Source organism: Homalodisca vitripennis, chromosome 1 (assembly GCF_021130785.1).
Source record: "Homalodisca vitripennis isolate AUS2020 chromosome 1, UT_GWSS_2.1, whole genome shotgun sequence".
Classification (NCBI taxonomy): Eukaryota; Metazoa; Arthropoda; class Insecta; order Hemiptera; family Cicadellidae; genus Homalodisca; species Homalodisca vitripennis.
In genome coordinates, this window is record NC_060207.1 from 158645788 (window position 1) to 158711796 (window position 66009).

Consider the following 66009-nt stretch of genomic DNA (forward strand, 5'->3'; position numbering starts at 1 on the left):
CGGGTAGTGGAGCGCACAGAATTCAAGTACGTATATGTTACAATATACCTAATATATTACGCTCAGCCGAAAAAATGAGTATACATGCGCCAAAATGGAGCTCCTTCTTGTCTATGTATAAATAAAGATTCATATAAAATTTAAAGCACACAAAAAAGACATTTTTAGAAATATCTTGCGGATGGATAGGGTACTTGTGTTACCATGCCACATCTAAAAATGTCATATGACTGTACACAGTTTGCTTACAAATTTATTTCTTCTGCGATTTTCCCGTCACTGTACGGTTAACCGCAATAGCAATTTAAAAGTGATCGCTATAAATCAGTAACCATATATAAGTCAATTCGTTTTCGATATATTGTGCGGTCATACAGACATACAGAAATTAATCTTTCGTCCTTCTCAGATGAGTGGCTTCGGCACTGTCAATCGAATTCCTCATAGTGCATGTTTGGAGTTGTAGTTGTCAAAATTTAGTATTAGTGTTTTCATTTGTTTGCAATGTTTTCATTTTAACTTTAATTTGAACGTTGGGTACTGTTTGATTAACCATTTAATAATTAATTAGAAACCTCAACCTGTTTCCGACAGAAGTAGAAATATGAATGACAGTTTACATTATTTCAGTTTATGTACATGAGTGAAATATATTTTAATACATAAACAAGAAATGGGAATCATAACTAGAAATGTATGTCTTAAAAATATTTCTTATATTTTATAAATACAACTGTTACCAGACTTTAAATCTAGTTCAATAATATATACGTATAATAAACAAAATATTTAGATATAATACTTATACAAAGTATTTACCCTTATATCAGATGTTAGGACTAAACTCGGCACAGACGCAGCGCCTTCATGCCTACCGGGCTAGGAGTTGACTGATTGACCCTGTTTCGTTTGAAAGTGCTTGTTTGGGACGGAGGGGCGTTGAGACAAACGATCAGTTGAGTAAACGCCCTAGAATGTCTTATTTGAGGTTAGATGCATTATAGGGTCTTTGAGTCAACGACCCCTTAATACATATATTTCAACTTATTCTGAAAACTAGGTTGTTGATTCTACGAACCTTTTTTCTACTTTTCAACTTTTAATTTATATTTGGGGCCGTTGATACAAAGATCCGTAGTGTAAACGGCCCAATTTAATGAATTAGATAAAAAATATAGAAAAAGGGTCGTTGTGTCAACGAACCCACTTGTAGTTCTATTCTTATATTCGGTATATGGGTCGTTGTGACAAAGAACCATTGGATTGAATTTTAGTTTTTCTTAGTAAAATCGGGTCGTTGTCACAAACGCTTCGTAGAGTAAAAGACCCTCTGTTATTTGTTATTTTTCAGAAAAGGGTCGTTGAGTCAACGATTAGTAGTGTAAAAGACCCAACACTGATATTGCAAATATAAAAATAGGGTCGTTGAGACAACGATTCGTAGAGTAAAAGAGCTGCCCCCATCCAGATTATGGAATATTGTATTTTATAACTTAATTATTTCTATCTTTTGTATTATTTCAAGGATTCCGATGAAGATTCCAACACATTTGTACGTCAAATTATAACAATAAATCCTAAAACGATTTAGACAAGAGGTGGATTTTTCAAGGAAAACCCGAAAACTAAAAACGAAAGAAATAAATACATAGAAATACATTTCTCTTTCCTGAAAATTCAAAGAATCATCTGGAGGTCATACAGATGATATAAATATCATTAGATATTCTGACATTTTGTATAACGCGGATAGATTAAAAACCACGTTGATTGATACAAACAAAAATTAACAATAAATAAAAACTGAATATAATCATAATTAAAATTTCTAAATAGTATTCAACTATACATATTGTATGATAAATATCCCTTAGTTGGAAAATATTAAATGTTCAAATGAAATAGTTTTGAATCAAAGAACAAGTATCTTAGTAGAAAGTAAGTTAGAATGTTCTTTAAATTATTTTTCACGGTGGGTTTTCGTCTTATTCTAGTGACATTTTAATATTGAAGTATAACATATTTTAAATGGGTAATGGTCCAAATCTATTTATATTGACCTTCCGGAAATCGAACCCATGACTTTCTCAGTTAGAGAGCCGAAGCCTAGGATACGGTGATAGCTTACTTTATTTATTCTTATATTACCAAGAAACAACAAGTTAATAGTTTAAAGTATTATGTATATATAACCAATTACAGTTATGTTTTCCTCTACAACATTAACGATGGACAGGTACGGGAATCCGTCAGGCCAAGGCCGCGTGCAATTCCGTAAATCTAATCTCCGACCAACTCTGCTTTTCTGAATTGGACGGTGTTTTCCTGTTCAATTATGACGTCATAACCGGTTTATCTTGGGCATCCTCTCTGTAGACAACCATTATTTTTCTACTGACCCAAGGAGGAGGAGGATTAGTAATTTTTAACTTATAGTTTTTAGATCACAGTGTTTTTATAGTCCAGGTCTAAGGATCATGGGCGATGTCGCACTATGTTTATTAATAGGTAGGCCATTTTGATTTACGATGTAAATTAAATGGGATATTTGTTTTGTGATGTCAGAGCTGCCTTTATTGATAATATGATTGATTATCAGCTGTTTATTGGTTGGTTGTTTGTAGCCAATTGTGTTTTATAAAACTTCAGTACAAGAAAGTTCCATCTTTTTGAATTTTGAAATATGCTTGCAATACAAAATGTGATTATATTGTTTAACATGCCATTTATGGTAATGTATGTCACCTTATCTTTCTATTCTTTCTAACCAGATAAATATTTTACCATATAAATAATGTGTGCCATTTTTACATAAGTTTGATGGTTTTATTTTTGTTAAGATAATTTCTATAAGTTTAATATTAATATAAATTAAATTTTACATTTATGCTTTGGACTAAAAATACTTTCCTACACAACATAAAGCATGATTGTGCTAATTGTACCTGATATAATATTTACTCTCTTCATTATTTCTGAACAATTATTGAATTTTACGTATACTGTAGGGATTAATGAGATTGTCTAGTCTAATTTGATTACAAGTACCTTACTATTCTGTTCATTAAAATTAGTTTCATAAACAGTGCTCATATTATGTTATTAATCAAGTGCTCAAGTAGCATGGTATAGTGAGTATGCTCCAATACAATATTCAAACTGTTCAGAACATATCTTAATATTGTTTACCTGGACTATTTCTTGTAAATAGCTAATGACAATAAAAAGCATTAATTTGGTGTATTTTACCATTGGTTTTTTAGAAGTATCTGTATTGTATTGCTACTCTTTAAATTTTCTAAACAATTCTAGGTCACTGCTAAATTTGGTGACATAATTAAGCAGGCATTATAAGTATTCAAGGACGTAAAATACTGTATGAAATTAATTAAGCTTTACACAGTAATTTTCCAAGATGAGTTAAAGACAATAGGAAAAATTCTATTAACTCTACAGTGCAGACTCATTTCTTGGTTTGAACTGTTAAATTATATAATTATTCATTTAATTAGGCCAGTTGTGCTGGATTTTATTCCTTCTATTAAAACTTTGTACCCAAGATATTTCATTAGGCATGAAATTGAATTTTATTTAAAATGTGGCCATTTCAAGTGCAAATTTGACCCAGTTTAAATTAACTTAGATGAGGATTTATGATACAGTTTTGATCAAATCAGAATCTAATTTAATTAAAATTATAGTTAAAACTGAGTCTTTGAGAAATCATCAACACCTATTTCATAATTATAGTATCATTTCATATACTTTTCCTCATTAGTTTAATTTATTAATATTTCAAACAATTTATATATATATATATATATATATATATATATATATATATATATATATAATATATATATATATATATATATATATATATATATATATATAAAACTTAAATGAAAATAATCACACATTTGTTTTATTCTTGGGAATATAATTTTAATAATATTTTCCATAATGAATAATAAGAGAAATCACCATTCTTAAATTTTAACACAATAATCTGATCGAACCATAGTCCTATCTAAGAATGTAGCCAGGAAAAAATTTTAGGGGGTCCAGACAACTAATATTTTTCTGTAGTGAACAAAGAGTAAGGCCCCATTTTGTTCCTTATAAAGTTATTGACCCGTTTCTTTGTCGAGAACGATCTTTCAGCAGTACATGTCAGTAATATTGAATTACTTAAATAATAATAATTATTGCTTATTAAAAAAGTAATTACAAATTTGGGGGGGGTCCGGACTCCTTGCTGGCTACGCCCATGGTCCTATCAAACTCTTTAGGGATCATAGTGGCTGTAATGGTCTACAGATATACAGGACCATTACACCATTAGTTGAGTTCTTTCAGGACCAGCTGAAATGCAATAAAGAATTGAGAATATCTAATCTATTTTAAAATAATAACAGTCTGAGAACAGTTAATGTATTTTAATTCTAAACAGTGAATAACTGACCACACATAAAGTGTGATGATGTAACAGCGTATAAGCTGGCCAAAGAGGGCTCAATTTCACTCTTTTTAGGACCGAAATGATTGTATCAAATTAAATCGAATCAAATCAAATCAAAATCTTTATTGTCTTTAGGCATATGACAATCAGCATGGTCATAATTTTATGTTACAAATCATAACTTGTCATAGTTAATGTTTATACTACTTAGGTAGGATTAGACTAGTGTAAATTGATAATATAAAACATAATTTTTTCTATACCTAATTCTTAAATTAAAATAACATTGATAAATATCAAATAAATTCTTAATTCTTTGTTTGAAGGTTATTTTTGACGATGGAAGGATTGTGAAGGAAACAGGATTTTTCCGGACATTTGCCATCGTTCAGTGAAACAAGAAATCAGTAACACTACGTTTCGAGATCTGCAATCTGATCTCTTCTTCAGGTAAAGAACTAACCTAATACATAATTACAAACTAGGTTAAAATAAACAAATCTTACCAAAGCGTTGTACCATTCCTGTCCCCCTTCCCTTTTATTTCCGCCATCTTGTTTTAGCCAGCCGTGACGATTACCATTGGCTAGTCCCTCTGGTCAGTCGTAGGTGGTTAGTAGACGAGTGAAGACGTATTGTGACCTGTATTCCGTAGTTAAGTTTTAATGATTCATGTTTTGTATAGTTTTTATTAAGTGCATGTTTATAGAGTTAGTGAAGTTGACAAACAACATGTAGGTTGTGATTCCTGACTTAGGCGTGCCACAACGCTTTGGTAAGATTTGTTTATTTTAACCTAGTTTGTAATTATGTATTAGGTTAGTTCTTTACCTGAAGAAGAGATCAGATTGCAGATCTCGAAACGTAGTGTTACTGATTTCTTGTTTCACTGAACGATGGCAAATGTCCGGAAAAATCCTCAATTCTTAAACTAAATAAACTAAAATAAATAGCCAATAAATAAAATAGATAAATTTTACATATTTAACAGACTTGCAAAACATTTATTTCTGAATTTGACATGTTTAAAAATTTATCAATACTAGAAGGGATGAGCAGCCAGCCATCTATGTAACTTACATTTAAAGAGACTAAAAGATAAATCTTTGGTTGAGAGTGGTAACTTATTATAGAGTCTAATACACATTATAGTACGGCTAGATCTAATTTTTCCAAAAGGACCAAAAGGTAATCAAGACAATTACCATGCCTTGTAGATTTTTCATGGATTTCATTCCTTACATTATGTGATAAAATATCTTTATTAGTATATAACAATGAATCAGATATATAGAGATTAAAAACAGTTAAAATACCTAAATTAATAAAAAGTGGTTTACAATTAGCCAGGTAGTGAGACTTAGTAATTATTCAAACAGCGTTAAACGTTAAGAAGAACTGAAGATAAAACCTGTAAAGCTGACCAGTAAAATTCAAATGAAGGGCTTATACAGGGCTCATAAGTATAATTTAGCAAGTTCAGTAGGAACAAAGTTCCAAGAGTTTTTAAAGGGTTTTCACATGCTATCGTAAATTGAGAAAGCACTAAAAAATGTGGGTGTAGAATTATTGTTGGACAATACTAAAAGACTAATGAAATACAGAAAAGGATTATTTCCCCATTTTCAAAAACAAATACTGTTCAACCCTCTCAATGCCTTTTTATTCTCATTAACCCTCACTTTATATCAACTGTTACTTACATCACTGGAAATTACTATCAAAGTGTCACCAACTGATCACACAAAACTTCCTCACACTATACCAACATTGTGATGTATGGATATTTAAAGTGACAAATACACATCTGAATTCTGATCTGAACCACCTTTACAATGATTACTTCATACACAAGAGTTACACAGATTGGAGGTTACTGAGGAGGTTACTGAGGAGGTTCTTGTACTGTTGTCATACCATACACTCAATATATAGTTCTGTTCAGACGAGAATGAAATCTGAGTCTTTCCTCTTGCAGAGTGCAGAATACTGGTAACAAGAAGATTGAGATTTTGGGATGTTATATCCTTGACCCCAATGAACTGCTATTTAATTTCTATATGACCCTAAATTTTATTGAGAACAAAATAGAAGTATGCGTTATTTTTCAATGTTAGGCTTGATAGCTATGAAAATAAAGCACTAATAGAGAGAACACAGTTAATCCTTGATGTTATAATGTTTTTACACTAAAATGTTATTAACTCAATAATTTAAATGACAATAGAAAGTAGATATTCAATTAATTTAGTCTTATTAAATCATATTAATTTAAATTATGAACAGGAGAAGTGTTGTGGTATTGTTTAGCCTTCAACCCAACCATGCCTAACTTTGCACATTATCTTAAAAAGGATATATACAATACAAAATTTTTGGATTTATTTTGTTTAAGGAAAAGAAAATTTATTTAATTTGTTCTCTTAAACAGAGAAAGAGATTGGACATAAGCAATTATATACTTGAAACTGTACAATGATGTGTACCTAATTATGAATTAAACATTTGATTTTAATTTTAAAATAATATTTATTACTTTAACTTTTTTAAATAAACAATTTTTTTATGAAGGTTATTCCCGAAAGTAGTTTAAACAGAGGAAGGAATCATTTCCAGGATTTTCATGTGAAATGGCAAAGCAGTGAACAAATATAGTTGATTGATTATTGGTATGCTGCAGTGACAGGTGGCCTCGCGTGGTCTTCCTCAGAGTTTACCTTGGAATAAATTGTGTTCTCAAACTACATCTGCCCCAACTTTATCATACTTTCACCAAAGTTTCAGTACCACCCACATCGTTAGAAAGTAACTGCATTGCTACACGTACACCCTCTCAGATTACATAGATTGTAGTCTTCTCTTGTTCATTTAAACAAACTGCATCTTTTTTCAGATTTCCTAATTATGTTTTGTATTCTAGATTAAAAAATTTAATGAATACTTAATTTTAAGAAAAAAATGCACTTTCATCTTTGAAATCTAAAAATAGCCACAGCAATAACATTTTATTTGTTTAATGTAAGGAAGTCAACAATGGAATTCATTTATGATCTAGCCTTTACGAATAATAGTATTTAATACCAGGTGTTTTACCAAGAAAGGGTTATAATTCTCTATGAAATCAGAAGTTTTATTGGCCATTAAGTACTCTAAATGTTACAATAGGCTTCGTCAAAACAATAATTGTTTAGCTTGATTCAAGTGATACAAACACTACTACTAGTTTATAAATATATACTAGTTTCCACTCATTTCTATTATAATAAATACTTAAATTTACTGAAATAAATAAAACATCAAGAACACACAGAGACGTGGACTTAAAATTGAAAATAAATATAATAAATTATGGAGTATCCTTATTTTATTATTTACAGCATATCATACTTCATATACTTCTCAACACTATAATTCGTTAAGCTTAAGCCACTCTGACACATTTGATTTAAATTGTTTTAAATATAAGTAATATAGAGATAGGAAATATGTTTGTTTTTTTTTATTTGTAAGTTTCATAGATATAATTAAAATTATATTAAATGGGGTACTCAATTTAAATACATTCAATTCATTAAAATAGTTTGAGGAAATAGAATCTTATGTCAACTAAATTAAGTTAAATGTTTCTACAAAGTATGGTAGCATATCTCTGACAAATTAGTGCAATAGGTCTATGGTACAAATTCCATGGGATTCACCAGAACAATTAAAAATAAATTTCATGTTAAAATGCTCTTAACATAGACCACAATTAGTTTAGGAAATGTTTAACAGTGAAGATGTAATTTGGCTAACAACTTTGGATTTATATTAACAATAGGGACATTTTCATAGAGAGAATAAAAGTTATATCTTACAATGGTGCTTATTATTCCTTCTGAGCATGAACACAGTTTCTGTCTGGAATAAGTATCCGAGTATCAACTGACATGATTGCTTTGAAATATACTTACCTGTATTTTCATTCAATTACATTACAGAAAATAACTCTGCAAGACAGAAATTTAATTTAGTACATATCATGAGAGTGTATAAAATTTCTGTATCAGTTACTGAGGTAGAAAAGATAATTCTTAGTTTAAACAATAGTAAGGCATGTGGCTGGGATGGCATACCCATATCTTTACTGAAACTTTCGTCCAAAATAATAAGCCCAATATTGACCAGGATAATAAACCAGTCATTCCTCTTAGGACATTTCCCAGATAAACTAAAGTTGTCTGAAATCATACCTGTATATAAAAAGAAAGACTCCCCTAAGGACATCTCAAACTATCGACCTATCTCTTTATTGAGCAACATTTCAAAAGTCTTTGAAAAGGCAGTACATTCTAGATTAACAAAATTTTTAGAAAGAAACAAATTAATATGTGATGAGCAGTATGGTTTCAGAAAGAACAGAAATACAGAGTTAGCTATGGTTTCGTTTGTAAATAGTGTTTCAACTTCCTTGGATCAGTCAAAGTATACCGCAGGTATATTTTGTGACTTATCAAAAGCCTTTGATTGCGTAAATCATAAATTGCTCCTCTCAAAATTATATCAAATTGGAATTAGGGGTCTAGCTTTGGATTATCTGCAATCATATCTAAATAACAGGAAACAAAGAACCATTATCAATGAGAATTCGCATAGAGTCACATCAGATTGGGAAAATATTCTGTATGGTGTCCCTCAAGGCTCTATTTTAGGGCCTACCCTTTTTCTTATATATATTAATAATTTACCAATCGACATACCAAACAAACAATTTATTTTATTTGCAGATGATACAAATGTTCTTATTACAGAAAAAAACTTTTTCAATATGGAGGAATCTATAACAAGAACTCTTCAGTTGTTAGAAAATTGGTTTAATTCTACTGGACTTCTGTTAAATCAAACTAAAACCAATATAATAAATTTCAGACCTAGTAACAATGGTAATAGCTTCTTAGAAAATTCTGGATTAAATCTAGTGGACTCTCACAAATTTTTAGGTATCAAAATTGACAAAAACTTAAATTGGAAATGCCATGTAAACCACCTTGTAAACAAATTGAGTTCGTTCCGATTTGCAATGAAGATTTTAGTAGAATCCGTATCTATAGACACATGTAAAAAATTGTATACTTTGCATATATTCAGTCAATTCTTAAGTATGGTATAGTAATATGGGGATCATCTCCTGATTTTAAAAAAGTTTTCATGGCACAAAAAGCAGTGGTAAGAGCAATGATGGGAGCAAACTTCAGAGAAAGCTGCCGTCCTATATTTAAAAAAGCAAAAATACTTACACTGCCATGTTTATACATATTGGACATTTTAAATCTGGTCCACAAACATCCAAATATTTATAGTTCATACACAAACCAGCATACCTATAACACCAGACATAAGGATCTTTTGTTGTTTCCAATTCATAAAACTACCTTATTAGAGAAAAAGTCCTTTATATATGGGTATTCGTGTGTACAATAGTTTGCCAACACCATTAAAACATCTTGAAGAAGCTCAATTTCATAAATGTATTAAAAAAAAAATTATTGAAAAAAGCCTATTATAGTACAGATGAGATATTAAATGACAAGACAATTATATTTTAAATAAATAAATTTCATCCCAGCACATGCACAAGCATAATTAGTGTGTATGTTGAATACTTCTGTCTTACTTTTAGGAAATTCCACTGTTTTACTTTTAAATTTAACATTGTTTATTAAATTATGACAATGCACCTGTTTGTATTAAAAAATTGTAATAATGTTCAAATGTAATGTGCAATAAAGACTTTGACTTTGACTTTGACTTTGAGAGTGCCAGATTCTTCTATGTAAGTGTAAATATGTTGTGAAGTCTCTTCTTCAGGTAAATTTACCTGAAGAAGAGATCAGATTGCAGAACTCGAAATGTAGTGTTACTGATTTTTTGTTTCACTGAACGATGGCAAATGTCCGGAAGAATCCTGTTTCCTTTACAATCCTTTCATCCTCAAAAATAAACTCCAAACAAAGAATAAATATATTAAGTTAAAGATATGTGTAAACTTAATAATGTTTAAGCTAGTGAGTCTACCATAGAGTATGAGATTAATATACAATTAATGTAAACATAAAATTAATTTTTTTATGCTACTAAATCTGTATTAAAGCTTTTACAATTGATCTGTTTCAGTTATTGTAAATATTTGTCTGTGCTCAAACACTGGAAATACAAGTCACAGGTTAACTAAGAGGAAGGCAACAGATTGTCCTAAGTAAGTACTTAAATGTTACTTCTTATACAGTTTTCATGGATTTTTATTTCAATTACCGTACTGTTTTTAGTATTAGTTGGGTGACTTATGCCACTTGTAAGTTATAAAAGTATACATTGATTTATACTTCCATTTACAACTGGACTGCATTTACAAAATACTCCAATAATGTTGAATTGTACGTGATATGTGGATAGTCCCCAGGAGTTCCAGTGTAACTCAGGTCAGTGTATCTCACAGTACGATGTCTGCGATGGGGTGAAGCATTGTTCAGACAGCTCTGATGAGACATCATCAGCTTGCAGACAAGTTCTTATTAGCACGTGAGTCACTTTGTTGATAATGTAATGCTCTGCTTTTAGACTCTGCATGATGTGAATTCCTTGATCAACTACCAACAAAATCAAATATTTCAAACTATATATATGCTTATCCCTAAGGGCCTTAACTAGAATCTTGTTTATGTGTTGTGTATAGTTTCACCACATATAATTTGATATCTGTGTATTCCTAATGAATTAAACCATTAAAAAGAAATATTCTAAATTTAAAAAAATTGTAAATATTGTTGGTGAATATTAAGCACAAAAGTTAATAAGTAGTTGGTGCCGACCATCATGTTGATCCTTTAGATCAGTATTTCAACCTTGATTAGAGATTAAAATAAGTGTAGCCAACTCAATAATTATTGTACACATAACAGCTATGATGGGAAGGATTGATTCAATGTGAATATTTTGAGTTTAACTCCATTTAAAATTCCTCTTAGTACACTGTTTGGAATCTACACTGTCACAGACTTAACTCCAAGACATTGTAGTGCACTCAACTGTACATCTGATGAGGTAATGAGAATACCTTCTCACCAAGATTACACTGTATTTTTTAGTCTAGGTCTCTGATTTCAAAACCATGTAAATAATTAATTTGAGTTTCTTCATTGGTGATATTTTTATCTCTTCAGAATAAAATGACTCTAGATTCCAGGAGTCAAGTCTGTGACAGCATCAGATTCTCGATACTGCTCTAAGAGAAAGGTGAACTGGAGCTAAACTCAACATTCACAATAATTGTTGTTCACTTATCAATCAGTATGTGTTTTCTAAAGAATAATTCCATGTTTTATAATGTTTTTATAAGTAACTTTACAGATTGTTCATTTTTATTTCAAAAATTTTAAATTCAAAATACAATGAAATATATTACTCATCAAGTACAACATACATCTGTAGTGTAATGAATGTTGTGATAGTAGGATATGTAAAATTCTAGTTTTATTGGCCAATAAAATGTCTTATGTGTTTCAGTATAGCATCAAAATACAATATTTTTACAAATTCTTAAATCTAAATACTCAATTAGCTTAAATTTAAGATAAATGTATACAAATTTCTATCTTTGAAAACAGTTGTACACCAACAACGTTCCAATGTGATTACGGAGCTTGCATCAGTAAGGCGTTGCGATGTGACGGAAAGAGTGATTGTGTCGCTGACGGCTCTGATGAAGTCGGATGTGAGAATTGGACAGTACCACAACCACTCCCAGTCAGTGCCTCTGTTCAAAGTGTCTCAGCTCCTGCTCAAGTTTTGACACCAGACCCTACTCCTTCTTCAGTTTGTAAGTGAGTATTTTCATTTTTAGTCGATTCACACCTAGACTTAACCCTTATTTATTTATTTTTACTTTTTTAGTAGAACCAGTAAAGGATCTTTATGATTGTTTAAAAGAACTGCTTCAATATGAGCATAATAAATGTTGAAAGTGAACTGGAGGAGCTGGTTGCCAAACAGTTAAAATCACTTTTGTAAATGGTGTGTTTGGGATGTTGAGTCCATATGTCCTTGCCAAAAAATGTATTGGACTGAATCCTCCTGTTGACCTGAATTCTCTCATTAGTACTTACTAACTGTTCTTTTTTTTATTTTTTTGTAAGATCCTTACACAAATTATGAGGGCTCGGAAGAAGATTAGAAAAGTTTAAATTACAAATTTTCCAGAGGAGCCAAGCTCTCAAGATTGCTGCTTCATGTTGTGGTTTTAGAATCGCAGTCATAGCGTATGAAGTAGAGTAAAAAGTGTTTGGAAATATTTCCTTTATTCAAGCAAAGAAATTAATGAAACAGAAATTCATCTTCCTGTGGTTGGCAGCATTGCTTGTTGAAGCACCATGGATTATTGCATTCTTTATATCACTGTCCTCTCAAAAGCTGTAGTTCATCACATTGTGTTGTTTATTTTATGAATTACCATCTGAAGTCCTTTTAAATGGTGAAGAAAGTATAAGAAGATAAAGGAAAAAAACCATATGTGTAAGATTTGGGTAAATTGTTTTGTGAGGGTTAGCCTTTTTATTGAGCATCCCACTAATATTAATCTAAATGACTATGTTTATCACATCAAGAGACAGACAGTCAAATAGCTATTGAAGATTTGAACCTGAATTTGGATTTTTTAACATGATTAAAATGACTGATAAACATGACAACTTATCAAGAACACTATGAGGGGTGAATTGTTTTTATAAACTTTAAAACTAATATTAAATACAGCCTCTTTTCAGAAATTACATATAGCATTCAAATACAGTACTGTCAATTGCAGAACAAAACATTTTCCCTTCAGCAAATAATTATACATATTTATAATAATTATCAGAGTGACACACAATCCTCACAGCTGATAAACAGATACAAGAAGGTGCTGGTCCCAATCCCCACCCCAACACCCCGCCGGAGGGGGGCCCCTCCTGCACAGTACTGTTTAGAAATTTGCTTCTGTACAGGTTTCTTTACGAGCGGTTTACTTATAGTAGCTGCTATTATTAGCTACAGTGAAAACCATATCAAAATCCATTGACTAGTTTAGAAAATATTGATGTACAAACAGGCCAACACAAAAAGCGACTTTATACTATGTATTTTATTAATATAAAATGTACATTGTCTCATGCTGTACAGTTACACATATGAAAACAATATATTGTCCCTCTCACTATGACATGCATCAGCTGTAACAAATGCATTGTAATACCGTACCATAAATGTCAATTCTATGTTAATTAATATAAAATATTATTGAAAATAAGAATATAATATATTATATATATTTAGAAAATTAATAGGTTTATAGCCATTTTGCTCCATGGTATGTTTCTACTTTGAAGGTATTTGACATTCCTAGTGAATGTGAAACTGGTCTGAAAGAGAAAATAGTACTAAAGGAGAACCAGACCATAGAAGTTGCATTTCCCTGACTAAACAAACTGAAGACTTCAAGGACTCAAAAAATTATCATTGTTTTATACAGTATTTTAGTAAGAATTATATTAGAAATGGTGGTTTATACGAAAAACCACAAGAGAATGCAGTTGAGGGAGGAGCCTATTTTGCCCGTGACTTTGGAGCGGCCAACGAGAACTGAGCGACGTTGTCAAACTTGTTCCCCGCTGTAACCACAAGCCGCGCGAGTCCAGCGTTCTTAAAATACTTAACCGTTACGCTCGAAAGAAATGTTAGAGCTGTCTTGAATTAATTAACTACCTACGTATTACAAAATGTAATTTTACGGTCATTTAAAAAAAGTACATCTCTGTAGCTTATTTCCATGTTGAGTTAAATGGACTGAAATAAATTATTGTATTATATTACTCATATACGAAGATCGTATGATTAAAATCTTTAGCCGAAATATAAATTAAAAAGAAAACATAAAAATACCGCAAAAAATGTTAATTTCCCGTATTTAACAGTTAGATAATGCCATTATCACTGATATATAATAAGGCATTACATGTTTGCATAGTATAATCATGTTATGTTAAATGGATTTTCAATTTGGTAAGAAAGTTATCAAATACATCTGAAATATATTTTCTTTTGCATAAATATACTTATTCAGTACATAATGGTGGGAATTGTTGTCGCAACGGTTTTGTTACGCACTTCGGTTCTCATAAATTTATAACCATTTGAAAGCATTTTTCCTACCTGCCTGTTAATAGTCTTGAATCTGTGTTATGTAAAATTGTTTTCACACATGGGTGATTTAAATATTTAAACTGGCCATAGTTGAAAAATCATACAGCACAAGTTTTTTTTATAATATGAATGCACTTTCTTATAAAATTCTAAAGTAACGGTTTTCTATAACATCCAATGAAATTTGAACACAGTACATAATAGATGATGTCAGACGAGTGAAAATGTGGAGGAAACGGGTGAAATACCTGTAAACAAAAGCCGCACCAGCCAGCAGTGGTGGTAATACCAGACGGATGAGTCATACTGTTTCCAAGAAACACCCCCTTCCTCCTTCCGGTCTCTGACCGTCAGTCAGTGCCTATTGTCGCTTAATCACTGGCGGTTGAAAATACTGCAATTCTCTTCAATTCCAGTACGCGTATATTATTTTGTGCTGAATTTTACTGTTGGTGAACGTTTTCGTGTTTTTAAGTGTTTATTGGTAGCTATTATAAGTGTACCGATTATTTTCTGTGTAGTGTCATTAAATTGTAATATATTTGTTATTGTGATTCCTTATTTGGACAAAATGGAGTGTGATGATGTTTGTTCAAGTGCACAGCCATCCGGAAGTAAGAGCGGTAGTGAAAAAAACCCTACGTAGTGGAGAACGACGTATTATTTACAACGTTTACAACTTTTTCAAAAAAACTGTCGTTGACAAATTTCCGTCATGCAGTGTCCAATATAAGCAACATGTATATTAATTTTGTGTGTGTTTAGTAATCGTTTAAAATCACTGAAAAGATTGTTGTATCGTATGGAAATAAGCAAGTACTTTACTCTGACTAACTGACGGGACGATTTGTTTGTTTTAATCGATAGTTAGTTTGTAATAACATTAATAAACTATACAAGTAATTTAAATATAATATAGCAAACTGTCAACGCATTTGAAATATTGTTTTTCAATTATACTGATAAGTTTGAAATGTTCAGTATCAGTGTTAGTTGTGACAGCGCAGCGGTTTATCAGCCAGCCAGTCCATTCTATTGGTCGCCGCCAACTGCACTCTCTGGTGGTTCCTTGTATAGTTTCTCATCATAGTGATAGTTGATTTTCTCTCTTATTTTCTACTATTTAAATAATAAACTGAAAAGTTTTTAAAATTTCAAACAGGAATCATAGGGGTTTCATATGGCACAGAGCTCAACCTTTTGTTTCCAACTCATTCATTGTTTAATACAGCTATATTGCACTTTCACTGTCATTTACACAGCTTCAATTAATTTGTATTTGTTACATTATATAATAATACTAGCTTCATTGTAATAGTTTTTATTAGAATCCTGCATTATTCATTCTCTCAATAGCATTATCTAATTGCAGCATGATAACAGGGTGATTTTGCTAATTGTTTCAGTTCCATAGGATATGAGCAGACGTATGTTCAGTGTGACAATGGGCAGTGTATTGACAAGTACAGCATCTGTGATGGAGTCATTGACTGCAGAGACAAGTCAGATGAAACTGAGGCAGCTTGCTCCAAAACATTCCAGGGAACGTGAGTAACAAAATCACGCAAATATCGGTTATCTTATACAGTACCTACTTTACATTTTGATTTGTTTTCATGTCCCACTTCCGAAATCTATAGAAGAGATTATTAAATTAAGTATAACTTCTATAACAAAGAGGTTTATTTATATTTACAGAATCTACATTTAACCCAACTATAGAAAATCAATTGAAGTAATATTCATTCACTTATAGAAAATAACTTCTGGAAGATGGGGTTCTTTATTTATGTACTTTAAGAAGCCTTTCTTCAAAATTCTTTATAACTTTAACTGCAGTTTCTCTTTCAGTGCCTGCTACTTCTCTAAGAATTCTTAGATGACCTAGAATGATTAAGGTTTATCTCCATATTCTTTCCACTTTAGGTACCCCCCAAAAAGAAGTCACAGGCTGAAAAAATGTGACCGAGATAGTCATTTGACACCACTGAAGCATGATATGACACGATTGGAGAACATTTGTTTCACAATGTTCATGGAGTCATTTGCAGTGTGGATTGTGGTACAATTCTGCTGAAACCACATTTGATTCCTTTTGAACCTTAACCTCCAAAGTTGTGGTCTTAAAAAGTTATGGAGCATGGTAACATGGTGCACTAAGTTCACCATTACTCTAGCACTATTCTCTTCACAGAAATACAGACCAACATCCCTCCATTGGATATTTTGCCAACCAAACTGATACCTTGGCACTTTGAAAAGGCTTTTGGTGTAATTATTTAGGATTTTCCACTGAGCAGTATCTGCAGTTCTCCTTGTTGAAGTACCGTCCAAATTAAAATGAGCACCATCTGACTACATCTTCACAGTACAACACATGTAGCATTATTTTACAAAATTGTTTTTTGGTCCTCATAATCACATTTGTAAGGCTTCCAAGTGATCATAATATTAGACGGGTGATACTCATGGTCGCACTTAGCTTTGGCGGGCCCCGGAAAAGATATTCGGCCGGGTCCCGTCATGTGTCGACACGGGTGTGGTGAGGCCCAGCCTGGGTCCCGGTAAAATTGTCTGAAAAAAACGGTCTGAGTACGGGCCTGGTGATATTTCAACTCAGGTAAAATGTGCAGTAGCAAATGACATGTAACACCCAACTTTGCAACACACTGGCTAGGATTTGCAACCAATTAGGATTTTGAAGCTCTAGTAATAATAATTACTATTTTATTGCCAATATTGTTGGTAGCAATGTTAAAAACACATGAAATTTTGAACGTTTTATAATATTTAATAATATAGTATTATAATGTAAAAGTAATAAAATAAAGTTTAGTTTCTTGTATCAATGTGTCCTACAGAAGTTTTAATTTATTGTAAATAGATTTATTGCTTAAATAAAAAAAACTAATGAATTAATTAAAATTAAAAATTGAATTGAAGTTCAATTTGAATTTTGGGAATAGTCTATAAATTCGTCCACATCATAAAACACATTATTGGTTAAAAAGGATTTTAATTTAGATTTAAACAATCAAGAAATTTGTTCATTCTTTAATGTTTTCTGGCAAGGACATCCCTCAGAATAAGAGGGAAAATTTTCATATAAGCTCAATGCTTTTAACATTCTCAATATTTCATAAAGTTGCCAATAAATGAAGACACACAGTAGGTTTGATATTCATTATGAATCCTAGTGTGCAGTCACCCAATGTCATATTGATCTGAAATTAGGGATCTGTCCATCACATGCCTCAGTAAAACATTGCCAAAAGAGCTGTTGTACAGTAACAAAAGCTTCATTCTTTGTTTGAAGTTTGTTTTTGATGATGAAAGGATTGTAAAGGAAACAGGATTTTCCGGACATTTACCATTATTCAGTGATACAAAAAATCAGTAACACTATGTTTCGAGTTCTGCAATCTGATCTCTTCTTCAGTTAAATAACTAATCTAACACGTAATTACAAACTAGGTTAAAATAAACAAATCATACCAGAGCATTGTAACACGTGTTAAGTCAGGGATCATAACCACCATGTTGTGTGTCAACTTCACTAACTCTAAAACATGCACTTAATAAAAATACCCTGACTTTCTCCCTCCTCCACTACTATGAAGTTCAAATCCATCCATACTTTTTGTGCAACCCAGTATAACAAATATAGCACAATTAATTATTTTATTTTTGTTCTAATTGTTTATGAATACAAGTGTACAAGATCCATTATAGAGTTATCACTATGCAATTCCCATTTTCAGGTGTCCAGAAGGTTTGTGGAGATGTAACTATGGAGCCTGTTTGAGAATGACTGTTCTCTGTAACAAACGCAATGACTGCTGGGATGGATCAGATGAAGCAGATTGTGTAGAAATTCAAAGACCAAAACAGGAAACCATTGTCTCCTACCCGGCTGCTCTCCCTCGTCCATCTGTAAAACCCACTACAGTACAATCCACTGTAGTTCGACCCACTGTAGTGCAAACTCCAGTAATACAGTCTTCTGTTGTGCAATCAGCAGCAGTTACCGGGTATGTGTGTACAGCTGTATAAGTTTCTTTGTAACATGTAATAGAAACAAATAGGAATAGTCAATAGTCAATAGTCAAAAATTCTTTATTTACATCAGCATATAAAGAAGTGTAATGGCGTCAAAATTTACAATGAATTAAAATCCAGGTCTCTTGCTTTACAATGTACTGTTTACAGAGTCAAAAAATTCTGTCATGGTGTAAAAGGGTCTTTCCATGAGCCAGTCTTGAAGGCTTTTCTTCATCTCATTCCCTCCAAGATTTTTTCAGGTTGAGAGGTTAGGGTGTTGAAGATTTTTCTTCCCATGTAGGATGGTTTCCTGCTTTACCGTGTAGTATGGTGTCCAGGAAGGAGGTAGTCAGTTGCTCTCCGGGTGTTGTGGGAGTGGAGTATCCTTAGCTCTTGGTAACTCCATTTCAACTGTCTGGACAACTACAGAGTAGATGTACAGTGCTATGACAGTCATGAGTTTTAAAGTCTTAAAAGCTTCTCTGCAGCTTTCAAGTGGTCCCAGATCTGCCAGTGTCCTTATTGCCTTTTTTTTGGAGGAGTAAGATCTTGCTAAGATTATGGGCAGATGTTCCTCCCCATACTGATATACCATACCTTATATGGGATTCAAAAACAGCATGGTAAGTTTGTCTTTGCCGCTTGCAGTCCTCCTATCCACTTAATTCTTCTTACTGCGTAGATTCCAGATCCAAGCTTTTTGGTTCAAAACTGTTAATATGATCAGTCCAGGTTAAGATCACCATCAATCACTATGCCTAATAGTTTTTTGATTGTTTTTGTATTGTGATGTTTTGGACGTTAGGCACTTGATCTTGTCTTCTGCTAAAATTAATTTGGGTGGTCTTTGTTGGGTTAATTGCCAGGTCATTTTTCAGGCAGTACTGCAGAGTTTTGTTTGTTGATGTGGACAATGTCTGCATGCAGGCCCAGTGTGGAGTCATTTTTTATAAGAAGGGTTGTATCATCTGCATACATTAATAGTTTTTTACATTGTCAGTGTTGATATAATGTGAAAAAATCATTAGTAAAAAGTACAAACAAAAAATGGACCCAATACTGAGCCTGTGGGGACTCCTCTATTCACTGGAGCTGTTTTGGATCTGTAAGTACAGCTTTGTCCATTTGCAGTTTTCTTTACTTCAACAATATGCTTGCGTCCCTCGAGATAGCTAGCCACCCAGTCATTTGCTCTGCCTTGAATTCCTAGTGCCAGGACAGTTTCTTAAGAATCAGCTCATGCCCCAAGCAGTGAAAAGCCTTACTGTAGTCTAATAGGACTGCTGATACATAATTATTGTCTTCAAGTTGGTCGATGACGTATTCAGTAAGGCTTGTGATGGCACTGATTGTAGATTTTTCTCTGAGGAAGCCGTGCTGACTTTTTGTTATTAGGTCATAGTGTTCAAGGTGGACCAGCATTCTTGAAAAGTGCAATCTTCTCTATGATCTTTGAAAAGGTGGAGATCAGTGAAATTGGGCGATAGTTTTCTGCTTTGGTTGTGGAGCCTTTTTTGTGTTTAGGGTAAATTTTGGGGAGAGTTTCAAACCAGATGGAAATTGGCCAAGATTAAATGATTTATTTATTATGCTTACAAGTGGGGCTGCTAAATGTGTTGCACAGTGTTTTACTACTTTCGATGGGAATTTCATCAACACCACAAGAGAGTTTGAATTTCAGTGACTGAATAACTCTTAGTACTTCACTGGATTCAGTAGGAGTTAGATTTAGTGGTTTCACCTTGATATAAGGTGAAGGCATTTCCAGTTAGGGGGAGTATGTTATTGTTTTGAATCTCGTTACAGGATTTTTCAAGTGTTGTGTCTGCAATCTGTGAGAAGTAGAGGTTTAGATGTTCGGCTATAAGATATGGATTGTTTTCTATCTTGCCATCTATTTCTAAACTCGATAAAGAACTGCATGATAGTTTGTTTTGTTTTTCTGAATTGGTAATCTCCCAAAGAGCTTTGGACTTGTTGTTTGATTGAGCTATATGTTCAGCGGCACTGTTGCGTTTAAGGGTTCTAAGTTTTAATGTCATACGCTTTCTTTTTTGAAATCATTGTTATCCTGTCGCTTTCATTCCCCCGTCATTTCATACTTATAGTGTGCTCTAAGGAAGTCATCTTTCATCATCATAACTTCTTCATCATAGTAGATCTTAAGCTTAGATTTACGTTTTGTTCTAGTTCTTTTCTTTGGGCAAGCATGATCCAGTGTTCTAGCCATTATGGTTTGAAATGATTTGAAGGCTTCTTCTGCATCAAAGGGCATTGTGAACGGAATCCTAGTTTTCTAATGCAAGTGTAGCTTTCAAGTTTTCAAGGTTTCTCCTACTGTAGATTCTTTTGAATGAGCTTCTATTTTTCATGAGTACGTTTTAATCCTAGATGGAAGCTACATGATTGTCCTAAATGGTCAGATATTCTGTTTCAGTAATTGAAAAGCTTACTTTATCCTCTGATAGGTTTGTACATATACAGTCAATGGATGATCTTGAGTTGTGAGTTATTCGAGTTGCCGGCAGTGGAAGACGTTCGGATTCCGTAAAAGTCAGTAAATCCTCTTCAAACAGTGTGTTGTCAGTATTTTCAGTAAGTCTGTCAAAGTTAACATCACCCATTAAGACTAGGGATTTTTATTTTCAGCTTGAATATGTTCAGGAACTGAACACCACTGACAGTACAGTGTTTTGGAATAATTACAATCACAAATGGGCCAAACACTTGTAGTGTTAGGGATTGTTAAGAATGACATGCCTGATGACAAAAATAATTGATTGTTGAAAACTTTGATAACTACTTTTCAAGTGTTGTATGTAGTCAAACATCAAACATTCCTAAAGTTAAAGATAAATACTGATAACATTAAAAACAATGAAACTTCAACTATTTTAAGTCAATTTTCTTCTGTGACTGTAGCATAGGTCAAATAAATCATTCTTAATCAGAAAAACGCTAAATCTGTTGCTGTTGAATGTGATGAAATATCTGCCTTACTCAAGTTAAGTGAAACGTGATTACACCTGTATTGTCTAAACTGGTTAATGTGTATTATCTCTACACGCTGGTTTAATAGAACAAACTATTCAACATCTCAGTATCCCAACCATAACATGTCCTTATTTGAAAAAAGTCCATTACACATACCTTAAAACATTTTTTAACACAATTCCACCCACTCCTTGTCACTTCTCTTAATAAAGAATAATTATTGTTAAATGGTGTAAGGATAAGTTGGTGAAGAAGGCATATTAATCCTTGGGTGAGTATTTGCTTGATATGTGTTCTGCACCCTCACCTTTTTAATATTTTGATATCTTTTTTATTTATTTTGATTATAATATTTGCTGTCAGATCAAATCATGTATAATCTAAAGTTTCATGTGCATCTATCTTCAAAATATTAATATATATATATATATATATATATATATATATATATATATATATATATATATATATATACTAGCTGTTTCCCGCAGCTTTGCACGCTTTTCGTAAGCTTTGCCCGTGTATGTGCACTTCTGGTTCAGGTGAATTATATTTCCAACAACGATGAAGAGTTTGTATTGTTGCCATGATCAAGAAAATCTGTCAAATGTGTATGTTTATAGCCATTGTCTACGTACATGTACTTTATTATAAATTGGTCTAACACGCAAGCTTTAAGTTCAACCAGAAATGTATTTTGAAGACAAAATCACTTACACTGGCTGCTGAAGTGGGAAACACACTCCTCGTGGAAAACAATGCACTAAGAGAGAAAATAAACAAACTAACTCTCACTAACTCAAATCTTGCTCTTAAGATAAAGAACTCTGAAAAACAGGACTTAACATGTCTGGAAGAACAAATGGAAGAGTTATTAAATGAAAAACAAATCTTAATAAGCACAAACAATACCCTAGTTGAATGGCTAAATGAAGCAGAAAAGCAATTAAATAAAGAAAAACAATACAGAAATGAAATTGTAAGTAACTTTGAAGAATACGATAATGATAAAGAAAGCATAATAAAGAAACTTGAACTAGATACTAAAACCCTTCGCAACGAAATTAAATGCATAAAACAGGACCTACTAACAGACAAACCACGAGACACAAAACACTGCAAGAACATGGAAACACAAACGGTTCCCATAGAAGAAAATGAACATAACAGAGATTCTCCATTAATAAAAATGCTGACTGAAATAAAAATAAAACAAGAAAATATGGAACTCTCTCTTAAATTGCTAATTGATTGTCTACCCCCAACAAACAGCTAACAAATAACATCTCCACAAATGAGAAAAACACAAGGAATGCATAATAATTATAAAAATCGAACCCGTTAAAATAACCAAAGGAAGAGTGTAAAAAAAATCTGTATATAAAAATAGCATGTTCAGCGTTTCCCTTCAAGTAGCCAAATGTCACCAACGCACTACGACTACAGTTTCTAACACTACTGTACCCTATCGACGAGATGGACACCATCTAGCTGGAAAAACTTCACACAAACCAATACAGAACAATGGAAGAAAGAAAATGCCTCCCTCATATCCTGAATATGTAGAACTCCAAGCAAACACTACCAACGAAGTGCAACCTAACTGCTCGAAAGCACTAAACACAACCACACTTCCACTGAATCCTCAAAGAAAACCACCATTTTCTAGTAGAGAGATGCCAGCCAGATAAAACAACTAACGAACTAGTTAAGACAAGGAAAACCTCCGATAACTGCAATGAAACGTCCAGAAGATCAGAGTATACAGGATTTCTACAATAAAAACACAACATTTTTTATACACACCAATGGAAAGCCTCACACCACTGAAAATAATATTTTTTAGAGAAAAACTCAGGAACACCAACAAACCACTTAACAGAAGCACTCATCAACTGCAGTAACTCTCAAATCCACAAACAAAACTAAACAATATTTCATCAAAACGCAGACCGGCTTTCAAATAAAATAGATATCCTAAATGAAACTTTATTACAGAAATCACCCCCAGATGTAGTCATTATTACAGAGCATGGCCTAATGAAAGGCAATTTGGAAAAACACCAAGCTTCAAGGCTACACATTAACTTCAAACTACTGTAGACAAAACCATATTTAAAGGAGGTGTTGCTATATACGTAAAACGAGAAGCTTGAAAGGAAGCAACGTGTTTAGAAGTCTCACACTACAGCCTTGAACTAGTATGTGAACTAGCTGCTATTAAAATAACTATCTTGCAGAAGGACTACTATATTATTGGAATATACAGGCCAGAGAACAGTTTTGAAATTTGCAACAGAAATGTCCTGAATACAATTCCTGAATGGAATAGCACTGTGGTTGTTATGGGTGATATCAATGTAGACTGTTTAACACTCAAACACAAAGCAACAGAAACTCGATGAACTACTAGCAGAGTACAACATAACAAGGACTGCTCTTCCACCAACAAGAATAACTCCCCACAGTGCTACATCTATAGACATTGGTCTGCTCAAATATACCGAATGACAACCTCAAGGCAGAAGTTCTTCATGCACATATCTCTGACCACACAGGACAACTTTGTACCTTAAATATCACAAGACAAGAAAATGTAAGAACGATTTACTCTACAAAGACACCTGAATGACAGAAACCTAAGACTTTTTAAAAACCTGATTGGAGAGAAAACTGGGAGGATGTTCTACTGTAGTCGGACAATGCAGATGCAGCTTATGACAACTTTATTGAAACAATTACCTACAACCCTGAACAGAGTGTGCCCATACATCAAGACTAGAAAAAAAGAACCAGAATAAAACTTGTATACCAGTGGACCCTGAATTAAAAATAAAGAAAGAAAGATTCATTAAAGCACAAGAAGCATACCTAAGAACAGGTGGAGCTGAACTAAAAAAAACTGACGCAGCCGTTAAGAAAAGAGACTATGACCTGCACATTAAACAATCTAGGAAACATCAAACTGACAACTTCATCAGGAACTCTGACAACAAGGCAAAAGCTATCTGGAAATCAATAAATCAAGAGAAGAACAACAGGACCAAAAACAGCAGAACTCTCTAAATCGGAAATAAACGGTAATATAATAACAGAATCCGAAGCTATTGCAAACCAACTAAACACTTTTTTTGTAAATATAGCAAACAAAACACCTGACCTCTCAGTCAAACAACCACAGAAGCACTGAGGTACTACTAGACCCCCAGATCACACCTGAGAACTTAGTACTCTGGCCAACAAATCCGTCAGAAGTAAGAAAAATCATCAAATCATTAAAGTCAAAGAACTCTGCTGGTCTGGATGACATATCCTCAAAAATATTAAAAATGTGTGAACTGAGAAACGACAAAGCCAACTAGTACATATAATAAACAAATCTCTCACTAAAGGCATTTTTTCCCACAAAACTAAAACAAGCTAAAATATACCCTAAACACAAACAGGGAAGTAAAACAAAAGAAGAAAACTATAGACCAATATCGCTGCTCTCAACTTTTTCCAAGGTAATTGAAAAAAATTGTGCTAGTCAGATTGCTGGACCACCTCATCAGAAACAGCCTACTACCAGAAGATCAACATGGTTTCATAAAAGGCCGCTCAACAAACTACTGCCACAATAAACCTGGTTGAATATCTGATACAAGCAATAGAAGCTGGGACACAGCAACAGCAGTGTTTTCTTGACTTTAGTAAAGCTTTTGACAGCATAAGCCATGAAATGCTAATCAGAAAATTACAACAACTGGAATAAAGGGAACATCACTGACGTGGTTTGCAAGCTACCTAAAACACAGAACCCAAGCTGTAGCAATCAGAACAACCTGTAATGGAACAACCCAAACAATAATTTCAAACCACCAAAGCGTACAAAGAGGAGTCCCGCAAGGATCGGTCTTAGGACCTATCCTGTATATTCTATTTTGTCAGTGACTTCCCTTCCCTTCTTAGATGAACTCTATAAAAACACTGATGTATGCAGATGACACTGTGCTCTTGAACAGAAACTGTGAACCTGACTGTCTGGGAAGCTGAGTCTTTTGATTGTATTTAACAAAACAGAAAAATACTGTCAACAAAATGACCTTGTCCTCAACAGGAAGAAAAGCCAACAGATTATCTTTGGACGAAGAAAAGATGAAGTAGTCCCACTGCCAGAACTCTTGAGGGCTGAAGAGGCTAAGTACCTAGGTATAACCCATTGACAACAAATTATCATGGACAACCTCACGTAAACGAGCTAATGTGGGAAGCTGAGCTCAGCTCTATACGTACTAAGAAGGTTGAAACAAATAAGTGGTGATGACACAGTCAGGACAGCCTACTTCGCACTCCTCGAAGCACACTTAAGATATGGGATAGCAGTATGGGGTGCCACCTCAAAATCAAACATGCAAAGAGTCTTAATTCTACAAAAGAAAGCAGTCCGTATACTGGCTGGACTCAATCCAAGAGACCACTGTCGCAGAGCTTTCAAGCAAAAATAAAATACTAACTGTCATTTCTCTATACATAATAGAAACAGTAATGTATGCCATCAAGCAAGAACTTGAAAGAGGTTACAATGTGCACACTCACAACACAAGAACAGCCAGCCACTATACCCTACACAACACAGATTGGCACTCTTTGAAAGGCAGCCAACTTATAAAGGGACCAAATTCTTGAACATCCTGCCCGAAAAATAAAAAACACTAACTGTACCAAGGAGATGCGGAACTTGCTAGTCAAATGGCTCATAGAAAGACCCTTCTACTCCATAGAAGAATTTGAGAACTGGAGAAGAGAACCCCTACAAGACAATGAGATCTACGCACCATAACGGGGACGGGACAACAAGCCCAACTTCAAGGAAGGAAAGACACATATGAATATGACTCATGTACTTTTCTCTATGATAATGTACACAGTTTGTAATAAATAAAATATATAAATAAATAAAAAAAAAATAAAAATATACATCAAAGCTTAGCGCCTTCAAATAGTTTTTTTGCTATTTGATATACTTAACTGTCTCGTAATCGCAGTTTATAGTGTAGAGGGTGCTTCAAAAGCTTTTAACTTTTGCATTGCCTCCTGGTGGCAAGATACATCAATAGGCATAGCATATAAACCTTCTCCCGTTGAAAAATATATATTACAGTGTTGCCAGAAAGTTTTAGGGACACCCCACATAAAGTGATATTACTACTTGTGTCCCTATACTAACAGCAGATTGGCTAACTCTATATATTTCTCCATTAACGCAGTGAAAAACGAAGTATTTTGGGTGTGACTTTCATTACTTTAATGTATAAAATCTTTCAAAATATGAACTTTTTTTGTGATTTTAAAATTTTGGAGGAAACACCTGTTTTTTGAAACATTAAAATTTATAACTTCTAAAATAAATGTCCAATCATCTTAATAATTGGTACGTTGTTTTAACATAAGATATGGAGTGAATAAATGCTAATGTGGCAACTATAAAAAAAGTCACTCACAGTTTGGTGATCGCTCAAAGTTCCTTTTTTTATTTTTTTTCGGAAATGAAAAACTGATAACTTTGGTGCGTTGTAGCGCTCGAACTATGAGAGTGGTAGGCAATCCACGCACACCAGCTTGTTCCTCACAAAACAGAGGAAGGGATATTGATGCGCACGCACTCCTTTTTCATCATTTGCTTTGTTGCCGTCACCTACAAACATCGCCATTTCCGTCTTTTAAATGCTCAGAACAGCTAATAATAATATGCTGACTTTATAATAGTCATATTTTACCTACCGATAATATTTCATAGGCAATAATTCAAATAAATTCATAACACATTACAAAATTTCATACAAGAGTTCATACCATAATATGAGGAAAACATCTTGTTTATTAATAGCTAACTCATCCATGTGGATTACTGCATACTAGTTTTCAGTACCTAATTTCTTTAGTTAATCTAAAAATAAAATTGCAAAAGGATTTGTTTGTTTATTTTATGACTTGAAAAAAGTGTTTTAATATTTACACATGAAAATATTGTTCTAAATGTCTAGAAAAATGTGATTTTCCCTTTATCTATGACCGTGGCATTTCAATTAAGCGCACTAAACGTCTTTAAGGGAAAACAGTCCAACCCCACTAATACAGTACTATAACATAATGTAATAAAGTTGTAAACATAAATTATATTTTTGTTGTAAAATACGATTCCAAGCTAAATTTTCCAATATATAAAGCATTTTTATAAATAAATTTAAAAAGGAGACAATTTACTTTTTTTACAGAAATCTCAAAAAGCTATATATTTTTATTCTCAAAATCCGCTAATCTTCAGGAAAATTCATAGGCTAATATAGTGACCCTATTTTTTATTCATTCTTCGTAAGTCAGAAAAAACTACTAACAATGCATTTAAAAAATATTTTACTTCATGATAAAATTATTATCAGATAAATTCCGTTCTTTACCTATACCCGGTATTGTATTACAAAATGTATGCAACTTAAAGCACATATGTTTTGATAGAGGGAAGTCGTGTGCAGTGCCGACGTATGCTCAGAACAGACAGTTCACAGTGCTGAACTGCAAGGGTGTATGTGGGCTGACCCCTGGCCAGACTGTGCCAGACCAGACTCTGATGGTGGTCACTTGTGACCCGGGCCACCAACGTAACAACCAGAACTCCCAGTCCATCACCAGTTGCACCAATGGACAGTGGTTCCCTGATATCCCACACTGTGCCAGTAAGTGTATTCAGTGCTCATCACATGTACACAATATGTTATGCATTACCTGATACAATTTTTATTAAATATCAAGGACGTAAAAAACTACTGGCATGTTTTAACAGGGCCTAGTATCAAGGGCTGAGCCATTTCTTTGATCTCAGCGCGGGGGGTGCCGCCACGGCAGGCGGAGTGGTGGGAGGGGCGGGGTGCCGTGACGTCACTGGGCCTGATCATGCCAGATTTACCGCCACCACGCGCCTGCACCGCGTTGCAAACACTTGCAGGGACTGGCCGTGTCGGCTGTTGGCGTTAGAACATGTCGTTTACACGCTGCTCCACATGCCGAAGTGATTTAACCCTTCCCACGCGGGAATTTAATCTTTCAATATTGACTCATAACGCGTAATTAACTTTAAAATTTTTTTAACATTTTATCAACTCTAATTTTATTTTTTAGTTAGTTGATGGTGTCTATTAGGAATAAAAAATAATACAGGTTATCACAAAATAATCAGACCCCTATATTTTTTTAACAAATTTTCAAATTTTACAAAAAAATCGTCAAGATTTGTTATTGCATAGAACAGTATAGGCCTATAACAACACAACAAATACTGTAATAACAAAATAAAAAGATAACATAATGCTAAATACAACAGGAACACGAACAGTAAATAAGGAAATATGGCAAAACAGCACCCCCCGTTAAACACTAAAATATGCCGTGCCAGGATATATCCGTTTTTACCGCGTAATGGTTCGCCGCAGACTGAGGCTAAATCACGCCACGAGGGACAAAGCCACGCGCTCCCACCACTGAGACGCGCCAATGAGGTTCAAACTGTAACATCTGCTTTTCGGAACAAGTAATTCAACACTCCCTTGAAAAAACTCTAGGGGGGGCGGATTCCACGGCAACAAAAAAATTTATTAAATAACACAAAATATACTTTGAAGGATATATCCGTTTACCGCGTTTCGGTCAAAATTAGGCGTAACGGATATATCCGTTTGCCGCGTGGGAAGGGTTAATTGAGGTTTGATCCTCAGTGATTTTGATGTGGATTTAGTTTATTTATGCAGTGTCAAAATGAGTTGTTGTGCTGTGGCTACTTGTCCAAATAACTCTAAAAAGACTAAAGGAAGTGAACAGCGAGTAGTGTACCATAAGTTTCCAAAAGACAGTGAGACTTGTAAAATTTGGTTATCAAAAGTGTAAAAGAGGAGACTCGGTAAATTGTAAATATGCCTATGTGTGTAGTGATCATTTTGCACATCTGACTACATTGATGACATGAAAAATCGCTTATTAGGGCTGCCTCAGAAATTGTTATTAAAGCCCTTTGTTGTTCCGTCAATAAAACTTCCCACTATCAGTAATGACGATGACGATGTACACAATGAACGGATAAAAAAAACGACGTGTTCGTAAAAACGCAATTGAAAGATTAGACAGTTTAAGTCCAAGAAAATCTCGAATTGAGCCGCTAAATACAGACCGATTAGACGAAAGTAACCTCGTACAACCGAGTTCTGTTTTTGCGAAAAATGCGAGAATCTGTTAGAAGAAAACAACAATCTGAAATCTTCCATTGATGTTTTAGAACAAAAAAACTAACTAATCTGAGAAGAGAGCATGATATATTGTATAAATCCATTGGGAAAAAAAAAGGAAAATGCATTCTAAAACCTTAAGAAGGGCATGCAAAAACTGTCAAAACCCTGAGGACAAACTTTCTTATTACAAAATCAGGTATGAACAAAATTCTAAAGTCACAGATTATGTTTTCTAAATTTGTGTCTCCCCAGCAGATTAAGCAATTACAAGGAAAGGCAAAATAACTAGATGGTCCAGTGAGGATTTTATCGCGGGCAGTTATGATAACCGCTCTGTCTCGTAAATCTTATGATATTTTTGGAAGGAGAAAATGGAGTGTGCAATAAGATGTGTGCAAATTGAAAAAAAGTAGATTCGACGGATATTATTTCTTTCTAAAATTATTCTATTATTCATTTGTATAGAAAAGCCTACGGGAATATTAATAATATTTTATTTCCAATTCTTCCAATAAAACTTATAGATAAACTAATTTACTACAACTTTGCCACTAAAAGTTTGTTTTTAACAAAAAATATAATACTTATAAACTTTCAATGTATTGCATTTTGGAGTTCAAACACGCCTTTTTGTGGTTGTATACAATTTTCAAATCGATATATAAACTGAAATATATTTATACTGCTAGTTTTCAGCAGATCACACAGTTTAAGAATATATAAGGATGTCCTTAATTTATATTATTCTACTGATGTGTAATAGCGGTGTAAACCATAACGCTCCCATAGTAGCCAAGTGGGTTTACGCGGCAGACGTCAGGTTCGTGACGTATGCGGGTCACGTGACCAGGGGGGTCACGCCGGCAGGCAAAATGGTGCAGCCCCTTGATACTAGGCCTGTATGTTTTAATCCCTATTCTAGTTTAAAATATAACAGGCATTTCTCTTTTTTCTGGTTTTGTAATATTTTTGATACTTTTTATCAAATAGTTTCACAAATTATACACACTCCAGCCAACGCATACCAGTACCAGTATTTTTTTTCAGTAAGGAACATTTATAAGGAGATGACTAGTTGTACATTGTAATTATGACACTGGTAACTAATAATTCAATAAAAACAACACACAAAATAATATATTTGTATGTTTTTATTTTATGTCTGTATACTATAGTATAATTTTTACAAAGTTTTTCAATTTACCCATTTTATTATTTTATAAGCACATCTGGCAATCAAAAAAGTGTATATTGGCAAGGCAGTTTTGCCACTTTCAAATGTGTATTTAAAAAATTAATAAATCTTTGAGTTTTCACATTATTCTTATTGTGTTGAATATTGGGACTGTTATATTCAGAATTAGATCATCTTTGATAATACTGCATAGACATTTATTTATAGTTTTGGTTAGAAAATTTACATCAATACTAAAAATAAAATTAATAAATGAACCAAAATTCCAAGTTTAACACTTAGTAAAAATTATAAATATTCTTGTACGTATACTGAATTCATTACACATCAACTTTACGCAAAAAGTTTCTCATATATAATATTATAAAAAACAAAAGTATTTTTTGAAAAATAATTAACTAGTTTACAGCCATTTTGATTGAATTTTTTTAACACAAAATATTGTATTAATTATTTTATTTATATTTTTCGCATATGGGCCCAATAAGACCGTTATTTAGTTGTATTTTGTATAATACATAATTTCACAACCCTGTTACTCGTTACTGGTTAATATAAGTTACATCCGATGTTCTTGGAACTAAATTCTTGGCGGATTAATAACCTAATTGGCAAGCGTATTAATTTTTTCTCTTGTGAACTTGGTAGCCACCGTTTCTGCTGCCGAGTAACATCTCGCGCGCCTTGTTCGTAAGTGAAATTTATATTTTCATATTATAAACTAGGCCTTTCATGCGAGACATCTGATTTTGAATGTAATATAAAGTAAAGTTGTAAATAATAAAGTAACTTACCTTGGTTTATGTTTTATTTGGCAGATTAATATGGATAATAGTGTGGTGATTTCCTTCTGACGAGACCACGTTGTCATGAATCTTAAGTTGTCTCGATAAATGGCTAATACTGTCGTGATTTTGTTTTAGGCGAGTTTAACTTTGAGTCTCTGATTTTAACTTTGAGTTTCTGATTTCAACTTCAAGTGCTTCCAGCATTCATGTTTTAGACTTCTATTATACTAATCTCCAGCTTTTCTGACTCTAGCTACAATGTCGAGCCAAGATGCTGACGCCCTCACTTGCAAGTCGACATCAACATGAACAAAAGTCGATTTTAAAGTTTTATAGTTATTAAATTTGTATGCAAAATTCCCATAGAACATTGGAACCATTAGGCCCACCCCTATGATATAATTTAGTTCTTTTTCGCTTTATTTGGCAGCAACGTGGCAATACAATATTTTATTTTTAACATGTAGAAGTGGTACTTTTTTATTTATTAGCCACAAATAAACATATAGGTAAACTTTGCCTTTTGAACCCATATGTTCTGTCCATGCGGTACAAGACCACACAACGTATATTCAATGCTGTTTGGATGATTTAACTTTCTTTGTTCCCTCACATTTCATTCATTCTTTCTGATGAGCTTTCTTTATTCAGACTTAGTACTTCCAGTCCCTTTCCCTACTTGATTATGGCTAAATTTTTTAGATATAATGAAAAGAATTAGTTTGTCTCAAATATAGTTATAGTGTACAAACATCTTTTCTTTTGTTATAATGTTAAATTAAATTTTTAGCATTAAAAACATATATAAAAAAACAGAATTTTGTATGCTATTCTTTATATTCAAACTTTTACAGAATTCTACAAGGATCGCACAAAAAATTTACATAACTATAAAAACCATTTGTATTTCAAAATCAATATATTTCTTAATCTACACTACTAAAGCAATCACATTTTTAATAGAGTTTATTATTATTATACCGGCTTGCAAAATTAAATTGGTTTATATGAAAACATTAAGCATATATTCCTGATTGAATATATATATATATATATATATATATATATATATATATAATATGGTGTAATATGACTTGAAAATAAACATTTGTTTCAAAAAATAAAAAATCCTTTTTTTTAAACACTCACCACAAATTGTATGCCAAAGGGAAGTGATTTCTAAACACTTTACAACATGTTTGCTAGCTATATGGTTAATTTGTTATAAAATTGTAATAATTGAAAAGTTACAATAAAATAGGAATAAACATTCATCATTAGTTTATTGTTTGAATTTCACAACTTAAAATGTAATTATCATGATTATAAAGACACAATACAATAGCTTTATCTCATTATTAAGCAAACTGCTTTCACAAGTACAGTTATAACCTTGTTTCAATATTTCAAAGACATTTTCTTCTGTTCAAAAAGTATTACAGTTTGCCGCTAGGGTGCACTAGATGCCTTTCATCTGCATAGCCTTCTAGTATTTAATTTGAATTGTATGAACATGATGACACATAACGTGTTCATGTATGCTTCAGAACTGTGTCCGAGCCTCACATCAACCACAGTGGATATGTTGTGCTGGCAGGGCCCTGACGAGGGCTGTGACAAACCGATGCTACCGGGGACTAAGATCACCTTTAAATGCAAAGAGCACTATAAGACCAACGACCAGAACTCTCCCAACATGATCCGTTGTGAGGAGTCAGGTCAATGGTCAGGTCAGCTGCCTCATTGTACACCAAGTAAGTAGTCTACCTCTATTATTTACCTATGCCTTAACCCACTGGCTTGTTATTTTTTTTATTGTGTTTTAAACCCCTCTTAACCCACTGGCTTGTTAATTTTTTTAATTGTGTTTTAACCCCTATAAATACCTATTTTTTTATTTGACTGGTTTGGCAAACATTACAATTGTTTGAATTCAATATGTATATTATTATAATCATATGAATATATATATATATATATATATATATATATATATATATATATATATATATATATATATTATATTTTGTTAGTTTTACTACACTTAGAGTCCGCTAGTCCTCATTTTTTATACCAACTAGCAATGTTGAAATATTAAAGATATCAATAATTGTTGTCTTTCTTATATATAAATTACCCAAAATTACTTGAACACACTAAGCACAAGGAACAAGAAAACATAACAGTCAGATCAAATCTTTTCAACAAACTCAAATTTTTAGTATGCAACATGTGCTCAACTTCAAAAACATTTACAAGTAGTGCTACACAAAATTTCTACAGAATATTTGAAGATTTCTCCTTTGAATAAAAAATATTACTTAACCAAATTCAATGCAATTTATGTCATTAAGATTACATTGGCTCAAAAATAAATTCTCTGAGAACAAGGATGACAAGGTACAGGTATGCATATAAACATAAAAAGACAGAGCAACCTGAAGTGGCATGTGGCTTGATGCATAATTTAAATTTCAAGAAACATATTCAGGTAAACCTAAAAGAAAAATATCACAAAATGTAAGTACAAAAAACCCAAGAACCATTATATAAGCCCATCAGTTTGTCACCAAATCAAAATTTCTAAGTGGATTAAATTTAAGATGACAGTCAACAGAGTTAATTTATAAAATCAAATCATATGTTAACAATTCTACCTAATTAATTCTTTATTTTTATTTTCTGTGTTAATGTTTATAACGTTCTTATAGCTCTATTTCTGATATTTTGTTAAATTTTCTGAAGTTGGTTTAAACCTAAATATAGAACTTGTTTATTAATATCTTATTATTTCTTATTTTGAAGATTACTATATAATTATATATATATATATATAATTTCAATAAACATTGAATCATAAAAAGTACTTGCTCCGACTGGACCACAACACCACAGAATCCTTACTTTTTATGACTCCATTATTTTGTATTTGGCTGTTTCTTTCACATAGGTATATGTTTAAATAAACAAACTAACATATGATCAGAAGACCAAATACCTGTCATACGACTTTTATTTACATTAATTAAATTTGTATAAATGGCAATAGCCTAATTTAATTTCAATAAACATTGAATCACAAAAAGTACTTGCTCTGCACGGACTCAATACCAGAATGGACAAGTACAAAATAATTGAATTTTAAAAAGTAAGGGCTCTATGATTTAGTGGTAGAAAACTTACGCAGCAAGTTAGAGATCTGGGTTCGAGTCCTGGCAGAGCAACTACTTTTTTTTTATTCAATGTTTATTGAAATTAAATTAGGCCAATGCCATTTATACAAATTTAATGAATATATATTACTGTGTATAATGATATTTTAATTAATATTTTTAATGAATTATACCATGTTATAATTATGTGTTGTGTGTGTGTGTGTGTGTATGTGTATATATGTTTATTGAAATTATATATATATATATATATATATATATATATATATATATATATATAATTATATAGTAATCTTCAAAATAAGAAATAATAAGATATTAATAAACAAGTCTATATTTAGGTTTAAACTGGTTTAAAGAATTTTCACCAACCCCTAGTGGGACGTCCCCCATAAGCAGGATATCATGGTGAAATACATAAAATAATAGTTTTAAATGAGCAAAAGCTTGATGTAAATTTTGGTTCTTATATTGTAATTAGTTCAAAAGTTATTAGACCGTCCCGGGACTTTTCAGCACCCCTGTATATATATATGCACACACACACCATTATAACATGGATGTGGTATCCCGTGTGGTTACTTCTTAATTTATATTTTTGGTACTGTAGATTAACAAACATTCCAATACTATGCTGGATGTGTGTTTGTAGTTATGTGTGGTGGTGGTGATGATGATATCATACATATATTAAATTCAGAAAGTCTACCCTGTTGTCCATATTGTCGCTGAAGCAATAATTTGTATTAAGAATTTCATCTTCCTAAACAACATCTTCTACATGTCACTGGATTTTATCTGCAGGATTTGTTTAGAGTTATTAATTTAGGACACCTCTTTTCTCATTGCTTACCACTGACAAAATTCACATTGAACTGTGAAGTCCGATACAACTTGATAACGAGATCATTCTCCTGATCTTGAAAGTTGTATAACATTTAGCTTTACAGGTTGTATAAATTGAGCTCACCTTGAGTATCATAATATCGAACCTATAATCAATTTCTAAATTAATTGATGATTCTGATATTTTATAATTTTTGCAGGTGGAAAAATTTGTTACAATTCAGAGTTTTGCATCTAAAGTTTTGTATTAATAATCAGAATCACAATAGTGTTGGTTACTCTGCTCAGATACCATTCCTCATATATTATAGCGGAAATCCTAGGAACCTGCTATAACTGTTGGGAGATAGAATTCCTCTATGAAAGTGTCATATGTTTCAGAGTGTGGGCAATCTAACTTGGACAGCTACCTTCTGCCTACAGTGCTTGGAGGGAATGTATCCAAGGTAGGGAATTTTCCTTGGCATGCTGCCATCTTCCACAATCGTGAAGGAGAATGGCAGTCGGTATGTGGCGGTACATTAATCACCAGCAGGATTGTGCTCACAGGTCAGTCACTTACATGTTTGGAGTTGGGATGGCAAAATTATAAGGTGATCAGTATTCCGAATGAAAAACTATTAAAACCGACTAATTCCTCCTCTGCACATGCTACCACACCAGTAGAAAGTTGTATTGGTTGTTTAGGAATAATACCTAGCTATTATCATAACTACAGTAAAAGAAAATTTTGAAATATAATAATCTATTAAATATTGAAATTACATCATTAAGATAATTTTAGAGACAAATATGTAAACAAAATAAATAATATTTATTTATTTTTTAATAAAAAAGGAGAGGCCTGTTTGCTTTTAAGCATTATTCTGTCCGTCCTCATGAGCCTGACCTGTGTGAGGATCTTATCAAACAGAATAAAGGGGTGTAACGATACAGTACAAGGTCGATGGTACTGAAAAAAGACAGATGGGATTTGAACCTGCTCTATCTCTAACTCAAACCCAAAGTCCAATGTCTTAGACCGCTTGGCCTTTGACACTCCCAATATAGGACATTACTGCTAATATGTGCAGCTATTAATATTATAAACTATGCACAAAATTTCCAAACATTTTATTTCTATCATCAAACTAGTCAACTAATACAAATTAATGCGCATATGTGAAATTTGCAGAGGAAAACATTCAATTATTTCCTTATTATTGTTATTTAATAACTTTATAACATAAATAAACTGTAAAGTTACAGAGGGACTTGAGCAGTATTCTCAGTAGTTTATGAAATTTGTACAGTGTTGTAAATTAAGATGTACACTTTAAATTATCAAACTGAACATAATGTTTCAGCGGCTCACTGTGTGACAGGCCAATCCCGTGTGGAACCCCCTGTCTTTGACGTACAGGATGTGATTGTTGCCTTAGGGAAGTACTACCGTGACTGGAGCATTCATGAGGACACTGAGACAGTAGTTACGGTAAGTTAATGCCAGTTACAACATTTTTGTTGACTCCTAGTCTCTTGAGTCAACTAATGTAAGCAATTCATCAACTTGTTACAGTAAACTGTTTAGAGTGATACTGCTAAAATAGGTCAGGAATAAAGTATAGGATTTAACAAGTAGTAAATGCTTATAAAGTATAACAAAACACAGATGGTTAACTGCAATGAAAAATGTTTCCAATAGTTGTTGTGTAGAAATATACCTATAACTAAGTTAATCAATACAAGTCCTAATTAGATTTGTATCGTAAGAAAAATAAATCAACATTATCATAGTTAAAATTTATTGAAGAAAATTTTTAAAACAAAGTTATTGTTTTAAATAGAATAATATGAGTATAATAGAGGAAGATTTGACATACCATTCCCAGTCATGGAATCACATGACAAAGGCTAAGTGAGAGAAGAAATTATTAAATTGTAGCACATAACAGGAACAATATTTTCCTTTAAACTACAGTCTTCAGAAACCTGAATTACACTCATGACACATTTACACCCAGATACACTCGATTTCTCAGTTGTTTTCATTTATGACTAGGAACATCAGCTTCTTGTCAGCACCAGAACATAATGGTCAAACGTCGTCAAAAAAAATATGACAAATTCTCGTCTTGTAAATATTATTTAACTACCAACATCAATTACATCAAGTCTCAAATGAATGTTTGCACTACACTTTTTTTTAAATCAAGGGTCATATTAAAAAATATAGCAGGTACAACCTTTTTAAATTATATTCTATAGCTTGCTATGTTAACTGTTTTAATTGACATCTCTATTTTAGAAATGATCCTACTGTACTGATTTCAGTGAGATAGAAATTATTTAAGGTATTTCATAACTGATAAACTAATGATAGGTCTTACAGGTGAGGGAGATCCATGTCCATCCACTGAGTCATGGTGAGCCACAGCACTTTGGTGAGGACATTGCGACACAAGTGCTAGCCTATGATGTGTCTGTGAACAGCTTTGTCATGCCAGCCTGTGTCGATTATAGTCTGACTCATGTAGACAAGATATAAAGGAAACAGGGCTATGTGAGTTCTGCATGATAAACTAATGATAATATGTCTTATAGGTGAGGGAGATTCATGTCCATCCACTGTACCGTGGCGAGCCACAGCACTTTGGCGAGGACATTGCGACACTAGTGCTAGCCTATGATGTTTCTGTGAACAGCTTTGTCATGCCAGCCTGTGTCGACTACAGTCTGTCTCATGTAGACAAGATATTCAGGAAACAAGGCTATGTGAGTTCAGAGTGATAATGGTTATGATTCTATTGAATAAGATTTAAATATTAAAATTTCATCTTTTGCCTTTTGGGTTTAATAGATGCATATAATAGAAATTAAAGTTGTGATGGAATATTCAATACATTTTGAAAAACTCTGCTTTTGCGAAATCATCACCTCTAGTGAACAATCTGTACAGAGATCTCTGTCCACAGGTTGCAGGATGGGGCAACACGATGGAGTGCAGCGGCTTTGGTGCAGTGTGCGATTCCCGCAGTACAGAGTTGTTATTCACAAAAACATCGATTATGAGCTACCAGGACTGCTACAGAGCCACTCAGCCCCTGCACCCAGCATCTGATAGTAAGCTGACAAACGACAAGTACTGTGCTGGCAATGGTACAGGTAGGTAAAACACTAAGTATTTTGATTGGCAAGGTAAACCAATAAATTTAACTAAATTATTCCTGAATGTGAGAGTGAATGAGAGAGAAACAGAAGAAAGACTAGAGTAGTCAGACAAAGAACAGCTCATAAGGTCTTCATGATAGTGGAGAAGAGGTTCACTAGTCTGGACCTTTGTCAGTGAGTCAGACTGGGCAGTTACTTGACTTTATATCAGTGTCTGTGAGTGCATATCAATGAGTACATTCATGTTAAAAAAAAGTGTAACTATTATTAAGTTTTATTTTTATTTTGTTTAGACATTTTAATATTTATTTTGTTGCAGTTTGTGGGGCGTGTTGTACTATATATATATATATATATATATATATATATATATATATATCAATTATTAAACTTCTTGATACAAAGTTCCTTTAATATTTCGGCTTTTTGCCGTTTTCAAAAAGGTATAATACAAAATAACAATACAGCAACAATCAGTTAGGGCCAAAAAATTATGTACTGATAGTGCAGATTTTCAAAATTATCTAGAAAAACTTGGAAATGCATTTGTTAAAAAGAAAATATCCTTCAAAATTTATAAATAATCAAATTAAACACTCTAATGTCCATAAAACCCAAATAGAATGATGACGTAAAATTTATAACAAAAATATTTTCCTGGTTTATATAAAAACAAACAATTATTCTAAGAACGGGCACACAAAATTCTTGAATCTTCACCAATTACTTAAAAACTTATTTTCAAAAACCACCCAGGCTAGTGTTTCGTAGAAATACTAACCTAAAAAATCTTCTGGTACGGCCCAAATTGCCACCTACCCCTACTGACATTCAAATTCAGAAAAGAAGAAAAATTTTAAGTGTCAAACCCTGTAAAGACAAACGATGTAATACTTGCAAAATTATAAAAATCGTCCACGCTTCCAATTTTTTCACCAGTAGTAATACAAAGAAAAACTTACCCTATTAGAGGAGAAATTAATTGCAAAAGTAAAAATGTAATTTACCAATTAACATGTTAAAAATTGTGCAATGGATTATGTTGGATTGACAACAAAATCCATTGCACATAAGAATGATTAATCATCGTTGTTCGTCTAAAAAACAGGATGAAAAATTTGGTTTCACAACACGCATTAGGCTCACCAACAAAAATTTTGAACAATGTTATGCACTGACAAGGTATTTGCAAAAGTACCCGAAGATAGAAACAAAATTGACTTAGAAAATTTAGAAACAGGCACATCAATTAATATTAAAATCAAAAGTACCCTTTGGTCTGAATAAAAGATGAAATGATCAATTATATATTATTTTTTCTAAATTATTTTTTCTAAATTCATTCTCTGTTCATGATATTATTTATTTCTCTTTGGTGTTAACCACATGTTCAACAAATTCTTGTTTATTTATTTATGTCAGTTTTTATTTATTTACTTTTGTAAATTTTGTTTTGCTGTAGTGTTATTTTGTATTATACCTTTTTGAAAACGGCAAAAAGCCGAAATATTATTAAAGGAACTTTGTATCAAGAAGTTTTAATAATTGATATAACAGAGCAATTCTGCTTTTATACACTCGAAGTGAATATATATATATATATATTATATATATATATATATATATATATATATATATATATATAAGGAAGGGGTATAGTAATTAATTTATTTAATCAATTCATTCCAATTGGATGGTTTGTAATATTACCAAGGTCCTATACTTGGTTATTTTGACTACTAACATTTTAAGCTACAGAGCAGTTGTACAAGACCTGTTAGGACTTACAAGTTCTCCCCATCAACTCAACCTAACGTATTCCTTGTGTTATGTCAATTTTAAGTTCATGGCTGAAAGGCCAAGGTGTAAAAAAGACCAGGTAATGCTAGTGAAAAAACATGACAACATGAACATTGGTGAAAGTAATATTTCATATTATTATCTATTTTGGTTAGCTTCTTTCTTTTTGCTATGAAACAGGTTAATAAATATAACCAGAAAAATTGCACATTCGAAAGGAGAGTTTTTGGAATCAAAATATTTTCTATAAGGATTATGTAGATAAAAATTAGAAACTGGTACAAAAGTTAAAAAATTATGTTAACAAAACACAACGTCCTTTGTAAACTACAAAAATTATATGCCCCATGTTAAAAAAACTCAACCCAAGCACTCTAGACAGATAAATAATGCACAAGCTACTTTTATAATGCTGACAATACATCAGAAAGGACCAGATATAAGAGCTACTTGTGAGTCAAATTACATATAATTAAACAAAAGCAGATTGTACACTTTTGTGACAATCTGCACCTTTTGTCAGAATTTTGGACATTTGCCATCATCATATTATGTTACAAAATATACACTCTTGTTTCTACGATTTATGTGTCTATCCTCTTCTTCAAGTGTTTTAAAAAAGTTAATACCAAACAGTTAAAACCAATCAGTTCATTGCAACGAATGAATATTTGTCATAAAGTCAAGCACAGATTTATGTTTGCTTAAAAACTGGATTGTTTTTTTTTTTTTTTAATAGACAATAGACATTTTTACTTTTGGTACTTTCTGCTTATATTTGTGAAACAATCATACACAAAAATAAAGTTTAAAAAATATTTTATAACTGATGTATGCTAAATAGACAACCTTAGAGTATGTTCAAACTAAAATAAAAATATCCTTGGTTGTTGTTTCTGTTTTATAAGAATTATTAAAATAAACTATTTATGGATGAAATTTACTTCAATGAAAAGGACTTAAATTACAATAATAGTTAGAAAACTTAAGGGTTTAAAAAGTTTCACTGAAAAAGTGTCTAATTGGGTTAGTTGAATGTTGGTCAAAGTGCTGAGGTAGTATCTGGCATTTTTTCAGTTTCTATCACTGAAAGCTGCGGTAAATTATGAGGAAGAGTTATGTGTATTCAAACCAGACATTTCTTTTTCATTTAGACGACTAATGTTATGTTTGTGGATCAGAAATAAAGCACTATGTCCTAATGTCTGTCACATTGTTCATCTTGAACTTTCATCTTGATCAGCCATGCCAACTATATCACCAGGATGTTTTTACTCTGATTATTTTTGTATAGAAGAAAACATGTTTGGAAACTTGCAAAAAAACACAATGCATGAAATAAATCTTTATAAATATATTGTGAGCACCTCCACACACTGCATTCTTAATTAATTATGATACATAGTAATTTGAACTTAATTAAAGTGTAATTTCAAAGGTGAAATTAAAATGAGATGAAAGTCACGCGATAACATGTGTATTTATTTTGTTTCCAGACTTTAGAAAACCAAAAATAGTTCACAAAGTTTTAAAAATTTTTCTTGTTTAGAAAATAACATTCATTAAAAAAAAACTAAATAAAGACACCCTAGCGATATGTCAAAACTATAATTTCTTCCTGTAATAAAATTCATCTAAGTATACTTGTTAAAATTGCAACAAATATAAAATCTTAGTTACCTAAAATAAAAAATTCTCAAAAATGCAAAATTGAGACCCCTTGAACACTAATATGCTAATTACTATGAAAGTCACAACTGACAACAATAATTGGAGTTGCAGCCGCACAAGTCTTGAACTTTTTTAATTATTCACTAAAACTTCCGCTGGTCTAACATATACTAAGGCAATTCATTTGTTTGGGCCAGGAGCAAGGAGATGGGGGTAGGTGAGATGGCCAGGCCCCATTGATAACAGGATTTTAACAAAAGAAATACGCAGGTTTCATTCACTAGGATCAGCAAACGGCCTGCAGACAGACACAAATTGATTCCAACAAAGAGGCGTAATCATGACCTGTTGTCACTAAAAATTTACTCTACGGTATGTCTATGTAGAATATCAACTATTCAGAGGATATACCATGGATATTTCTGTTAGTTTTCATGTCCATGATTTTCAAATGAAGACAAAATTATCATCTGTGGTAAATGTAGAATAGTGCCCATTCCGAGGTCATCTTGGACATTTGAAAGTGCTCTTTAAGTAAACTTTTATGCCACTTGTACACTAAGGTGTTTTAAAGCATCCTCTCTATATGCTCATATACTCTCCTATATGTTCTTCTCATGGTACGTTTCTTAGTCAAATTTTGTAATTTTTTTGTGACAGATTGCTCTAAAATTAACTTGTCAAAACCCTACAAATAAACACTACCTTTGTCATTGGCAATTTTTATTTTACAACAGTAGTAACAAAAATAATGTAATATAGCTCACATATAGCCAAACACAGGAAGAAAAATTTTCCTTTCAGTGAAAATCTGCTTTAATATAGGTAATGACCCTGTGCATGAGGCCATGTGCACCACAAAAAGCCTGCTTTCTAACATCCTCTTGGTGCATTTTCTAGAAATATGGATGTTTTGTGCAACAACAAAATGTCTTGCGCAAGACAATGCATAAAACAACTTACTTTTTATTTTATATTTATAATATGCATACAAGTTGTGACAGAGCTTGAGGACAATACAAACCTGTAAAAGTCCTGTTGTGGTACTATCTACTTTATAGTAGATCCTTGTCTGATGATGGAATGTTCTGTTTCAGTGTCTATTGTCCAGCAAGGAGATAGTGGGGGAGGCTTGACATTCGTGTTTGATGGAAACCACTATGTATATGGCATTGTAAGCACAAAGTTGAAGCTGGATATAAACAACAAACCCTACTACAGCTTTGCTTCTTTCACCAGTGTACCATATCATATGGATTGGTTACGGACCCAGGTGTATTAGAAAAGTGTTGTTTATTCAGTGGTTTTTGGATTCTGTGATAGGTAATATGTTCAATGAAGTTTGTGTTAATTACAAAGGATTAGAAACAATACAATAATCAGTGAAATATTTTATGTTGCTGAATGTTATTTGACTTTTCATATTGGTTATGTCCTGATAAATGTAATTTTTTATGATAAGTAGTATCACTAAACTACATTTTACAGAAGTTTTCTATTGTTAATAAAACACATTTTAGAGACTATTCCTCTCAAGACTACATTATGAAGATATAAGTGTGAACTCATTTCTCTACAGAGAAGGGAGTCGATAATAGAACTTCAAATATCCTGAAATGTTATTTTTCTTTAACTTAGAACAAGAGAAATATGCATCCTATGCTTGTTATCCTTTCAAATCCTTCATCTTAAATAATTAACATTTTGACATTGTATTCAATACATGTAATTATTTGTAACTAATTATTTACTTATTTATAACATATTTATTTATAGAGGGTTGTAAAAAAACAATGCTTTTTTCACAAAAGTTTTATTTTATAAAACTTATATTAGATTGTTGGAATACGAAAGGATATTTTATACAAAAAAAGTGTCACAGTTTAAGTTAACAGTGCAGATTATAAATAGCAACAATCATTTTAAGGTATTTACTAACTAGTATACAGGTTGTACCTTAATTATATTATCAAATATAAATTTTGTAAATGTGCCCCTTAAACAAAATAGTCTTACTTTGAATAGAAATATCAACTGGTAGATTATTTTAAAACCTAATGCCCGAAACTACTGGTTTTCCATGTAAATTGTAGATTGTCTGTGGAGATGCTAACTGACTAAGGTTTCTAGTTTAATAATTGTTGAAAGTGCCTAATTTAGGTCAATTATCCTTAGCTAGGCTTACTGTTATGACAGTTTCCTTGATGTGTAGCTCATAAATATTTTGAATTTTTGTCTGAAAATATTTGTTTACTGAATAGCTTCTTTTTGCAATAACAATACATTTTGGATATTTGTATCAATTAATTGATGCTCCATACAGAATTATACTAAAAGGAATATGGGTGTGTAAATGTAGAAAAGATATCTTGTGATGCTGGTACTTACTGTGTTACTGAATCTTGGCAAGTACTAAGTAGTATTGCCAAGGTACTCTACTGTTATGGTCTTACTGGATCTATTCAGATGGACGTCGACTCCAGATTCCAAAAGTCGAGTCTAAGACAGTGTCAGATGTCAGACACTGCACTAAGCGGAAGGTGAAATGGAACTAAACTCAAATTCACATTGAATCAATCCTTCCACCATAACTGCATTATGTGTAATAATTAAAAACAAGAATGTTATTTTTTTAATCATGTATGCAAGAGAACAAAATAATCATAGTTTTAAATAATTTATTTAGCTATGACGGTGTCATGCGTATGTAAAAATTCTTTAGTCAAGGTCGTAATTATTTTAGTTGCCTTCATGGTGTAGATATTCTTACAATGAATTGAAAAGCTCCTGTGATTGCCATCCATCAAGCTTCCTCTTGGCATCTTACCCTGAAGGCTTCTCATTAAATTGTTTGACAGTTTTGGGCCAAGGTACAGTTTTTTTTTTTTTGTACAAGAAAAGGTAATATACGAGGGTCGTCCAGAAAGTAAAGAACGTTTTGTTATAAGTCAATAAAAACAAAAGATAAGAGCATGAAAATTTATTTATAAATACTTATAAACTTACTCTATTTTTCTACAAAATCGCCGGAACTGTCAAGGCACTTGTTGTAGCGTGGCACCAGTTTTTCTATACCGACGTTATACTGTTCTGCCGCCAAGGAATGAAGCCACGTTTTTACTCCTTCTTTGAGGTCTTCGTCACCCAAAAAAGTTTTTTTCCGCCTAAAAACACTTTCAACTTTGGAAACAAGTGATAGTCACTCGGAGCCAGATCTGGACTATACGGAGGGTGTCCGAAGATTTGCCATTTGAAAGAATTGAGTTCTGCTTTGTTTCGTGCACTGCAATGAGGCCGAGCATTGTCGTGGATCAGCACCACTTTCGACGACAGCATTCCGCGTCGTTTGTTCTGAATAGCGCGGCGAAGCCGATGCAAGGTCTCGATGTAGGCCTCTGAGTTGATTGTTTCGCCTCTCGGCATGAACTCCACATGGATTAGGCCTTTTCGGTCCCAAAAAACTGTTGCCATCAATTTCCTGGTGTTCAAATTTGGTTTTTCTTTCCTGTTTTTTGTTGGTGAATTCGAGTGATGCCATTCCATTGACTGGAGCTTTGTCACCGTAAACTGCCTTAATTTGCCTATAAATTTCAATAGGTCGAACATTCTGTGCATTCAGAAACCGCAGTTCACACTTGGCGGGATTTTCAATTAACGCCGCCATTTTAAACTTTCACAGGAGACGCAAACGTGACCTCACGGTACCGCTACTCAGCTCACACTGAGGCAGAAGGTGTGGCTAACGAACAAGCTATCTACCGCGGTGGTGGGTGAACTGCGCCGCCCGTGATGCGCAATCGTTCTTTACTTTCTGGACGACCCTCGTACATAATGAGGTGTGTCCACTACGGCATCTATATACAGTTCTATGGTTATTTTTCCAAATTAGTGGTAATCCAGGTGTCCACTGCAAACAACACATGGAAGATATATTACCAGACAGATGGACATGATCAGACCACTGAGAGTGAATAGCTCTTTGCTGTAGAAGTCTTTTATACACCTCAGACCCAAGTTTTACAATAGTTTACCTGTTCACATTAAAAATTCACCCACAATGAAAACCTTAAAAATCCGTGTCAAGGATTGGCTCTTGAATCATGATACTAATTAATTAGTAAATAGATGAATACAGCAAACAATTGTTCTAACTACATTTTTCTTAAACAATAATAATAATAACCAAACAAGTAAAATAATATGTACCTCTAAAGAATAACTTTAAAAAAAATCTATTTAAAAAATAGCTTTACAAGCAAATTTACTTTTGCGTAATTATTTTTGCCTCAAAAGTAGTTGCATCAAGAGACACCCGACCGAAAAGTTACGGCAATAATATTACATATGATGGCATATTTTTTCATATTGGATATGTGTAAGTGTGTGTGTGTGTGTTGGCGTGCGCGTGCGCGTGCGTGTGCGAGCAGGTTTGTGTGGTTTGCCTAGGTTAACAGGAAAAAACAAAAAAGTCCATATTAAAAATATAAAATACTGGTGACTTCCACACAAAAACAGAAGCATTTATCTTCTCTTGCATGCGTATTTATTCTCTTGGCAGTTCTGCAATAGCTTACATTTCTGTTTTGTTTTATAAATTCTATTATAACATTAGTTTTCAAGAATATAAAAATATTAATTAACACTTTATTTGATCAAAAAACTAGGTGTAGAAATATAATATTATTGCTGCTTTGTTACAATTAATTTATTGTGAAGAGAGAATAAAAACGTCTCATTTAATTTATAGGAAATGTGCAAGTATTTTCTTAAAAAATGCCTATGCCAAAAGTCGGGGGCCACTGTCTGGACAGCCCCGGCCATTACTTACATTTAACCACATAATACAATATATGATGATTATAAATCATAATGAATGAACATAAGCCCAAACAAACAAAATCATGAGTTTAAATTTTGCTGCATATCGGATACATCATGGGGGCCTTTTGCCGCAGTGAACGTCCTAGTTAAACCACTGCAAATGGTCATATACAAACTTCTTAATATTTAAAATTACAGTTATCAATAGATCCCAATCAAATTAATTGTATTATCACACGTAACTTGCTGTAGAATATTCATTTGATTTTACTACCAATATTACTGTTTTACTATAAGTTTATATTCTAAACCATCATTTACAAAATGTTCAAAAATGTTTCCATCAAAGAGAAGCTGATTCTTTTTAGAAGTTTCATCATATTCTGGATTGTAATAAACTTTTAAACTGGCATGATAGCAGATGTCTTCAGAGTTAAACTCTACTCTTATAAGAAACTCTTTCTTTATTTTAGCGTCTTTATTAGGGATACACACAAATCTCATGCTGAACCTTTGTTCAACATGATCATATTGAATTATTTTCCAAAACACTTGACCAAATAAAATATGTGGGAGTTTGGAGGAAAATGAAGTATCAATTCTAAACTCTGGAATTGTACGATTTGTATCAGCACTTGCAAAACAGTGAAGTGATTGTATGTGCATAGACAAATAATTTACTTGTCCAGTCCACATGCACAGTCTACATTCGGTAGGTCTGTATCCACACCACTTCTCATGATCTTTGATATTTCTCTCTATCTGTGGACATCCTTCATACTTACATTCAGAAGGAAGTATTTCAAGGATTTGATTCAAACTTGTGTGTTTCTCAGAAGAAAAACTACATCGACAAACTGGACATTGTTGCTGTGTCAACTTGCAATTATCACAGATAGTGTGGCCATTAATACAGCAAGTAACAGGTGAAAAACATCTTTCGAAGCAGACTGGGCACTTGGACGTTTCCAACAACTCCTTAAATAATTCTTCCAAGTTTAGCTGAAAAACATGACTGAAATTAAAAAAACAAAAATACATTTTCCTTATCAAAATTATGTGTGTGTGAAGTATGCTACAAAAATTGCATAAATCAGGGCTTACTTAATTGGCACTAGCCAAAGTAAAATCTCAACATGACAAAACATCTGGGATCTTAGAGCACACAGAAACATTGTGACAATAAAAAAGAATGGCAGTGTGAAAGGCATAAGGAGTTTTTTGAAGATCTAATAAACTGTGAAAATTACAATGAAAGTGTTTATCCCTCCATTTTCACTGTGTGTGACAATGTTGATCGTATTTTGATGTTATTGTCTATGAACTCTTAATTTCATCAATTATAAATTTAGGACTTCATGTGGGATTATTCACTTACTATTACTCATTATTTTCTGCACATGCTTTTGAACATGTTATTTCTTCAATAAAAGCATGGCAGCAGCCTCAGGAGTTATTTTTACAGTTAAATAACTCTAAATTAATAAATTTAGAAAGCGCTATTTTAATAAATTTAATGTGGAAGTATATAAAAAATGTCTTTTCCATTAAAACTCTAAATTAAGTCTGACAAAAAATACTAGTGACATTTTCATTCTAAAATTAACAATACATTTATGTAAAGATTCACAGGGAAAACATGGATTTATTTTGTGCAATGTATATTGATTCTAGTTTATACAAGTATCGAGAAACCCGCCTCAGTGTTATTAATACTAGTAATACAAATACCATACTTATCTTATACAATCATTGACAATAATATTATAAATACTTCAGAACTATTCAATTTATTTAAAGGGCACTAAATGCTAAGTCGAAATAAGACATGTGGTTGATTAATAATCACAGCTCAATAAGTTGTGTGTTTCACTTACAGTATTTCTCATACTGAACTCTAGTTTTCTTAGTTTTTACTACATTCATTCTAAAATTAACAGTAAGGTAAACCGACCAAATATTGGATACCTGCATAATATCGGACACCACTGTATTTCAGCTGACAGGTGCTGCTCCAAGTGGAAAACAGCTTAAGCATGCCCCCTACCCCCACCCACTATCTCATGCTAGTTCGAGACGTCTGCCATGATCTGTGTCGGTGCTGTTAAGTTTTTGTGATTTTTAAGTTTTGAAATATTTTTAGTGGTTAATTGGTGACACATCTGAAGCTATAAAGAAAGGTATGTTACGACTTATACTACATGTAACATAACTGTCGAATAGTGTACTTTAATTATCTGTCATCAAATATCGCCACCACATAGCACCCATAAAATGCAGCTGCTTGACGTTTCGTTTATGGGTCCTTTCAAGAAAGCTTATTCAAACGAAATTGAAAATTGGTTAGGTGCACACCCTTTTAGAGCAGTGACTGTTTACCAAGTTCGTGGGTTGTTTGGGCAAGCCTACTTGCGCACAGCTACAATGGAAACAGCTATCAATGGATATGCAAAGTGTGGAATTTTGACTTAAGTTTAGCCTTTCAGACTTTACAGTAGAAGGCAATACAGCTGCTACAGAAAGCAGTGCACCACCAATGAGCAGTCCAGAGCCCTAACCTTCCTACTTCGAAGATTGTTTCCCCTGGTGATATTTGTCCTGTGCCAATCGCCAGTACCAAAAAGTATATGTTGTATATTCTTGTAAGTATATGTAGTTCTTCAGTATTTAAATGTTTAAACCTTGTAGCCAAGTAGTTTTTTGAAATTTTGGTAATGTTCTAAGGATATTTAGGTAATAAAAAATAAGCCCAACAAAAAGGTTCCGATATTTGGTCAGTTTACCTTACATTTATGTAAAGATTCATATGGAAAAAATTGATTTAGGTTGTACAATGTATATTGCTTCTTGTTTATACAAATATCGAGAAATCATCCTCAGTGTTGTAACACTAGTAATACATATACCATACTTGTAACTCAACTTATACAATCATTGACAATAATATTATAAATACTACAAAATTACACAATTTATTTAAAAGGGCACTCAATGCTAAGTTCAAATAAGACATGTGGTTGATTAATAATCACAGCTGAATAAGTTGTGTGTTTCACTTAGTGTATTTCTCTCACATTTATTTTTCATATCTAAATAAATATATATATATATATATATATATATATATATATAAAATTTCTACTAAGAAAACTAGAGTTCAGTGAGAGAAATACACTAAGTGAATCACACAACTTATTGAGCTATGATTATTAATCAACCACATATCTTATTTGATACAAATGTGATACATGTGTGATGTGATACATGTGATATAACTTACAGCATAAGATCACTATTATTCCCAAAACATATGAAAGTGTATTATCAGCATTTGATTTATCATAAAAAATCTGAACACGACAAAAATTTAAGTAAATGTGTTTATTTTATCTTTTTAGGGATCAGACATTAAACACAAACAGACAACACCTTTTTAGTGCAATGTGTTTTGATTTGTTATAAATAAATTGCACCAATTTTTTTAATCAAACATTTTTCAAATATTTGTAAATTTGTTTTCCCAATAACTTTGTCGGAATCTATAATGATACTTATGTCGCTTTTTACATTCTTGTATTTAACAGACAGAATACAAAAATAAATGTGTATGAAAGACCTTAAATCAATTTATGTATCATTCTGTCTATTAATTAACTACGTATAATTTGCTATACATGAATTTACACAACCAATAGCTATTTAAAATTCTGTAGGTATGAACAAAATATAGCCTATTATGGATAAACTGAGGCTCTATTTAAAGCCAGTCACTTGATCGATCTCTAATTTTCATTTATTTTTCCTTTAAATTAAATAACTCATTCTTAGAACACAATATTTTATTACAAATTAAACAACTATCTTATATATTGAAAGTCTCAGTATACCTACAATACAAGCAGTAATGCATTCACTTTCCTGGGCCCATAAACCCGAAAACCTGTGGGCTGCCTCTTTCTAAAATTTGTGTATGAATTTTATGAAAATTGCTCTACCAAAAGATTACAAAACAAATTCATAGTTCTTGTTACAAATATTTTTTATTAAATTTGAGATTTTTAAAAGAAATTGCATTACTGTTTTGATAATCACACAGAAAACTATTTGTACTTAACAAATCAAACAATATGAGCTATTCAACACCAAATTTTCTTGCTTTTTTGACAAAAATTATTGTAATAGTAGTGTCAAAAATAATTTCATTTCACATTTCTATATATGTATTTAAACTACTAGTCAGAAATTATCATTTCCAGTATTAACCAAGAGGAAAACTCAGATAAGTTACTCTGTGAATAACACTAGCAAATATAGATAACTTGAAACACAGCATACAGATAGAAAAATTATTACTTCCACTTACAATGTAGAAAACTTGATCTGAACCCCAATACAGTTATATTCAGTGCAATTAGAATAAGCAAAAAATGTAAAAAATAATGAATTATAGCTCCAGCGTTTTATTTCAAAAAGACAAAATAAACCTTTTATAATGTTTACTAACAATTATTTGAACATTTACTGTGAATCATGGCTTAGCTTGTGTAGCTGTGGAAATAGTCTATGAGGATTCAAATAAACATATTCCATACACATAACCGACTATAGAAGACTGCTATAATACTGAATAATGTATGTACTGAGCCACTTTGTTTTCTATATACTAATAAGAATAATGACAATGTTTGATAGCTAGTGTCAAATTGCAGTAATTGTTTGTTTAGACTAGATCTATTTTAATAAAATAATTTATTTTTCAATCAGTGTACTCACCATTGTAGTGTTTAGAATCAATAACAATTGGGTAAAAGAGTATTATTTACCCACAAAAAAGACAGAATAAAACGGTGTAATCGTGTTCTAATTCATTTCTTAAGAAAGTTGGGTTGATTTGATACGAACTTTGTTGTGCACTGAGACAAAGATAACCGAGAGATAACAATGCGCAGCACAGTAACGGGCTCCTCGTGGGCTACGTGGACGGGGTGATCGGAGAGAAAGAGTAGGGATGGAGGGGCCCCTCCTGCCAACTACAGATAGCCCGTGTATTGGAGTAGTGGAATGAGCAATCCGCGCATTCTCGCTCTGTACTCCTCTGAATTTAATTTAGTTCAGTACCTGGCAAACCTATTAAAATGTATCACTGTATTTTCAGCTTATACTCTGAGATAAACCCCTTTCAGTAGTTTGGTACAGCACACATATAGCCTATTTAAATTACTCTTTCAAGCTGAACGTTGCAGGATTCAGCACGAGTACATTTTTATTTCATTAAACCTTGATTTTACAACGTTATTAATAACAGGCAATTAGTCTGGCAGACCTCTTAAAATTTACCACTGTGTTTTTATCTAATACTCTGAGTTAGACACCTTTCAGTAGTTTGGTACAGCATGCATATATTTAAATTACATTTTCAAAGCTGGATGTTGTAGGATGCAGCGCAATTAAATTTATGTCATTACTCCTTGATTTTACAACGTAATTAATTGATGACAGGCAATTAATCTTGTCTACAAACAAATACACCAATACAACGGAATATCGAAAAACCAAACAAGACGTAAGGAAGTCTAATGTAACAGAGTAGGCCTAACCTCGTTACATACAGTGGCGTAGCTAGAAAAAAATCGAGGGTGGATTAAACATCCGGGATGTTAAAAACAGCTCTACTCGCGAAATTTAGAAATTTGTTTGTTTACAAGTGATTTATCAAGCTAATTGTACTTTTTAATTTTCTTATTCACTCAAATTTCATTGTAACCATTCATGCATGCAAACATTTAAACTTTTCAAAATATTCGAGACTTGTGTTCTTAGCATTAAATTGAATTTTTAATTGGATTTTTTATATTTTAAAATGTATACCAATAACATTTTTTTGTAATATTATATTTGGTAAGTTGTGATTGATTTTGTTATATTTCTATAATTATGTTTTTGTTGAACATTTGCTCTCAAAGTTTCTTTTTTAATCCACTTAGTTCCTATTTCTTAACACATTTACTGTGATAACTCTTTATTACAGCTTTTGTGGCGTAATTGTTAATTTATTTACTACCAAGACTCTATTATAATATGTTGCTTTGGCCCTATTAATTTTAATAGCTTTTCAATAAAATGAAATAAATATATGTACCGAAGTTTTAAGCCTATATACAAAATATGATTAAATTATGACACTTTGTTCGTTGTGCACCATCTCACATTTTTTCAAGTGTCTTTGGAGTTATAAAGAAAGTTCAATATTAATATAATTAATTCAATAAACATTAATGTATACGTTCTATATAATTTCTTTGAATTTTAGATATGTTTGGATATAAAATGACTCATTAATTCGTAATACATAATAGAAATCAGAACCGTTCCGAACTGAGGTCGCTATCAACCATGTTAGGAGTTTGTCGGAACCGCTCGGCTCTGATCAGCCGCATGCTCAGGATTTGTAGGTAGCAAAAGACTGTTCGGCTCTGCCTCCACTCTTTCACTCCGAGGTGTATGATCACCCCATCCAGGTGGCCCACGAGGAGCTCGTAGCAACAGTACAGTACAGTAAGTCAGTGACAAAGACTACTACAGAGCAGAACCACGGTCCACGACCACAAAAACAAGCTTCTTCTGCTCTTCGCTATACAGCAACTGGTCCTGATTCCAAATGGACATGGAATCACCTTGATATCAGGCGGGATACAGTGACCGCACTATTGTCAAATACAAACCAAACAAATTAGGTCAACATCTTAAGGGTGCGCTCTACCACAGGCCAGAAATCGCAGTACGATGTTTCAAAAATCCGCTTGGAGCGCTGGCAAAATCGGTTGTAGGGAGGGCAACGAGTAGTTGCTGTGGAAGGGATCGGAACTTACCGAGCGCCTCCGACATTTTCCGAGCGGGGGACCCGAGCCAGGTGCTCAACGTCCGACTCACACACGCGCTGGAGCGCACAGCTTCGTTTTTAACAGGGATGGGCTAGTAGGCCTTTCACTCTTCAGCCACTTTACCCACGCCACATGCGAATAATGCTTTATTCACATTAGTCTGCCCCTATATACTGACAGTAAATGGACACAAAGATACACATGAAAACTATCGCTAAACATATATAAAATATTGTAGTATAATTTAGGCAAAACATGATACGTAAAATATTATAGAAAAAATAAGACTGGGAGTGGCTTCCTTCAAATATTACATGTGAATAACATTACATCACACTTTCACTTTTATTACAGTACATATTTTAGATTTGTTAAGACTGCGATGTACCACAGGCCAGAGATCGCAGTATCGGGACTACGGAGCATCTCAGTTATTTTCCGAAATAAAATGCGTTCGGTGGCGTACGGCTCGTAACAAAGGAGATCGGCTAAATCAGTATGAAACATTACTGTAACCGGTACTTTTCCTACCGTTACTCGTTGGTACAACATACTTTTATTATTATGCAATAAAACGTTTTAGTAAAATATATTTTATTTTTGTTAATTTAAATTCGGTCTACTGAAACATTTGAAAACGAACAGAAACGTAATCATTCCAGTGATATTGTCAGGTCAGAGTGTCTACCGATCTGGAATACGTGGAAAAACTGGGCAAGGCAGGAATTGTTATGAAAACCATATAAAATTTAAATAATTTTAATGTTATCAACAAAACTAACATAATTTTATTAATTCTTTGATACATAAATGTAAACCCACACATTTTCTTGTAAATATTGAATTCTTTCATTGTTTTAGAATTATCAGATCACATAAGATTTTTTTAAGACTAAACTAACCACGCTACCAGCAACAGTATATTAAAAAATTACATATTTTATGAGCTCAGTTCATATAATTTACGACTTAATTACACACAGCTACATGTCACTCTCTGTGCGTTCTGCCAAATTAGAATGTAATTATAACTTTGCAACAACAATAAACTTTACAGAAATTGAACAATAGTAACATAACAAAATTCAGCAACAAAAAACAAAGTCACAGCATAAGACATTAAATTACAATCAAGCAAAATATCACAAGACCAACATGAGAGAAATTACAGTTTTTACTTAGCAAATTGTATATGATAAAAATTTACCTGAGCATATTACACTGAGTATATACAGGGTGAGTGGCTCTTGGTGTGACAAAATTTTTTGGGTTATAATGCAATGTAAATGTGATACAATGATGGTTATAAAAAAGTCTAACTCCAAAAATTAGGTCTAAAATGAATTATTTTCAGTTTTTTCTAAAAAAAAAACCCGTGTTTTTGTACGTAAATCTGTCTTTCATGGAGTCCAACGCGCATTTCCATCACAAAACCCATAAATAAAGTCCATAATCAGCGTATTCTCCAGTAGGTGAACTTCACGGCAGCCTACACTTGACCAAATTGAGCAGAAAAATAGTTTATTGGAGGTAAGATAGTAATTCATGTGGACACTGGTCTTACAAAAAACAAGATAAGGAATGAATGTACAATACTGGTGAAAGTGATAAGATAAGGAATTAACACATTGATAAAGGATGTGACCATCAGTGGCGTCGGGCCGGGGGGGCACGGGGGGGCACGTGTTGCCCCCCCCAACATTATGCAAAAAAAGAAAAAAATAATATAAATTATCTTTAACCCCCTTAATGCTGAGCAATACACGAGCCGGACAACCTACAGCGCTACTCACGTGTTTTACACGTTTCGATGCGTCGTGTCCTCACTGCTTACTCTCGTGTTAAAACGTTTCTGAATGACGGCTGGTTGTTGTTTATTTTTGCCTGCCTACAGAGCATTGACTGCACTCTGGCAGCTATTTTCAGTACTACCATGTAGCTCCCCTTCACAAGTGTCCCTGCGTGGTTTATAATTTTTGGTACTACGTCGGTAGCACGTGTTCACATCAACAAAATATTATTTTGTGTCTAACCACACTTTATAAACGCAGTGAGTGTTGGGTGGGTGTAACACTTTGTTTATTTAAGTGCGAGATAATTATGGTGATAGTCACAATAACGAAAGTGAAATAAGACAATTCCTTGAAGAACCCAGTTCACAATTAGACAATGAAAAACGCCTGGTTGTCGGAAGATGAAGGTTGGTTTGGGGAACCGGCAGACGACTCAGACGCCGATCCTACTTATGTAGCGGAGGAAGGTATATTTCTGATGAAGAAGAAAGCCTTTCTGAAATAGTGAATTTGATTTTTTTAGGGCCTAGCACGTCCAAATCAGGTAATATTAGGGACCAAAGAAAAGGAAAGTAAAAACTAAAAAAACCACAAAAACTTTAAAGCCAAAAAAGAAAAAGGAAAGTGTAAAAAGAAAAGATACAGCCCTACAAAGTATTCTTATGTAATGGATGAATTCTCCTGAATTTACCCCGGAAAACTTTTTGTTTGATGACACTTCTGTTGGCATTGTAGATTCCAACTCCTACCCAGAATCATGTTAGAAATTATTAAGAAAGGTGGCCGTCCATCTGGTGATACACCTATGAGATTGACAATGAGGCATTTCCCAACATACATAACTGCAACCGAAAAGAAGGCGGGACCATGCAGGCCCTGCATTGTTTGCAAGTTTACTCAGAGGCGGGGAAAAAGAAACGACGGGAAGCAAGATACATGTGCGAGGATGTGCGGAGTTGCGTTGTGCGCGGCACCGTGCTTTGGCGAGTACCACAAACTCAAAAACTATTAAAAAAGTAACGAAAAATAGTGACTGTACATAGTGTAAATAAACAATAATCTAGTATACAAATGAACAATACAACTTTATTCCACTTAAACAGTAATCAGGATATGCATTTGGTAAGTTTAGATATTCTTTACAGTTTGTTATTGTTTAACTGTACCGGTATTTTTATCAGCAACTAATGTACATGTACACATTTTTATTTTTAATCTTACAACAATATAATATAACTGTAAATTTTGATCTTTAGAGCCTAAGCAGTTGTTAAAAACAGCGTGCCGGCACAACGTCGACTATCCAACCTTGAATGCTCCGCGCTGGCTGTGCCACGACTCTCTCACTCTGCCGCGGTAATGGCTCTGAGCTACTGCACGTGTTTAACACGTCTACAGCAGTTTAAGGGGTTAAATTACGTAAATGTATGTATACACTAAAAGTTACGAATGAATAACTAATATAGATCCCCCGTTAGTCTATTTTTTCTGTATGCATCTAATTTGATTCTGTGTGTGTAAAGTATGCGCCGTGTTTACAAACTAAATTTACAAGTGCCGGTTGAGCCGACTCTGGCCGGTTGACCGAGCTCCTCACGCTGGAATTTAATGGGGTGATCAACCGCAGGCGGAGAGGAAAGAGTGGGGATGGAGGTGCCCTCCATTGCCAAGGTTCCTAACCTTGCCGAGCCCAGCCGACGCCGGCCGAGGGCCTCCGAGCATTGACGACGCCTGGCGGAGGGATATCATACCAGCTCAGTGCGCGTGTGTTGTGTTGTGTAGGTGGTCGCCACGTTTATATTCGTTCAATAAGCTTATTGTTACTAGCTGAGCTGCTATTGTTTGTGTAATTTTTTGCGGATGTTCGTTTGTTATCATGTCTAAGAAACAGTCCTCTAGTACTAACAGTTCTTTAAAAAAAACTTGGAAATTCAAGTGAAAAGTGTAAAATGAAGATACGACATTTAGCGGGAAGTAGCACTGGAGGTAGCGTTGGTGATGAATCGCCATCTTGTTTACGCCCAGATCGTGATGCTTACATTCCAGGGCGAAAGTAGAGATCCGTTCATTGGGATACAAGTACAAAGTGCAGATATTGCAAAAGGAGCATTTCAGCCTGTTGATTGTTTTAAGGTAAGCAAGATTCAATCCAAATCGAGGCAGTTCCAAAGAATCCTGGTACAGTGAATTTAATTGGGTCGAATATAGCCCCCATTAAAGACGCTGCATTTTGTTACCCATGCCGACTAATTTTTGTCAACATAAGTCTGGTCAGCGGGGAGGAGTCATTCACTAAACTGGGCATGAACAATTGGAAGAAAAGCTTTGGAAAAATTCAGGAAACATGAGAATAGTGAAATGCATCAAAAATCTAAACAGTTTCTCAATGAGTATAGGAAAAGCAGGAAGCACGGTAGCAGATTCGTTGTCCTCGGCACATACTAAAATGGTTGAGATGAATAGGAGGTATTTAAAATTCATAATTGAAAACATCCTATTCCTTGGAAAACAGAATCTTGCCTTAAGAGGACATGATGAGAGTACTGCTTCATTTAACAGGGGGAACTTTATAGAACTGCTACAACTGAGATCTACTCAAATGGAGGAAGGAATCCAAACATTAATGAAAATCCCCAGTCCATTCATTACAAAAGTGCCCAGGTACAAAATGAGATAATAGATTGCATAAAAAGTGAAATGCTTCAACAAATTGTCCAAGAGGTGAGTGAGGCTTTGGCCTACTCAATTATTTGTGATGAAACTACGGATATTTCAACCCGTGAACAGCTTAGCATTTGCATTCGATGCATTACTAAAATAGATGGACCACATTAAAATCCAATGAAAGGTTTTTGGGCTTCGTTGAATGTGTCAGACACTACTGGTGAAAATTTACATCACACTATTAAACCGTATCTGCTGCAGCAGTTGGGTATAAGCTTAAATAAAATGCACGGGCCAGGCTATGATGGAGCTAGTAACATGAGCGGCAAATTCAAAGGTGGTTGCCTCAAGGTTCCAAGAAGAAGAGCCTAAAGCTTTGTACACACACTGCCATGCCCACTTGCTTGTGATCTGGCTGTTCAGAGATTTTGTGAAGAAATAAGACAGCTTCGGAATTGCTTATCCATAGTAAATCACCTGTTTTAAACTTAATTAATGCATCAGCTAACAGGTTTTCAATATTTGGAATCAATATGTAAGCAAAGCGGAGAAACAAAAATGAAAAGACTGGTGAGCTTGTCTCGAACTAGATGGACAGTTCGACACACAAAGCAATCCATGTAATTCTAGAGCAGCTCCCTTGAAGTGTACGAAACTTTGGAAGTTATTGCAAACGATGTATCAAAATCGTAAAATTGCAGCCGAAGCTGATGGTCTAGCCAAACAAATCAGCACGATTTGAATTTGTATTCAGTTTAAAAACTATGCACAGCGTTTTGAGTCAGACTGATGATATACTCTCCAAAGAACTGCAGAGTGAATCTCTTGAACATTTCTAAGGTTTTTGCAAAAGTTGAATCAGTCATTGACTGTTTTTAAAACTGGACAGAAATGATGATGGCTTTATTCAGATGTGGAATGAGTCAGAAGAAATAGAACAGTGTAACAAAATATGGTATGAAAGGTTTGTCAGTTGAAAGGCCTTCACTACCACGCAAAACGGAAGATTCCGAAAAAACTTGAAGCTAGTAGTAGCTCTTCAGATGCTGCATTTCATCAATCACCTGAACCTGAACCTGAACAGATGTTCAAGACTGGCATTTACTTTTGCTGCTTTAGACACAGTAATTGTAAAACTGCATATCTCGTTTTTCCAAGAACGATTATGATAAAATCAACTGGCATTGCCCAGTTACTATTTAATTGGACCGAAATTGACAACAACGCTGTAATGGCAATCCAAAAGTTTTATAACTTGTCTTTTAAGTTTCTCTGTACATCTTAAGTTTTTTCACTGTTATGCAAAGAAACAATTTTGTCAAAACAGACCAAAGCAACCACAAGAATAACGTTTCCAAGAGTTGGCTGATTTTTTTTTATTGAGAATGATCTTCAAGCCAGTGCACCAGATGTTTGGCAGCTACTAGAAATATCACATTTCCGTGGCCTATCACAAACAGCAAGCGCAGAAATGTATCGTTTTCTACACTACGAAGGCTAAAGACATTTCTTCGAAGCACCATGACAGAAACCGCTTTAAGTGGGCTTGCCCCTGATGTCTATTGAGCAAGAATTGACGTCTTGGGGGGGGTGAATACATGAAAGATAAAAAACTAGATCTGTTAGTTGACAGGATTTTCAAATCTAGCCGATAGGAGGCTAATGCTTCATTAGAAGTAACGAAAATTGGTTTCGTTGAAAACCATTACTGTAGTTCTGTTCACCTTAAAACTTTGTCTTGTACACAAATTTGTTTTTGTGTTTATAAATGTCCTTGCAGTTATGTTAGAATAGAATAAACTTGTATAATTTGAATATTTGAGTCTTTTTACAATCCATCAATATAGTAAAAATTGATTAAAAACCAATGTTTAACAAAAAAATAACATATACTTTACTTTTAGTTTCTTAAGTGGTAGTTTTCAAAAAAGTTTCCACGGGGACTCCCCCCCACCCCCCCCCCCGGAGACCCCGTGCCCCCCAAATTATTAGGTCACGCTACGCCTATGGTGACCATTAATCCGTAACTAGCTTTTTGGTTTTTCTAAACTTTTGTAATCTTCAATTCCTTGTTTTATGAGGCAATTTTATAAAACATGAAAAATTAAGTACAGTTGTTATTAAATTGTTTTAATCTTTTTTGCTTGCGTGTTTTTAATATTCAAAACCGGGTCTTACATTTTCGTTTAAGGGCCAGCACCTTACAAAAATACTATACCTGACTGACAGTGCAATTTAAGTCGTTTTTTTTTTTTTTTTTTTTTTTTTTTTTTTTTTATATTAGTTCGAAGGCCAGTAGTCCAGGATACTACTTCTACGTATAAACTCGTCTTATCTTATCAGTGATAGAAACGCGCGCCGCTTATATTTGGCCAGTAATGAAAAACCTGCGTTAGTTCTGTCTAAGTTTTGTGTGTTTGGTTTTTCTTGTTCAATAAAGCGTGGTTGAGTTGATTCTGGGCTTGGACTCTTGCAAGCTCGAGTTAATTTTGTTTATTTCTAAAAGAGCAAGCAGAATTTCGCGTGATCTGAGTTTTGAATAGGCAAGCTAGGGTCTTTTGTGCTGGCCCTTAAACGAAAAAGACCCTTCAAACCGATAAAGGTAGATAACAAAATACTTAACTATGATCACCAATATGGCATACCATTTTAAAGCCTATTAAAATGGCAAAGTTTTTAATATGACTTGACACATTCTTGTGTACAGGGTGTGGTAAAAAAGATGGGGTTCAATGATATTTCAGTTTTTCTTAAACTTAGCAACTTTGCCATTTGAATCGACCTGAAGCTTAATTTTTTTTTTTTACCCGTTTGAACCGATAACTTTTTCAAATTGAAAATTTAAAACGGAGAATCTAAAAATGATTGTAGTTTGCTCACATACTTTGCTGAGAAATATCAGATTTACGTACAACAACACGGGTTTTTTTTTAGAAAAACTGAAAATAATTCATTTCAGACCTAATTTTTGGAGTTAGACTTTTTTATAACCACCATTGTATCACATTTACATTGCATTATAACCCAAAAAATGAAGAGCCACTCACATCAAGAGCCACTCACCCTGTATACTGGATTAGATGCAAAATGAATTAAATGTCTCTAACATCTTTCTTCAAATTTTGGAAACTCATTTTAGTTATAAAAATACAATTTCTATTACCCTCATTACGCAAAAATATTAATGTTGCATTGAAACTAATAACACATACGGACCTATCTGTCATATTTAATTGTGTAGTTTGTTTTTTAACAGGTACCACTAGTCTCCATGACTGTAAGGGATAATATAGGTATACATGTGAATTAAATAAATTACTATATCAGCTGCTCTTGTCACGTCTATTGCATTATACTAACATAAAATTGTAGTTATAAAACATCTAGTCTGTCTCTCACAGGAAGCCCTCGAGGGTATCTTGGATCAACTAGTTCTGGCAATATGCATTTGTAGTAAAAAGTTAAAAGTGGAATTTTAATTTAAAATTTTAATTCCTTTATTTTGTAATGGGTAATAGCTGCTCATGTAATGAGATTTGTTTAACAATCAAATGAAGCAATCATACATTAAGTCAAATAAAACCTATTATAGTTAGACTATAATATTGCACTAAACAAAATACCTCATAATGAGGTATGTTACTCATATTTTGAAAATATTGACATTAGTCAATAACTTATTGTTCCCCAGGAGGTAGAGGTAGTTGTTACACGTTATGAATTTATTGTTACGGAAACAGTTCGCCAACACTATTTCGGTGATATAAAGATGTATACGAGAGCTTCCACACGACACGATCATTCATAGCATGGGCGCGCAACGGTGGCGCGTACGTAGTGTTTCGTCCATGGCCGTTGGAAAGACCCGGCGCCGCGCGGTCCTTTGACACCGCCGCCCGTGAGCTCAGTGGCGCCTGTGATCCTATGCGATCCTATCCTTTCACACTGATCGGATGACGAATAAATAAAAATATTGTAGTTCATACTTTATACATACTTGTTCATAATACATTATTATTTAAAAACAAAATATTTACTACAATTTTTCATTTGTGTAAGATAGGAACTTGATTATTAATGAATGAATAGATATTATAAATCAACAAATTGAAGGAACACCAACACTGAAAGGCCACACGATATAACCTAGCGAAAGCGGGTGAGGGGAAATATCCAGCAGGTAGTGGTGGGAGAGTTGCCTACAGTTTCCGGCTGTAGCCGCCACGCGCGCCACCTAACAGAGCGTTGAATAGCGCTTGCAGACCTTTCATATCTGCCTTATTGTACCTTAACTTCAGAACTTTTTAATAAACCGTTTGCAGTTTTACTCTTACTATATTCCAATCTACGAATGTCCGTATTTTATTCTGTAATAAAAATTCACGTTTTTATTTTATGAAACGTTGAAAATACCCTTTTTTAATTTTCCACCTAATGTGCAGCTTAAGTTGAATAGAAATTGAAATTTCAAAAACTAATGCACGTATACAAATATTTAGTTACTTAAATAACATCAATATGTTTGTAATAGCTCAAAAAATGAGCCTACAATGAGGCAGATTCAAAACCCTTGCATCAGCGTTCACCAGAGTGGTAGAGCGCAGCCTTAATCTTCCGTTTCATATCACGTCGAAACAATGCTTATACTATTCAATTTTTGAAATATTACAGACGGATGCATATCATTTGAATGTAGTTTCAATTTAACATATGTTGACTAAAGATAGATCTTCAAGGCGAGACAGAAATATTGCAATAACTTAATTGGTAATTTTTTGACGTTGTGTGAACAGAAAACTCAGGTGTTAATTATTATTATGACACCAACTGCTTAAGCAAGCCCAAGAACTAAACTTAAGTCAAGATAGACATCTTACAGTAATATAATATGGCAAACGATAAAGAATTAAAAAAATAAAGCGGAAAGTCTATAACTTAAATGGGTTCAAAAATTGTACTATCACGTACAGTAGTCTCGCGTTGTGGTAATCTCGAATACAGTGCAATCTCGCTAATCCGGCAGTATATCGGGATTGGTAGTGTAGGATTAACGAAATTGCCGGATTAATGGATGTATTGGTAAAAACGTACGAAAAACATACAAATGTACATTGAAATTTATTAGAAACCAGTTAACGGTCAACGGATCGAAGCTGTATACAGTAGTACTGCAGCCAGAGCGCAAGTAGGCAAGCAACTGACGAGTGACTAGTGGCGGCGCGGCGGGCCGGTGAGTCATCCGTGCTTGCAGTGACATAACCAAAGGGCATTGACCTGACCCGTCATCGCTCGCACAGTGCCGGATTACTGGATAGTTTCTTAATGTATATTTTATTTTTTTGATAAATATCCAATCCTTAACAACCACAACGTCCAAACTTTCTAACTGCTGAACAAAGTTTTAGTAAAAGTATTTCTTATGAAATGATAGGAAGTTAACAGCACGTGCAAAAGGATTAAGCAAAAGGATTTAATTGAGGCCAAACACATTAACTAATAAGCCAGGGACGTCAGAACAGAGGGCGACATCCCTGCCACCCGCTTCTACACCACTGAGTATGTCTTATGATGGTCAAAGAAGCTGTTTTGTTTTGTACAGTATCTGGGTAACAAAGTTAACTTACATATCAGTATAGGTGTACTATATAATTTTCGATCATCTTATTTCTCTAGTACGTAATATTAATTGTAGAAGTTCAAAATATAACCCCCGTCTCAAAAAAATAAACCTGAGATTTGATTGTTACGAAGCGGGTATTTGTTACAAAAATAAATTTTTAAAAGTAACTGTTATGGATCCTGATCTGTTGGCTAATTCCTCTTTCAATCTAAAGACAGGCATTGATATCCTACTAGCCTAGCCAGCTCTCTACTCCAACGCCTCGTCACAAGTAAGACGCACTCACTGAGACCCCAAGTACCTCATGTTATGGGTTTCACTTTGGCTAATGTCGTCATGGAATGAGCACTTTATGTCTCCCCATCCATTCTTACAGCTTTGGGACCATCAACTCCTATTCTTTCTACTAGTGATTGCGATCTTCATCCACTTCTTAATAAGTTTTAGGACACAAAGATCTGTTTCGTTTTCAGAAGAAAGATAGTACACTTAATAATGAGAACATTGTGCAAACACATTCTAGGTATTAAAAAAAAGCTATGTACCTTTCAAACTCTAGGAGGTTTTCTTCAACCTCTTGCGATCTTTAGATACAGCAAAACAGATTTATAACTCTATATCAACAAATTTCGTCCTTAATCCTAGTTCAAAGGTTTCTACATAGACTTTAATGGACGAATATCAAGCTTTAGGGCCTATTAGATCTTCTAAACTTATTTCACTGCCACTTATTACTTTTACCTCATTCTGTGGTATTAAATACGAGCAGCAGTGCCACAAACTGAGGGTCACAGACGGTTTTGATGTTAGATTTCATAGCAGCACAGACGAGATTACATTTACACGCGACGCAAAGTCGAGTGAAACTTCAAGAACTACGCCATTTCCATATTCCTTCCATTATATATTCAATTATCAAAACTAAAACTCTTATTTATTTATCTATCCGATCACTTCAACATCACCTCCGACATTATGATCGGTAGTGCTGCTTGTGGCTATGAGGTCAGATAGTGCGTTAGAGTGGTTGAATGTCTTTTTGTTCTTTTTATTTTCCCTTTTATATTTTTAACCTTTTTTTATATTTTCCATTAAGAATTATAATATGTTCATCACTTATTTATGTAAATTATAGTTAAATTAAAAATTAAATAAACCTGATCTGGGGAAGGTCAAAGTAGCAGCCAATCAGCACGAAGCTGTTTCCTATGCAAAGAAGCTTCACTTTTTTGCTAACTGTCTACTGAATTACGCTCTTGTCCTGCAAAGCGTACGTTTTGTACCGTTACCGACAACGTGATCAGATGTGTTCTCTACCGTTGTGTTAGTGTCGTGCGTCTCTTATATTGGAGTACAAAACGCAAACGATATTTTAAAACATTTTAGTGACTACTAGTGAACTGTCTTTGCACTTTGCTAGTGATTGTAATGTGACTTTTTGTTAAAACAGTATTTTGAAAGACTACACCGACGAACGTTTGCTTTTTGATTTTGTGTCGACAGTGTAGATTACTCTTGTATGATGTCTGAAACAGGATAACGTTGCTTCTATTGAAAAACAACGAGGTCGACCTCCAATACGTTGGAGGAAAATACCTTACTACACGACAAGCAATAGTGGTGTGCCACTGCGAAGC

The 66009-nt window shown here is 33.4% G+C and overlaps 1 protein-coding gene and 1 long non-coding RNA gene across 2 annotated transcripts; one reads left to right on the plus strand and one right to left on the minus strand.

Moving 5' to 3' along the window:
- The first annotated feature begins 2351 nt into the window (after nucleotides 1–2351).
- On the plus strand, nucleotides 2352–44251 carry LOC124375023 (modular serine protease-like). The gene is made up of 13 exons (XM_046833156.1): nucleotides 2352–2508; nucleotides 10616–10697; nucleotides 10895–11020; nucleotides 12106–12321; nucleotides 16084–16224; nucleotides 18439–18708; nucleotides 28211–28428; nucleotides 33501–33707; nucleotides 36354–36521; nucleotides 37319–37446; nucleotides 38556–38726; nucleotides 38927–39116; nucleotides 43691–44251. The coding sequence occupies exons 1-13, from the start codon at nucleotides 2478–2480 to the stop codon at nucleotides 43873–43875; spliced, it is 2133 nt and encodes a 710-aa protein (XP_046689112.1). The 5' UTR covers nucleotides 2352–2477; the 3' UTR covers nucleotides 43876–44251.
- A 3042-nt stretch (nucleotides 44252–47293) lies between these two features.
- On the minus strand, nucleotides 47294–52523 carry LOC124375032. Its single transcript, XR_006923640.1, has 2 exons — nucleotides 52188–52523; nucleotides 47294–48416 (listed from the first exon to the last, which is right to left on the minus strand). It is a non-coding gene; the product is annotated as an uncharacterized LOC124375032 (long non-coding RNA).
- Nucleotides 52524–66009: the final 13486 nt, after the last annotated feature.

Coding starts and splice junctions, on each gene's coding strand:
- LOC124375023 (XM_046833156.1), top strand. CDS start 2,478: ATGGGCGATGTCGCACTATGTTTATTAATAG. Junction 11,021..12,105: donor AGACAAGTTCTTATTAGCAC/GTGAGTCACTTT, acceptor CTTTGAAAACAG/TTGTACACCAACAACGTTCC. Junction 39,117..43,690: donor CTGTGCTGGCAATGGTACAG/GTAGGTAAAACA, acceptor GTTCTGTTTCAG/TGTCTATTGTCCAGCAAGGA.